The 72,089-nt window shown below is 40.3% G+C and overlaps 2 protein-coding genes across 2 annotated transcripts; both read left to right on the forward strand.

Annotated features, from left to right (window-relative positions):
• The first annotated feature begins 376 nt into the window (after positions 1-376).
• LOC110900472 lies at positions 377-9,230 on the forward strand. Its single transcript, XM_035982138.1, has 6 exons — positions 377-621; positions 4,135-4,211; positions 4,300-4,542; positions 4,660-5,098; positions 5,199-7,429; positions 7,579-9,230. Exons 1-6 carry the CDS (start codon positions 377-379, stop codon positions 9,228-9,230), a joined length of 4,887 nt encoding a protein of 1,628 aa, XP_035838031.1.
• A 20,410-nt stretch (positions 9,231-29,640) lies between these two features.
• Positions 29,641-32,011, forward strand: LOC110900473. Its single transcript, XM_035982139.1, has 4 exons — positions 29,641-29,729; positions 31,395-31,530; positions 31,609-31,885; positions 31,959-32,011. Exons 1-4 carry the CDS (start codon positions 29,641-29,643, stop codon positions 32,009-32,011), a joined length of 555 nt encoding a protein of 184 aa, XP_035838032.1.
• The last annotated feature ends 40,078 nt before the right edge of the window (positions 32,012-72,089 follow it).

The raw sequence follows: 72,089 nt of genomic DNA on the forward strand, positions 1-72,089 counted from the left end.
CCTGTTTACAAAGGAGTCTCTCAAAGATTTACAAGATTACATTACACAAACAAAACGCATGAACTCGCTCAACTTTTGTTGATGTTTTCCAAAATTACATGTATTTCAGGTGACAGGATGGATCTTGGGCGCATGTGTCGTAACTAGAAGTAGACTTCAAGTTTAGATGTCATCCACTTTTGTTCGTTTGTAACCTAGTCAAAGGTTGTGTTTTGAAAACTTGAATAACCAGTGTTTGTAATACTCAAATTTTATGAATGGATGAACATCGTTTTGATCATATAGTTGTTTATTACGATTGGATGCAATGATATTAAACCAGTCACACGTCATACGCTTCCGCAAAAGTTAGGGTGTGACATAGCAGAGCTCGGTAATGGGCGACACAATTAGAGTCGCACTCCCCCGATCAGAAAAAAAGTTTGCTTTCAAAGATAAAAGCGGTCTTAACCCGAAGTCGTCAACTAAGAAACCACCGATCGTCCAGCAAAATATTCGTAGTCGGCTTACATCAAAGAAAGTACAACAAAGGCTAGTTGAAGCTGCGAGGTTAGACGAAGCTGCAAGAAACAGCTCCTATGGCGAGGACAACAACGTATATACCGCTTCCCCAAAACATAGGTACGATTTACCCCGACACAGCTCATACGTACCGTTAGAGGGCTCTCTTGGAACTGGTTTGGTTGTAAAGTCTGAAAAACCTAAAATGCAACGAAACCGTTCAACGAGTTCTAAAAAGAAGGAGACGTGGGATAATCATGGTTTTCCATTAATAAAGGGGGGCGAGGATTTGCTAAACCATTATGAGGTTTAAGGATCAATTTCCATCAGAGTTTCACTCTTACATATCGCGTATACAAGATGTGACCCCAGACGATCATTGTGGGTACAGGTCTGTGGCTGTCGGGTTAGGTTTTGGGGAATACGTATGGCCCCATATTCGAAGTGATTTACTACTGGAGATTGACCATAATGAGCCGCTATGGAAGCATGTATTCGAAAGATATGACGAAGGAGACTTTAAACGAATAGGTAACAGCATCGAATGGCATTCAGTGAAAAGGTGCGATCGAAGTCACTGGATGGAAATGCCCCACGTTGGGCTTCTCGTAGCACAAAGGTATAATATTGTCCTCCACGTGCTAAGCATTGCAGGTCGTTAGGTTATTTGCTGGAGCTTGCATTGGAGGAGTCGTTGTGGGACATAAATCGCTGTGTGTTCATGAGAAACTTTATGAAACTTTAAACTTATATTTTGGTTTTGAACTTAATGCTTCCGCTGTTACCTTAGACTTTGCTAAATTGTTTGACACCAATTATATTGTTTGTGTTGGGTTTTATTTACTTACTTATATTATTCAAAATGATTAGTGGTTTGATCCTGGTCAGTCACGCTCCCTGCGGTGATACTCCGGTTGTGGATTTTGGAGGTGTGACATAGCTCGGCATAAACATGAACCTAAACTATAGCTTGTTGTATCGACTTGATCCAGGACTGTTTTGAAAGAAAAGATAGGTAGAAAAACCTGATTTCGCTCAAAAACAAAAAAAGGCCACCCTCACAGCCACCATTCCGATTCAACACCATTTGGATTCACTTTATGGTGGTGCAAAAATAGATAAGAAATAAAGAAATGGTACTTAGGTAATTAGGTGTCAAAGAAAGGATTCTTTGTATACTGTACATAAGAGTCTACTCAAAATGTTATATATAACCAGAACCCTAATTGCTTAAGCGAACATGTTGGAGCCCTAATCTTAAGTGTACCTGTGATCGAAGTGAAGAACAGTAAAATTGGAGCCCTAATTTGATGAAACGTGCCTGAGATCGAAGTGAAGACCATTGAAATTGAAGCCCTAATTGGTGAAGCGTAGCTGAAAACTCAAAGGAATTGCGATCACTAATTGCTGGAGAGTAGGAACAGGGACGATTTGGAAACCTAGAACGGCGATGGGGCTGGGTGTTTGGATTGTAAACCGGAAGATTCCGGTCATGAGAAACCGGAAGACGGAACGGAAACGGTGGCTGTCTACTGCAACAAACACCACAACCATCCTCTGTTTTCGTCATTTGGGTTAACCGAGCACACCAACATCCCCACGTATTCTAATATATGCCGTCGACGAAGTGCGTAACCAGGGTGGCACGTCGCTGGGGATATCATCTTGAAGCCAGATCGGCTGTGGGATATGGTAACCGGTCGGAACCCTAGCTCCAGTTTCCGCCGCCACCTACGGTCGACCTGGTACACCACCTGGACCATGGGAATAGAACCACTAATGTCTGTCATTAGTGACATGCAAAAACCGAAATAAACTAGTAGCTAGAGTAAGTCGGATATCGAACCAGATGAGGATTGTGGAAAGTGTGTAACGTTAAGTATTTACTAACAACTATAAAAAAATAAACTGATGATTGTAAAACTGATATGGAATTAAAAACACATAAAACAAGTTGCAATTAAGAAAAAGATTGAGTTGTAACAAACAATGATGAGAAAAGGTGATCACTCTAGGATTCAGATTCTGTAATTACTAATAACCTCGTTCTGATTTTATTGGATGCTATTGATTGAATAGTAAATCTGTCATATCTACCAATTACCTATGCAGTTCAAAATCATAATATTAATTGATCAGAGAAATATTAAGACAAACATTCATAGGAATCATTCAATCAACAAAAGCATAATTGGATTCAAAACATAATTATAACTCTGACTGTCACTCAGGATTTGTCTGTCACACAAATTATATAATCACGCAAATAGTCGGCTGTCACCTGACTACAAATCCAAATCTCAATACAAAACAGAAACTAGAATTAAAAGTGTCTAACAAGAATCATTCACCCGAAGTGCCCACGAGAGATTTAGCCGCTCATGTTGGTTGACGGATCTTCGCGGTTTCTCTATCGTCGTCCCTCTTGTCTGCCGTCATGACCTCCTGTGTGTGTATATGATCGATTTTAATGTTGTTGACTTGTCACAACAATTCCCTCCAAACCTCGGCCCAAAACTAGTCCGCAAGTGCCGGCCCATTTAATGATAATGTGGCCCAAGTCCACATGACTCTCCTGTGTACGTGTGTATATATTTGAGAATGTCGGCCCACTTGTGAATATGGCGGCCCATATATTCACGTGAAGAATGATGATTTATGTTTTATTAAACCAACAATGGCCCTTTTAATTGTTGCTGTCCAAAGTTGTTTGATATTATTGATTTTTTTGAAGGGTGACTTTCTATGTACAGGATCTATTGGTCACCGGGTTCATGTCGATGACATTCCCCCGTCAGCCCCGTTCTTCCGGACGTGATGTTTGATCGAGCCCCGGCCGTTGCGCAAGCTGACCTTCGCCCGGAAACCATACTGCCTCCACATGAGAGACCCGCTGGGATAACAGCTGGGTAAAACCGGGTTGCCCTTAGGACCGCACCATGCCTCGGTAGGAACGATCCATCATTGGGACGTCCTCCCCTCGAAATGCCACAGCCGGGTTTCGAACATGTGACCTTCCAAAGGAAGACACAAGCCCAACCACATGGGACCAACTGGGCTGGGAAGAGGATTATGTTTGATATCACATGTTCCCTATGTCAGCCACCAATGTACCAATGTTGTGATGATGATGTATTTTTGTTGAAACCCAAAATCCACTTAATTAATGTTGTTCTCCAAAACCTTCAAGATGGCGGCTCAATATTCAGGTGAAGATGCCCTTGTTTTTGTTGATGGCTTTTCAATTAATAATATTTTATTATATTATAATTATAATTTAGTGTTCATTTCCTTCATTCATTAATATATAGGAGAATTCCTCCTCTTTTCCTATGTCTGCCGCCAAACATAAAGTTCACCAAAAATATCACGTGCATGTCCATTTATAAATGCCGTAACTTACGAATTAATACGTAGGCTACGGTTCAATGTTTCTGCCCACTTGTCTTTCTGTTGACCGTATGCTACGGGATTCTACCGTAACCTACGCTGCGTATCATAGCTGCCATTTTAACCAATTGGTCCTCGAACTTTGCTACATCATATATCTTGTATCCTCAAAGCTCTATTTTGACCCGAATCACTCCCGATCAGCATGAATCACTTTGTTCATCATATATCATATTCCAATAGGAGTATACATCGCTCTCCTGATATAGAAGCAACTCCAATTGTCATTACTAATCGTACTGCATCATTCATGGGAACAAGTAAATACTTATTAACTTTTATACACTTCAATGTTTTTGTATATAAATTTATATCATGAAGATTATGTTTTTTTTATATATATTATAGGCAATTTAAGTTGTGTTACGAACAACGGTACACCACCAGCAGACGCTACTCCCGGTCGTATTGCTAGCAACATTACGTCATTTAGTGGCACCTCCGGTATTCTTCAAAATTCTTCTTTTGAAAGGTTGTCATCCGGTAAACGTAAGTTAATTGGTAGGCCACGAATTACTTCTCCAATACCAATTATTGACTTTACCACAGAGCAAATTGTGGTTCAAGATCCCTTGAAAGGTGTTTCAAAAGGTGCATTTCAAATAATTTGTATTCTTATGCACAAAAAGTATAAAATTTGTCGATATAATGTTATCTTCTTTATTAAATAACATTGTTAACAATTTTTTTTGTTTATTTTCACAACAGATTATTTGGACCATGGTGACCAATGCGTTACTTGTGAAGTATGTAATGCAAAGTTGTGGAATGCAGAAAAAGGAAAAGGAAGAAAAAAGGATGGAAAAGTTTGTTATTTCATTTGTTGTTCTTATGGCATAGTAGAGCTTCCAGATTACAAAGATGCAAGAGGAAGTTATCGGATTCTGTTTACTAACAATGGTGATGAAAGCAAGCATTTTTTGAAAAATATTCGCCGTTACAATTCTATGTTTGCATTTACTTCAATGGGTGGTAAGGTTGATTCGACGGTTAACAGAGGCAATGGTCCTTTTTGCTTTAGAATTAGCGGCGAGAATTATCATACAATTGGAAGTCTTATGCCAATCAACGGAGCTCAACCAAAATTTTGCCAACTATACATATATGATACTGAAAACGAAATTTCAAACAGGCAATCGATATTTAGGTAAAGTCCATTTTATATGTTACCATAAATCCATTTTTTCAGATTAATAGTTCATATTTTGTTAGACTGTGAATAATCTTTGATAACAATTTTGTAACAGGGGTTCAGATGGTGCGTCTTCTTCTTCATCGGCAAATGTTGATATTAAATTGATCGAACATATAAAGGATGTACTAGACAATGACAACGAGTTGGTCAAAACTTATAGAAGAGTTAGGGATTCCTTCCAAGACAACCCTAATGTAAATGTGAAGCTTCGAATAATTGGAGCAAGAGAAAAAGATGGTCGCACGTATAACTTACCAACGGCTGGTGAGATCGCTGCTCTTATTGTTGGTGATATCGAAAATGTGGTTGACAATAGAGATATTATAGTTGAGACTCGAACAGGTGAACTAAAAAGAATTAGTGAGTTGCATCCATCATATCTTGCACTACAATATCCGATTCTGTTTCCGTATGGAGAAGATGGCTACAGAATTGATATCCCTCATAGAGGTGTTGTTGATGTTGTTAATAAAACACGTCCAAAGTGTACTATGAGAGAGTTCTTTGCCTATCCTATCCAGGATCGTATAAATCAGTTTTCATTGATCCTTAATTCTAAGAGGCTTTTCCAGCAGTTCCTGGTTGACGCATATACTATGATAGAGAGCGAGAGACTTAGGTACATACGATATCAACAAAAAGATCTTAGGTCCGACACATATGAAAGTCTCCGTAATTTACGAAGTAAAGGTCAAGATGATATATCTAAAGCTGGAAAACGCATTTTTTTGCCGTCTTCTTTTACTGGTGGAGCACGATATATGATGCAAAACTATTTAGACGCTATGGCTCTGTGTAAGTGCTTTGGTTATCCAGATTATTTTATTACCATAACATGCAATCCAAAATGGCCAGAAGTTCAACGGTTTCTCAAAGACACCAATCTTAGTCCGGAAGATAGGCCTGATATCCTGTCTAGACTCTTCAAAATAAAACTCGATTCTATCTGCAAAGATTTAAAAAAGAATCATCTATTAGGCAAAGCGTCAGCAGGTAATGTTAACAAAATAATTCAATTATTAGTCATCATCAAAGCTAACACTTTGTTTTATTTTTCTGTAGTTGTTTACACTATCGAGTTCCAAAAACGTGGTTTGCCTCATGCACATTTATGCTTATTCATGGAACCTGAATTCAAATTACCTACTGTGGACCATGTTGATTCATTTATATCTGCTGAAATTCCAAACAGAGAAGAAGATCCAGAATTATTCATCCTGGTGAAAGAGTATATGATACATGGTCCATGTGGTAATGCTAGGTTGAGCTCTCCATGTATGGTAGATATGAAGTGTTCAAAAGGCTTTCCAAAAAAGTTTCAAGATCATACAACACTTGATTCAAATGGGTTTCCATTATACAGAAGGAGAAACAATGGTTCTTCTGTTGTGAAAAATAAAATTGAGCTTGATAACAGGAGTGTGGTTCTTTATAACAAAAAATTATTGAAAAGATATCAAGCTCATATCAACGTTGAATGGTGCAATCAAGCCGCGTCTATAAAATATCTTTTTAAATACATCAATAAAGGTCCTGATCGAGCCACTATAGCTGTTGCGCGTGGTGATAGTCAACCGGAAGAGCAACCACAAGACGAGATCAAAGAGTATTACGATTGCCGCTATATATCAGCTTGCGAAGCATCTTGGAGGATATTTGCTAATGAGGTACATTATAGAAGACCTTCTGTTATGAGGCTTCCATTCCATTTACCTGGCCAACAACCTGTTGTTTTCGGCCCTGACGAGGATATTAACTCCGTTCTAAACAAACCTTCAGTTAAATCTTCAATGTTTCTATCATGGATGGAACGTAATAAAGACCCAAATGACCTGTTGGCACGTACACTTACATACGTTCAGTTCCCTATTTTTTATGTATGGAAGCTTGACAAGCGAGTATGGGAACCAAGAAAAGGGAAAAAATCAATTGGCAGGATTCATTCCGTATCTCCAACTTTAGGTGAAGCGTATTTCTTGAGAATTCTTCTTAACAAGGTTAGAGGACCAACATCGTTTGACGACATTAAAACAGTTAATGGTAAAGTTTGCGATACATACAGAGATGCTTGCTACGCACTTGGCCTTTTAGATGATGATTCAGAATATGTAGAGGCAATAAAAGAAGCAAATTTAACTGGAAGCGCTTCATACATTCGCAATTTATTTTCTACGATGTTGTTATCCGGTAGTCTTTCTAGACCTGAGGTTGTTTGGGAAACTTCGTGGAGATACATGGCGGACGATTTTGTTTACAGATTAGCAAAATACCATCGAGTGACAGGTACGTTTTGTTTACACTGAAATTTAGTACTTATATTTTTTTAAAAAAATAATTTGATTTGTTCATCATTATTTAACTTAATTTATCTTATTATGATGAAATGGTTTCCGTATTCATTAGATGAATTTGTTTTCTTTCTTATTTCGTAGCGTTATCAATTCCGGATCACCAACTGAAGAACTATGTGTTGGTCGAAATTGAAAAGTTTTTATTGCGAAATAATTCTTCTTTGCGAAGATTTGAATCAATGCCATATCCAGATATGTCGTCTTCAGGTATTTCCGATTGTCGTTTGATATACGAGGAGCAGGCATATGATACAACATATCTTGGAAATCTGTACGATAGTCATTTGACAATGTTAACTGATGAACAACGCACTGTTTTTGAAGAGATTATGGCAGCAGTAAACAGTGATAACGGTCAGATTTTTTTCCTTTATGGCTATGGCGGAACTGGTAAAACTTTTCTATGGAAAACATTGTCCGCTGCAATTAAATCAAGAGGTCAAATCGTGTTAAATGTGGCTTCCAGTGGAATTGCATCGTTGTTGTTAGATGGTGGCAGGACTGCACATTCCAGGTTTAGCATACCGTTGAATCTTACTGAAGATTCCATATGCCATATAAAACCAGAAAGTGATTTGGCTAAATTACTTCACGAGACTAAATTGATAATTTGGGATGAAGCACCTATGGTTCACAAACATGCATTTGAAGCACTCGACAGAACAATGAATGACGTTTTCAACATTGACACATCTCTAAATTCTGAAATCCGCTTTGGAGGTAAAGTTATTGTTTTTGGAGGGGATTTTAGACAAATATTACCTGTTGTTCCAAATGGTGGCAGACAAGAGATTGTTAATGCCTCCTTATGTTCGTCTTATTTGTGGAGTAAATGTAAATTGCTAAGACTAACTAGAAACATGAGGTTAACGGTTGGAAGATCTACGGCTGATGTTGATGAAATAAATAGTTTTGGCAAATGGCTTTTGGATTTGGGTGAGGGTAACGTTGGTGGTCCAAATGATGGAGAAGCAACTATTGAAATACCACGAGATCTTTTGATTACTGATCCAATTGGAAGTTTAATTGATTTTGTTTATCCATCAATCTTGGAAAACGTAGACGCCCATAACTATTTTAGTGACCGGGCCATACTTGCACCTAAAAATGAAGTTGTTCATGAGATTAATGACAGGTTGCTAGCAATGTTTCCTGGTGAAGAAAAAGAGTATCTTAGTTCTGACAGTCTTTGTCCGTCTGAAGACGTAAATTCTACACAACAAAGACTTTACTCTCCAGATGTGCTCAATGGTCTTAAAATATCTGGCCTACCTAATCATAGGTTAGTCCTTAAAGTTGGTGTTCCAGTCATGTTATTAAGAAATATTGATCAACGGAATGGATTGTGCAATGGTACAAGGCTACAAGTAAAGAAGCTGCACAACCGTGTAATAGAAGCAGAGATAATATCTGGTTCAAATATTGGTACTTGCACATATATCCCTCGATTAAACTTGATACCTTCTGATAAAAAGATTCCTTTCTCTTTTCAAAGAAGACAATTTCCACTGACCGTATGTTTTGCAATGACCATCAACAAAAGTCAAGGTCAATCTCTTTCAAGAGTAGGTTTGTACCTCAAACAACCAGTCTTCTCTCATGGTCAGTTGTATGTTGCCTTATCAAGGGTGAAAACAAGAAATGGTGTGAAGATACTCATACTTGACAACAATGGAAAACCTACGGATAAAACAACTAATGTGGTGTATAAAGAGATATTCAACGATTTGTGATATATACGTTATAATTGTCAATAAAAAGTTATTACATGATCTGTTTAAATATGTGTATATAGTGATAACATTTAATGTAAACAACTATTATTAATCCATATTATCTTTTAACAACCCGTGTAATACACGGGTCCTTAGGCTAGTTATAATTATAATTTAGTGTTCATTTCCTTCATTCATTAATATATAGGAGAATTCCTCCTCTTTTCCTATGTCTGCCGCCAAACATAAAGTTCACCAAAAATATCACGTGCATGTCCATTTATAAATGCCGTAACTTACGAATTAATACGTAGGCTACGGTTCAATGTTTCTGCCCACTTGTCTTTCTGTTGACCGTATGCTACGGGATTCTACCGTAACCTACGCTGCGTATCATAGCTGCCATTTTAACCAATTGGTCCTCGAACTTTGCTACATCATATATCTTGTATCCTCAAAGCTCTATTTTGACCCGAATCACTCCCGATCAGCATGAATCACTTTGTTCATCATCCTTAAGCGCTCTAATTTTGCCAGTTTAACCCGATTACCCTGTAACACCACAACCGCTCGTAGATATCACATTCGACACATATAATCAAGTTCACGACAATATAACACTTGTTATATTACACTTTAGCACCCGGTTTTCACACACTCCATCAACCACCGCCGGTGCGCCACCGTGAATCCACAGTAAGGATTGGTGGCCGGCACCTAACTCTCTCTCTCTCTTTACTGTTTGCCAGTCTCTCTTCTTTATTCAAAGGAGATGGCAGACGTTCCTTTTTGTCAAGTGAGGATGAAGATGAGTGTTGGTGAAATACCAAAACTAACCCCCTTTTTAGTGTTCAAAATGTTGTAGAATTAATATATAAGAAAATTACACGATACTATACTTGAAAAAGACTATAGATGACTCTGGATTAAAAAAAAAAAAAAAAAATCTATAAACTAAAACAAAACCTCCCTCCTTTTATCTTGTTTCTCACAAGTTCCTTTTTTAATTTACCTCCAGAAAATTAAAGATTAACGTTGCTTGTTAATGATTTGATGTTTTTGTTTCTCTTTAGAGTTCAAAACTTCGTATCATTTCCTTTGTGTTGTTCCCACTTCCGTGTTAAGGTATCATCCAAGGTATTCATATTGTTTTGTTTAAATATCCGGTGCAAACCGGTACTAATATTATAAAGAGTAAATTACTATTTTGTTTCGTGTGGTTTAACGAGTTTAGCCCTTTTAGCTTAGAAAAAAAAATCTATTGATATATCAGACTCCAAGGCTACAAATGGTTTTGACACCTAACACTAATTTTGTTACTTTTGTCTAGTTAAGTCTAAGGGTATTTTAGTCTTTTTACACACTAGAGACTATTTATGTAAACTATAAAGTTCTTTTAATATTAAAGAGACTGTTTGTGTAAATATTATTGAGTTTTATATACATTTTACAATAAAAAGCAATTTCATTCGAATCATCAGGGCAAATTACATAAGGATAGCAGGTAGACGAGCAACAAACTGCTCCGCCATCTCTTTTTGAATAGAAAACCCTAATCTACTAAAAACAAAGCCTCGCCCCTGAGGGGTCGAAAAGTTGCTATGGACCACACGCTGAACTCTAGACAAGAACCGAACTGCCTCCGGCGCCAAGGAGCCGAACGTGTCAAACGCCAGGGGGACAAATTTTAAATATATAAATTTGATTTTTAAAACGTTGTTTTTAAAATAATTTGTTTTTTAAACCTTTTTCTAAACGTCAATCTTTTTAAAATCGCTCATTTTTAAACCGATTATTTTTTTAAATGGTCCTTTTAAAGTCGTTATTTTTAAACAAATCATTTATTACCATTCTTTTTAAAACTGTTTGTTTATTAAACTTTTGCTAAACAAATTGTTTTTTTTATATCATGCATTTTTAAAACAGCTCTTTTTTAAATACTTTGTTTTTTAAACTTTTTATTATATAATTTACTTATAGCCATTAAAGAAAGAACTTCAAAAAAATGAACAATTTTAAAAAATAAAGAAATTTTAAAATGAACAATTTTAAACGAACAAATAGCTTAAAATGAAGATTTAAAAAAAAACAACTTTTATAAAAAAAATAAAAGTATTACAAATTTAGTTAATTCAACGTTTTACAAAACGAACGATTTTGATTAACAAAAGGTTTTAAAAATGAATGAATTTTGAATAAACGAACGTTCTAAAGAAATGGAAAATTTGAAAGAAGATTAACAACTCTAATAAAAAGTTTGAAAAAACTCGTTAATTTTTCAAACTTTTTTTAGATTGGTTCATCTTTTTTTTCAAATCTTCCATTAATTTGGATCGTTCGTTTTTTCATAACTCGTTCATTTTTATTTACTTTTTGGTTATTAAATCCATTCGCTTTTTGAAACCTTATTTTTATTAACTTAACTTTTTAAACTATTTATTTTTTTACAAACGTCATTTTTTTTATATCTTAATTACGTTTGTTTTTTAAATTGCTTCGATTTTAAAATCGTTCTTTTTTTACACTTTCAGTTTTTAAAATCGTTCATTTTTTGAATTTTTCCCCTAACGGTTATAAGTGAGTAATAGAATACAAAGTTTAAAATTAAACGATTTACAAAAAAAAAGGTTATAAAAGGATCGATTTAAAAATAAAAGATTTTAAAAATGAACGACTTAAAAAACAAACTGTTTAAAAAATAAATGGTTTAAAAATGAACGATTTTAAAAAGATGGACAATTTTAAAAAGGTTTAAAAAACAAATGATTTGAAAAACAACGTTTATAAAAAACAAATTTTCATATTTAAAACGTATTTTATTAAATAATAATCGTGAAAGTAATAAAATTATACAAAAACTTAAATAATTACATAAATAGTCTCTTTATAGTTAAAAGAACTTTGTAATTTACATAAATAACCACTAATGTGTACTGTAAAAGACCAAAATACTCTTAAACTTGACTGTACAAAAGTAACAAAGTTAGTGTTAAGGATCAAATCCGTTACAAATGCAACCTCAGGGTTAAATACGTCAAAGATTATTTTTGGGCTGAAAGGGTTAAACTTACTAAATCATAAGGGCTATAATAGTAATTTACTATATTATAAATTATACGTTTTTTTAATGTTATGCAATATACTAACATTTGAAAATGTGTAATAACAATTTATTGAATGGTAAATATATGATATGCCCAAAAATATAGTTCACGGTTAACCAACATGTAACCACTCACTATTATCATCAAAACCGATTAACTGAAACCATCGTAACAAATCGGTTATGATTATAGTTATCCAATAACCTAATCTCAGTTATGATTATGATTTTAAGCTAAAACCGACTCAAATCGACTTATACATACCTCTTATCCTCTAAGAAAGATAACGTAGTGTGAAAGCCTAAAATAAAATAATAATTTCTCCCGCAACAAGAAATATCTTATCGGGTAAAGTTCTTGTACAAATAATCTTAACATACTAAACATACAAATTGAAGGAAAACTCAAAAAGACAAGGTGGCATTTTTGTAATTATCAATAACTATCAAAGTTACTCTACAAATATACCTAAAAAAACCTAACCACTCCCCCCACCCCGAAAAAAAACCTAAACCCCCACCCCCCAAAAACCTAAAAAAAACCTACCCCCCCCCCAAAAAAAAAAAAAACCTAAAAAAACCTAACCCCCCCCCCAAAAAAAAAAAACAAAAAACCTAAAAAAAAACGTAACCCCCCCCCCCCAAAAAAAAAAAAAAACCTAACCCCACCCCACCCCCCCCCCCCCCCACCCAAGCTAAAATGCTAAAAACTAAACCACCAAAAAAACCTAAAAAAATCTAAAAAAATAAAAAAACACACAAATTATTTTATTTTATTTTTTTAACATTTTTTATTAAAAAATCGCTACTTTTAGTAGCAGCCAAAAAAAAAATTATTTATTTATTTTTTTTTTTGCTAACGAAATGTAGCGATTTTTTAATAAAAAATGTTAAAAAAAAATTTTTTGTGTTTTTTTAGGTATTTTTGGTTGTAACTTTGATAGTTGGTGGTAATTACAAAAATGTCACCTTGTCCTTTTGGGTTTTCCTTCAATTTGTATGTTTAGTATGTTAAGATTATTTGTATTTGATCTTTTGCCATATCTTATCTTCTTGCTTTCCACTTTTCGTGCATTCACATTAGTCCAATAATTCACTCGACCATCTCAACTATTCAACCGATTGTTTTCTAAGGGTCATTTCTAAAAGTCTTATTCAACATGTAGATTATATAAAGAGTTAATTTCGTTTTCTTTCTCTAATTTGGGTTTTTTTTTTTTCCTGAACAGCAGAATCTAGTTTGGTTATTTTAACTCTTTGAATTAAAATAAAAAAAAAATAAAAAATAAAAAACCTTTTGTCATATCTGTTACTATGATTTACTCTTTTTACCCTTTCAATAAAAAAAATATTTGTAACTACTTTACTCATGTGCCTCCATATTAGAACATATTAATCGTTTTACACTTGGTAATATTAGTGACACTAATATTGGGTTAACTTAATCCATTCCATTTTTTCTGTTTACGAGAAAGACAATTCGGTCATTTTATATGTAACTCTATTAGCTAGAAGCACAATTCGGCCATTTAAAATGGACGAATTGCCCTTCTAGTTAACATAAAAAATGGATAAAGTTAACCGAGTGGACTAAAATGGCAACAGTGAAACCTTTTCGGACCCACAGACGAAAAATGATACATTTGGACTAAACTGACAAAATGATTCAAACCACAGGGACTAAAATGACATTTAACTCAAAAAAATAAGACACCCTCTCTCATTAAAAAAAAAAAAAAAAAAGAAAAAAAAGTGAACTTGTGGCTTTGGATGACCTTGATCTCAAAGTAGGGAAAATTTTGATATTTGATGACGGAATTTTGATTGTTAGAACTTGTGTGAAATGGGTTTGAGTTTGACAACAATTATAAATCGGACCAACATTGCCAGATGGGTTTGAGGTTTCGAACGGGCATTGCAACTACCTCTTAAAACACATCTTTTCCACTACAAATAACCGATTTGGGCCTTGAGTTGCGTTTCAAACGATTTCTTCATCACAATTTGTACTTTGATTTTGGTGTCGGGTTTAACTTTAGCATATTTAACCTGTTTGGGAGATGATTTTGGAGTTTTGATGTAATGTTGGGGTAGCGATAAGGTGGCGTGACTTAATACATTCTCAACTGAAGAATTGACATTGGATTGGGGGTTTCTATTGGCGCCCTCTTTGTACTGTTGGAGTTGCTCTTAAAAAAGAAAGTTGTAACAACTTTTTATTATTATTATGTATTTTTAATTTTAATGTTAAAATTAAGAGTGAACTGCCAAAATTGTTATTGATGTTTGGACTTTGGATACAATTGTCAGATCCATTTAAAAATTTTTTTCCCTCAACCGGACTACTGAGATTTTAAAATCATTGTCAGATCCATCCATCTGTGAAACCTTGTTAAAAACTAATGTTAAATGAAGGGTATTTTGATTTTTTTAAGGGCCAACTAAATCTCCGGATAAATATTAACTATGTGTAATTGAAAACAATCGATAAATATTAAACACTCAATTGGTGAATCGTAAGCACACTATATAACTATATCTAATTAACTATTAATCCAATACATTTTGCTCTTTATCCACTTCATCCATGGGAGGTCATTATTTTAGAAACAGTATATACTTTTTTGAATAAGATTTCAAAATAAAACGATAAATTCATATATTTTATTTTAGTATATATGAATTTATTGTTTAATTCGTTTTATTTTGAAATCGTATTCTTTGCCACCAGAAAAGAAAAACTTTAGCTATTAACATATCATATTAATTGAACATAGTGGTTAAATATTAAACACTTCAGAGAGTCAGGGCCAAGTTGTGGGGCAGAAGAAGATTCGGTGAATTCCAACTGCAATCCTCATTAACGTAATTGACTAAAATACCCCTCATTAACGTTAGTTTTTAACAAGATTTTAAAACTTGAGTGGTCTATTTGAGAAAAAAACTTCTTGGATGAATTTACCAGTTATATCCAAACATCAGGATAATTTTGACAGTTTACCCTGATATTAAAGAAAAATTTGATGTAATATTTTAATGAATCTGAGGCATCGAAATAAACTGTGAATAGTAATTAGTTGAGCAGACCCATCAAATAAAGCTCTCATCTGCAAATTTTGCATAACTACAGTCTACAGTTTATTCACAATCACACAGAAACAAAACGTAATTCAGCAATTCCTTCCGGTGAGATTGATTATGTGTTCTTCATCATTTTCATGCTGGTGGTCTTCGAAGCAACCAAATTCACGATCTGTTTCATCATCATCCGCTTTATTTGATTCTGACCTCGTCGTGGTGAAATCATAGGTTTGTTCGACCATCTGTTGTTTGATTGATCACAGTAGAATGATGCAGGTGTCATTTTTTGAGAATCAAATTGAAGTGAATTTGTGGACTGTGGTGTATTTGAATATCGAACAAGGGGTCAGGAGGGAGTGTTAGTTTATAGGCTTCAGAGTCAGTCAGTGAGTTAACTCGGTACTCAGTAGCTTCCGCATCAAGTTGTTATTTGGAGGGGGCAAATAACAAAGATGTGGACTTTTTTCTTTTCAATTTTTATTTAATATAATATACTATTTATCCACATGTTAAACAATATTCTTTATTTTATCATAACCGTAGTTAACATGATTTTTTTATACCGGAATATACTTTAAAATCATTAGGATGGTCGGTATCATTACGGTGAAGACGCGGGGGAATGGTATTCACCGATCGCTGATCGGTTGCCGGCTTCAAATTGGTGAGCGGTGAGGGTGTTGTGCGGTGAGTAGTTATTGATTGTTTGAGTGGGATTGATTGAGGAATATAGCATAATTTCTAGAAATAAAAAAATATATAACTCAAACACCTTAAATCCTTAATAGTGATTGACCATTGCTAGTGATTGAGTGCAAAATGGAGAGTGGAATAAGGACTTGACATGGCATGATATTATTGGTTAGAGAATAACGCAAACACCCTAATAGTGATTGATGACTCCCTCCACCCTTATATTTATACCTAATCCATTTAGGCAAAGTTTCTCCACATACAATTGAATTATGTCATGTAATTTGCCTATTACCTAAAAAAGTTAAGAGGTGCATGTCTAATTTGAGATTAGGCAAACCATTTAAAAAAAACAAAAACTTGTGATTGGTTGATTTGAGTATGGGCCCCACCATTCTCCCTCTCTATCTTCTTTCCCCCATCGGCAACAAGTCGCCGAAATCACCCTTGCAATCTCCCGAATTCACCTTTGCCGCGCGGATGATTTTGATGGTTGTGGGGTTGCCGATCGGCAAGAGGTTTGTCGTTCACCTTTGCTGCGACCACCCTGATGGCCCTTATGTTTTTATTTAATCTCAAAAAATACGGAGTATCAATATCCTAACCAATCAAGTCGTGTTCTATTTGTATGATGGTTTTTAATTGATTAAAACACGATTTTGTATTTTTTTTACATCAAATAACTTTTGTGTTACAAAGCCTTGAAATTATTTTTTTTGTTTGTATTGCAAACATTAGCGGTCTCGTAGCGAACCGATTTGTGTTCATTTTGTAAACTATATCGAGTATGGTACTCTTAACGAAACAAATCAATCTGGTACTGATTAAACGTCTGTAGAGCTTATCAGAACTGGGTTGTTGGTATTTGTTTTTATAGTGTTTGATCAGTGCAACGTATTTTGATTTTAACAGATATAATGATTTATAACTTTCCGAATATACATTTTTACAACGAGTAACGTATTGTCTTTGCTAGCCACTATCACTAGTATATATATAATTACGATTTTCCGCAATAGTGCAATGAAGAACACAGGCACAAAAAAGACTTTTCAAGATAATTTTTTATATATAATTAATTTTGAGCATATTTATTTTTGTTTTATAAATTTTAAGATAATTTCTTTTATAAAATAATGGGTATGGCATTACGACATGCATATTTATCTACATCGTGAAGTAACTAAAACACAACGTTCGTACATGTTATCAAATTTTATTCACAAACATATTACATAAGAATTGAACAAATCAATACAAGAATACAGAGGAACTGAACTTCATGCCAAAGATTCGGCTCTTATAAGCATATTTATCTACGTTGCTTCATTTCTACCTTCTTTCTTCTTCATCATCATGTCCGTCGTCTTCAAAGCAACAGATATAGCCGAATTCACGACTCAGCTAATGATCATCCGCTTGATATTATTTTGACATCGCCGCGGCCAAATCATTGTTTTATTCATTGATCTATGTGATTGCTCGGGGTAGATTGATGCAGGTTTCATTTCTATAACAATTGAGGATGAAATCCAACTGAATATATTGAATGAATTTGTGAAAGATTTGAATATAGAAGAAGAGGATGGAGTGTTGATTTATAGGCTTGAGAGTGAGTTAACTCAGTACTCAGTAGCTTCCGAATCACGTTTGATGTGTTGTTATTTGGAGGGGGGCAAATAACAAAGATGTGGACATAATGTAATATTTTATTTTTCTTTTCAACTTTTTTTTTTATTTAATAAAGTATACTTTTCATCCGCTTGTTAAATATATACTTTATCTATTTTTTTTTAATATATCACAATCAGAAATGAAATGTCTTATTTAATCATACTCTTTAACATAATATAATATCTATGTTGATGTAAGGGGTTTACTCATTTTTGTTTGAAATCGTTGATGATGTTTATTTGTCTAGAGGGCATACCGTAGACCGTTGACTTCTTGGTAAGTTTTGGTTAGGATTTTGGCAGTCGTTCATTGTTTGTCTATATGTGACATTGATTGTGATGCTCTTATGCGTTCTTGATTTTTTGATTTTAGTTCTTTTAGCAAACGAGGATCATATTATCAAGAAACACCAAACTAATCCAAAAGTTAGCTTATGGTTTGTATATTGTCCAAATGATGTTAATATTTTCCTGAACTCGATGAACAACTACGTCAATCCTACAAAACAATCAACATATCGTGAAACTCGTTACAAGGAGGGGAATAGGGGGTTCTCCTCATAACCACCCTCTGGCGTGAGATTAAGAACTTGTTTTGAAGATAAAAGTGTGTGTGTTAAGTGAGAGAGCAAGAAAGTGATCCTTAAACCTGAAGGTGAAATTCTTTATTTATAGTCGAGATGATATGTCAAGGAGATGGGCTAATAGGTCTTCGGCCTGGGGTCGACAACAAGGAATATCCATTTTGTCTCCTATGTCACGACCATTAGTGATTCCAGACGAGAGAGTAACTGCGCATGTTGAATGGATCCACGTGTCCTGACAATTGTCCTTGTTGCCTTGTCTGTCATCAGCAGTGGAGTGGAGATCATGGAGCAGTGGTCGGCGCACGCTGATTGGTGCCACGTATGTGTCCTTGTGTATTTCTTGTCCCGTGCACGATTGTTCATCGTGCAGCATGATCCGATACAACCTGTTGAGCGCCTATTGGCCCACTGCTCTGCCACTTGTACCTTCTGTACTTGTCCGATGTTACTTTGCGCTTCTTGTACCCGCGCGAATTGGATATATTCTCTTGTAGCCGGCGCAAGGTCAAGGAAGGCAGGTCTTTTGTCAAAGAAACTAAGTGCCAGAAATGGTCTTATCTTGTTCTTGACGTTGCGCGCGACTTGGGACGCACCCTTGTAGTCGGCGCAGGGTCGGGGAAGTTATCATCTTGACTTACTTTGGATATGGTCTCGCGTGCGATTTGCGGCTATCTCGTGTGGCCAGCGCAGGATTTGGGACCATACCTCTTCAAGTTCCCTAGTCCCGTGCTGCTTCCATGCGCGAGGCAAATGGTTGGAGCTCTGAACTAAAAATTAGGAAGGTTGTTTACTAGGTTCGAAATTTGGAAGCTTATAATCAACGTAAGTTGTTATTATTAATATTTTAACATGTATTTAACTTAAATGTTAAAAATATATATTTAGGATTAGGATCAAATACAAAGGCTCTTTATTGTAAGAAATGTACAAATGCTTCTAAAAAAACCCACTACACAAAAAAAAAAAAAAAACTAAACACCCATCACAACAAGGAATATTCATTTTGTCTCCTATGTCACGACCATTAGTGATTCCAGACGAGAGAGTAATTGCGCATGTTGAATGGATCCACGTGTCCTGACAATTGTCCTTGTTGCCTTGTCTGTCATCAGCAGTGGAGTGGAGATCATGGAGCAGTGGTCGGCGTATGCGGATTGGTGCCACGTATGTGTCCTTGTGTATTTCTTGTCCCGTGCACGATTGTTCATCGTGCAGCATGATCCGATACAACCTGTTGAGCGCCTATTGGCCCACTGCTCTGCCACTTGTACCTTCTGTACTTGTCCGATGTTACTTTGCGCTTCTTGTACCCGCGCGAATTGAATATATTCTCTTGTAGCCGGCGCAAGGTCAAGGAAGGCAGGTCTTTTGTCAAAGAAACTAAGTGCCAGAAATGATCTTATCTTGTTCTTGACGTTGCGCGCGACTTGGGACGCACCCTTGTAGTCGGCGCAGGGTCGGGGAAGTTATCATCTTGACTTACTTTGGATATGGTCTCGCGTGCGATTTGCGGCTATCTCGTGTGGCCAGCGCAGAATTTGGGACCATACCTCTTCAAGTTCCCCAGTCCCGTGCTGCTTACATGCGTGAGGCAAATGGTTGGAGCTCTGAACTAAAAATTAGGAAGGTTGTTTACTAGGTTCGAAATTTGGAAGCTTATAATCAACGTAAGTTGTTATTATTAATATTTTAACATGTATTTAACTTAAATGTTAAAAATATATATTTAGGATTAGGATCAAATACAAAGGCTCTTTATTGTAAGCAATGTACAAATGCTTCTAAAAAAAACCCACTACACAAAAAAAAAAAAAAAAAAAAACCAAACACCCATCACCACCCCAAAACCTAACCCCCCCCCCTCACCCACCCAAAAAAAATTGTTGAGAGGAGGTGTGTGTGTGGGGGGAGGGAGGGGTTAGTTTTTGGGTGGTGGTGGGTGTTTAGAATTTTTTTTTTTTTTTTTTTGGGTGGGGGGGGGGTTAGGTTTTTGGATAGTGGTGGGGTGGGGGTGGATGTTTAGATTTTGGGTGGTGGTGGTGTATGAGTTTAGGTTTTATAGTTATTGGACACTTGTCACTCAATAGATCCTTCTTACACTTCTTACAATTAGGAGTCTTTGTAAAATAACTTAACTCTGTATATTTAATAGAAATGTTATTTTGTTGAACTTTTTTTTAAAAATTATAAAAAATCTAAACCAAAACAAATATAAAATTAAAAAAGTTCGTATTTTTTTTCTTTTTGGATATATATTTTTTATAAATATGAGCGCAAGAACCACTTTACGAACCTAAATCGACATTTCAAACCGACTAACCCATGCACAAGACCGAAAGGCCAAATCGTTCATTTTCTAAAACTGGAAAACCAAAATTTCTGTTTTGGTTCGGTTTGAGCACTAAACTGACATACACACCCCTACTTCAATCTTTAACATGTAGTTTTGATTTCGCAAACAATCTCTAGCTATAAGGTTAAGACCCTCAGATCAATTTGATTCTAAGGTCATTCGTAGTCATAAAGCCCCTTGTGGGGCGTTATGCGACACGTGTCGTGTCACGTCACACAGGGGCTTTATGGGACGTTATATCACTAGAGCCTGTAGTCATAAAGCCCCTACCCATCAATACCTAATTATTAATTTTTGTTTTTATTAATTAATTATAAAAACACTAACTAATTTTTGATTGGTCCAAAGTTTGAAACCTCCCCCCATACCGCTGTTATAGATGTCGTGCCCCCCTCTTTTTCTCATCCATACCGCCCTTGTGGCGGTGTTATCCGGCGTTTTCTGGCGCTATGTGGGGGTATAGCGCCCCACTACGTTTGATGTAAAAAAACAGGTATGTATGTTAAAGATTAATGAGACGGCACTACTTGAAGAATTTTAAAAGGGTAAACGATCTGACCGTATGTCGTCATATACACACACTCACATGCTAGTAATTTTGCATGTCATTTACAATGAGACTGGAAGGTATGGGGGTCGGCTGAGGCCCGGCTAGGACCGGCGTCGGTCCCCCACACCGACCCCCTGGGGCTCGGCTCGGCACAACCGGCCACCCACAGCCGGGGTAGCCGGACCTGCTTTCTTCTCTTCCTCTCACATATACCTATACATACATACATATATATACATAAAGGGGTTCATCCCCCACCCCCTAGGTCCATCCCCTCCAAACCACTCCTACGTGACGCCTATGTGACGGCTCATCCCCTCCAAGCCCATCCTCTCCATACCCTTTAGTATAAGTAAAGTATAATCTGGTCAGACAGCATACATTCCATACAACTTGCAAGTTGCCAAATACCGTGGATATATCCGACGCAATTTTGACTTGACAGGTGAGGATACCGTGGGCTAATTTGAGCTAACATGTCGGGCTCAGTATGATTACATTTATACATAACATTTATACTCATTTATACATAACTTTTTATTTAACAAGAAAATTAAATAGTTTATTGTTTTTCAAAATCGTTTGTATTCCATAAAAAAACGTTTTGTTTAAATTTACTAGATTATTAGATCCGTGTACTACATGGGTTTAAGGATATAAATTTGTAATTTTTTTAATTTTATATTCTCTTCGTAAATTTACATAATTGAATTTTTTACAATAGACGATTCAACAGTTGGTCATGTGTAAAAACCAATTCTTTTAGAAACAAACCAACTTTACATAGAAATTGTCATATACTTTTATTTATCGTCATGGCAAAACATAGGGCGGGAGACAATTCTCTCTTTTCAATATAAACGGAATCCTTCTATTTGGCGGTTTTAAACGAAATCTAGGGATAAACGTTCAAGTGCTAGTATGAGTGCCTCAATAACCTGATCACCCAGTGATATTACCTGTAGTCGAGTTCCATTACTTAAACCATTCTTCCAATCAATATTTTTTGATAATGTCACTGGAACACTGACCTTTATTAATTATCAATGGTTTGGCAAGCCTAAAAATATAACTCCATTTAGGACACCGGTGAGTATAGACTTGCATCAAAATTATTATGAAGATATTTTATCCTTAAACTCGTTTATTACACGAGTCTAATAACATTAAAAGTGTTTTCAAAGCATGGAAGCAAAATGGTTTTCAAATGTTAGATTAACCTATTCTTTACCTTTTGTATTATTATAATATAAAATAATAATTTATTTAATAGATTTTTAAACATATAGTAAAAGATCCTTTTAAAGAATAAGAAGGTGTTGTCACGTTGATATTATTTGAAATTGTTTATTATAAGTAGAATTATTACTCACAAGTAACTATTTGTATATCTATAATACTATAATGCATTTCCCTAGGATAAAAATGTAATTTCCTTTCAATTTTTAAGATGGCATGTGAATGGTCCGTTCAAATCCTAAATTATTTTCCCTTTTCTTCCTAGGGCTGTAAACGAGTCGAGCCGAGTCGAGCCAGGGTGGGGTCGAGCTCAAGCTCGAAATTAATTCAGGCGGTTAAACTTGGCTTGAGCTTTACGTCGGAGTTAAACGAGCCTAAGAACAAGCCAACGAGCCGAGCTAAGGGCCGAGCCGAGCTTAGCTCGAGCTGTGCTTGGTTACAAAATGAGCCAGCTTGGTTCACTTCATCTCAAATTGAGTTTTTTTAGCTAGTTTTTCTCGAGCTTCTTTCGAGCAAGCTACGAAGCTACGAGTCGCGAGCTTTATGAACAACCCTATTTCTTTTTGAGCTTGATGGATGTCCGTTATCTCATCAACAACGCTGATATGAACCCAAACCAACTGCTTTGTCTTGAGTCGTCGGGTAAACTTTTCCTCAGGGGAGGGTGAGTAGTATTAGTCTGAGTCCATTGTGGTTCGTGAATGTTTCGAATCATCATAGAAGACGTGTCGGGTTCTGCTAGAAGAGTATAAGGATTTTGTTGGTTTGTTTCCAAGTAGGGTTTAGAATGTTTGAAGTATTCTTGGTTCAATACCAACTCTTCTGAAAGACAAGAATACAACGTTCATGTATCACAAGGAATGACCGATCTAAGGCAGGGAACCTGATTTAGATACACAAATTCATCACCGGTTTCTACAGCACAAGCACATACACTGTTTGTTGGAAGAACCCTACACGTCTTCTGCTAGTTACTCTTTTCTTCGATTTCAACAAATCTTTCAAGGTCTTAAGTGATGGACAATTGGTTAAAAGATGTAGAAGAGTTTGTGTAGAGATCTTTACGTACAAATTTGCATCATCCTTACAGTTACAAATGAAGTATTAAAAGATGTTAGTTTCTTGACAATATGGTTTCTCGACAAATGAAGTATTATCTGTCATTGCTGCCTCTTCGGTTGGTAAAAGACATAGGATGGTTTCTAATACAGGCTCTTTTAGAGAAGCGTTGGGATTCAAGGGTTTATGAGTAAAAGATGTTAGTTTCTTGACAATATGGTTTCTCGACAAATGAAGTATTATCTGTCCTTGCTGCCTCTTCGGTTGGTAAAAGACATAGGATGGTTTCTAATACAGGCTCTTTGTCAGTTGTGGTTGATTTATAGCAGGAGGTTATGAAATGAATATATGTTTATGCGAATTCACAACATCCTTGCTTTATTCTCTTTAATCTATTAGAACGATCCTTGTTTTGTCACGTACATGCGTTTAATTCCCAACATCATCTGTTGATCATTGTTCTTGAAGATGAAGATGAAGAAACGAGGGTTTATTCTCATTAATTTATTAGAACGATCCTTGACTTGAATTTGTGGATTTCGGTTGGATCAGAAAAACTTAACAAGAGAATCAACTAAAAAAATACAATTGATTACTCGGTCAAATAACCGGTCTGTTAAAGTTGAGCTTCCTGATGCAACTTTCACAGTGGTACCAATGTCCTACTACTACAATCCTTCCAACGCCTGATTCCGATACAACCCTCGATGTTGATGAGTGAAAGAGTTAACATTCTGATTCAGATTCAGGAAGCAGATGTTTATTAGTGTTTTGAGAAACTAATAAGGTAAACATGAATTTTCAAAATTTTAGATAACTCGCCATTCTCTTGCATTTGTATACGTTGATTGTGGATTTAAGTTGCAAGAATTGTGTCTGTCGCATGGACTCAGACTCATACTACTAGCAGAAGAACCCAACACGTCTTCTGTGATGATTCGAAACATTCACGAACCACAATGGACTCAGACTCATACTACTAGCAGAAGAACCCGACACGTCTTCTGTGATGATTCGAAACATTCCAAATCACTAGCAGAAGAACCCGACACGTCTTCTGTGATGATTCGAAACATTCCGAATCACTGCCGTTATCGTGTGTTGTGGATCAACTGAAATAACTGAATACAACCGGTCAAATCACACACTATATAAAGTGTAAAGTTATCGTGTGTTGTAGCTTGTAATAGATTAACTAGACCCCTCAAGTTGTCATTCATAACAACTAAGCGTCTGGAGAAGAGTATGTTGATATAGGAGAGTTGATGCAATTTTACAAGCATTTTATCGTGTGTTGTAATTTTAATGAAACAATGAAGATTGAATATGCTGTCATAGTTATCAAGACTGTTTGTCGGGTTTCCAACGTTCTACAGCACAAGTTCATCACCGGTTTCTACAGCACAAGTTCATCACCGGTTTCTATAACACAAGTTCATCACCGGTTTCTACAACACAAGTTCATCACTGGTTTCTACAACACAAGTTCATCACCGGTTTCTACAGCACAAGTTCATCACCGATTTCTACAGCACAAGCACATACACAATTTGTTGGAAGAACCCGACACGTCTTCTGCTAGTTACTCTTTTCTTCGATTTCAACAAATCTTTGAAGGTCTTTAGTGATGGACGATTTCAACAATACGTTCACGAACCACAATGGACTCAGACTCATACTACTAGCAGAAGAACATGACACGTCCGGTGATTGTTGATACATGGAAAAACAAGGACCATTCACCTCTTTCAACCTACCAAAACACCAAAATCCGTACCGGTGATTGTTTATCCATACTATTCTTCATAGCCATATTCCCACTCACAAGTTGTTGATACTGAGCTTCCTGATACATATCGTTCGTAAGAAACTTTTCGTGCACTGAACCTTCAGTTGTGTACTCTTCAATCTTCTTGAGTATTTTTCTAACTTTATGCTTGCATCCACCACAGTGAATATTAACTTTGAGTGAAAGAGTTTGGAAACCGGACGGTAAAAACGAAGTAACTGTTGGAATTTGTGGATTTCGGTTGGTTCAGAAACTTAACAAGAGAAGCAACTAAAAAAATACAATTGATTTCTCTTCATGTTACGGAGAATGTTCTAGAAATTGAAGGAAAAGGAAAAGATTTGTTGAAATCAAATTCAACAGAGATAACTTAATAAAACCGGTCAAATCACACACTATATAAAGATTACAGAGGTTTTTACCATTTTTTACCATATGTATACGGCCCGTATACGGTTTATACGACCGTATACTCTCGGTAAAATTTTTTTTTACCAATCGTATACAACGTATACGAACGATGTATACGGGTCGTATATTGTTATACGGCCCGTATACTATGGGTAAAAAATGGTAAAAATTGGTTTATTCTCTTTAATCTATTAGAACGATCCTTGTTTTGAGAACCTGATTCTGATTTAAACGATGGAATTTGTGGATCAACAGAAATAACTGAAAATAACTCGCCATTCTCTTGCACCTGTGTCCGTCACATGATAGAAGACGTGTCGGGTTCTGCTAGAAGAGTATTCTGAAAGACAAGAATACAATCTGTTCATCATTGTGTGAGATTAGCCAAACGAGGATGAAAGATACTCAAACCATCTGATCCCGTTGTTGCAAACTCCTTTAATGTGAGATTCTTCAAGTTTGCACATTTTGAGAAAATACCAATGTGTTTGTCAGCTTCGTCAACACACAAAGTGACAGAATGAAGCAATGAAGATTGAATATGCACTAGGGTTTTTTCTCTTCCGGTTACCAGGCCTATCATTTCCGTCTACGTTTGGTTTCCTCAACGAAGAACCATCAGCTATTATTTGCCCTTTTTCCTTTGGTTTCTGGTTGATTTTGAGGGTGAGGGTTTTGCATTGATTCCTGCGCTCAAATCATCTGCTTCCTGAATCTGAATCTGAAAGTTAACTAGACCCCTCAAGTTGTCATTCGTAACAACTAAGCGTCTGGAGAAGAGTATGTTGATATAGGATAGTTGAACCCGACACGTCTTCTGTGACGATTCGAAACATTCCTTATAACTAGCAGAACCCGATCCACTTACATTCGGATAACACTGAGAATCCACAATGCTTATGGCCAGATTCTTTCCTTCAATCTTGGCAAAATCAATGTCTGCTTGTTTTATTATTACGAAAGTACTGAACAACCGAGATAGGCACAATAACAACAACAGCTTTCCATGATTTGGAGACTGATCGGAATCGAATCAGTGATTTTACTGGAAGCCGTTTGATTATTTCCTCATGGATCTCGAAAGACACGTTGTCTGACATCTTGATTTTGATTACCAACTCACCATATCAATTTCTAGGTAGTTAACAACGCTAATTAGAAAAAAACGTGATTCATATACACAACGGTCTCTTTGCTTCGTCCACTAGAACTATTTGTGTATGCATTCTTTTGGTAGTTAACAACGCTAATTAGACAAAAAATCTGTAAAATTAATCATATCGATTGCTATAACAGGATGGATGTGACACACACAGATAGATAAGCTGTCACAGTTGTCAAGACTGTTTGTCGGGTTTCCAATGCTCACACAGGGTGATAAACAACGCTGATACGAACACATGTGTTTCGAAATAGGCTTTGTTCTTGGTTTAATGAAGTTACACGTAACATCTACTTATATTGAGATTTAAACAATGCCTGCCTCAACTGAGATAACGGACATCCATCAAGCTCAAAAAGAAAACTTGTGTTTCCCATAGTCACAAAAGATTGCGGTTTGTATTTCGCATAGCCACCGTTTCCGTAGTAAAAAACGGTTGCGGTTTGTATTTCGCATAGCCACCGTTTCCGTAGTAAAAAACAGTCGGGTTTGCACATTCAATCTTCAATACTTCATTAAAATACCACTAGTAGAAGAACCCGACACGTCTTCATGTTACGGAGAATGTTCTAGAAATTGAAGGAAAAGGAAAAGATTTGTTGAAATCGAATTTGACAACTATGACAGCTTATTAAAGGTAGCAATCACCTCCAATCATTTCCTGGTCAAATCACACACTATAAGGTTTAAAGTTATCGTGTGTTGTAGTTTGGAAAGATGACCGAATAGAGATCTGAATAACAAAGTGTGGAGAACTTGTTTGTGTCGGGTTCTTCTGCTAGTTACTTGATCAACGGACTGATCGGTAACGTTACTCTACTTGTGCTCCGATTTAAGCGGCGTGTTCCGATCAACGTTGTTTAAAGGTGATGAAGAGTTTAGAAACCCTAGAATGATGGTGCTTTTACGGGAAAAAACGTGATAATTGAAAAACATCAATCTATACGGCCCGTATACAGTTATACGGCCCGTATACATTTGGTAAACATCAAAAACCTCAGAAATAAATCCATTGAGCGTATACTTTTTATAAATCGTATACACTTGTATACTGCTCGTATAACTCTATACGGGCCGTATATAATAAAATAAAAAAAACATTATCTGCGCATTTTCCTATTCAAAAACATTCTATACGGGCCGTATATTTTGTATACGGCCCATATACACTAGGGATGTGAAAATAAGATCTAGGGGGTGTGGGAATAAGGGGGGCCCGGGTCCTAATATTAACACATGGCAAAAACTTATTTACACATGGTGTATACGGGCCGTATACAGTTATACGGCCAGTATATAATAAAATAAAACTAACAAAGTCTGTGCCTTCAGACTTTGTCAGTTTTTTTCATTCCATGCGGGCCGTATAACTGTATACGGCCCGTATACACCATGTGTAAAGAATTTGGCTGGTCGTATATGATTTGTGATCAGACTGAAACCGTATATGATTTGTGATCAGACTGAAACCGTCTGTATTGATGAGCGGAAATTGATTAAGTCAAAATTAATGATTCTCATTCGTCCTCTCAGTCTCTTGCCCCTCCTGTAGTGTATCACCATGGCCTACAATTGAATCCCTTATCCCCTCTTCATCACCATCAATTGAATAGAAGATGGAATACATTATACACCACCGGTTCGCTTTCTCATATCATCTTTTACAATTTACGACGCCATTTATTTAGGAATACATAATTTTCATCTTTTGAATCGCCATATTATTTGTTCTTTTTCTTCTTCCGACTGATCAAGTTTTTGGCTTCCCGTTATCTCAATCGAAGTTGTTTTATGTGGTTTGTGAAGTTTCTCTACTAACCAAAGCAGATTACTATAATCGAATTTTATGGTTTAGTTTGGATTTTCGGTTATGAATCAAGCTTTGTGGCCACTGAGACTATCCCCATTGGTGACATTGCTCCAACCTAGATTGCCAAATTAATAAAAATAAAATGGAAAAATCAATTAAATCCACCAACCTGGTCGATGGAACGACCTAGGTTGTGACATCCATTTCACACTTTATCTGCCACATGTCAAGAGGAGATTGGATGATATATTCATTTATATTTCCTTTTTCCTTCTAACATAATTACTTATAAATATAATTAGATTATCTCTAATAACTTAATAAAATTTAACTGTTTTTAAAAACTCAAAATCACAGTTTTGTTTTTTTTTTTTTTGTGAACATGCAGATATAAAATTTATAAAAAGTGATATATTATTTTAATTATTTTTATCTAACATTATCTTATTTGTCACATATCAACATTTTATTGTTTTGTTAGATTTTTTTGATAAAATTTCTTTCTTATTTTTAATAACTTTTTATTATTAAAATAATAAAGTTTAAAAATATAAACATTTTTATTATTTATAATAAATTTTATAGAATAACTTATAATCTAAGCCATATTTATTTAATAAGAAAATGGTTTAGGTTGGGTTCTTAATGAGTGTGAAAGGTTGGGTTGGGTTGGGGTGTGTAGGTGGAAGAGAGAGAAATTAGTTTTTTTATTAAAAATTGGGTTGGGTTGTGAATGGGGATAGTCTGAGTTCATGTATCAAGGTACAACAGATGCATGAAACAGTTAGTACAAATAAAGAAACACAGGTATAATCTCTTTTGAGTCTCTTCTTTCTGCCCATACACTCATGTAACCAAGAAATTGAGTCATGTCTGTGTATAAAGTGTGAAGGTCACATGTGAGTTTTATTGAAGAACATGGAAATGGTGTATTGTCCAGTTAGGAGATGCTATTATGATGAATCTTTGACGGTTCTTGAGGCTGGTATACAACTTGGCAGTGCTTTGTAAGCTATTTTTAACTCATTTTTTTATTATCCTTATTTGCATCGATATATATTTATTGGTTAGATCATCTATTGATCTGATCACCTTTTTTCTAAGTAAGTGAAATGTATATACTTCTGCTCTTGATTATAGGGATGATGGAAAAAAGTTGCAGATGCGCATGAACCATAGTTCTCTAACGTAAAACGTTGATCCAAGTGTTTCATCTATTTTCTTTTCATATCTATGTGGTTTATGAAGAGTCTAGGGTTTGGTGTAAATTTTATTTTGATTTATTGTGTTTATACAATAGGTGTAACGTGAACTTTTACACAAAAGAAGGCGCACATTGCAAAGGGGAGTTCTCTACTGTCAACAAAACCAAGTTCCAAACGCTTGAAGAAACACGATATCATTCTGCAAAATGGTTGTGAAGATCCTTCAGATTCATGTCGGGTCAGACGTAAGGTCAAAGGGTAGCCGTAGCATGTTATCCTCATCATGGGAAAATTTGTTGTCAGTAAGTATAAAAACAGTATCCAAGATTAATCAGAAAAGAAAATTTTCAGCTCTCGAAAGAGCTAGTGAGAGTATGAATGTTTTGGAATAAAAACAAAAGAAAAGAATGAGATTTGCGGACCACAAAATTCGGTTTCTTCAAAAAGTTTGAATGAAGGTTCTTCATGGTTGAAGACTTGTATAGTGGATCCATCATGTTATATAGAATCTGTTAGAAACGAGACGCGATCAAATAAGGAGCAAGCTAGCACTATGCAAGTCCCTAGATCTTCTGATAACATGTTCGACTCCAGGGAGCGCGTTATTAATGTCACAAATGATATTGAGAGATAACAACAACATGATCATGATATGTCTGATTCTCCAGTTTCAACCGTTTCTAATCCGAGTTTGACAAGATCAGAGTCAGACAAGTTTTCTGCAAGATCTACTACTCGAAACGATGAAACAGATACCCTTGTTGCCTTAACAAGTTCTGGTGATTGGAGATCGAAGGGTCAAAGTCAAATTACTAGAGCAATTTCGTTTGTGAAATTTATTTGCTCTTCTGATTGTGTGCTATCTTGCTTTGTAGCCATGGGATACTTATGTTGGGTAATAGGTCATAATGGGTCACATTTATTATGGGTCGGGGTTTATCTGGAAAACTTCTATTTTATTCTATTTTTAAATGAATAATTAGAGGTAGAAACGTAGCCGGGTTGGCTAACGGGAGAAAATAGGTATCCTTTAGTACAGAACGGGTCGTGTTAACCCGAAATGCTTACATTTTTGTATGCATATAAGTAGAAGGTTTTGGATTTTAAAGCTGAGTTATTATTTAAACAATAGGCCTAACTCTCTCATGCATCATATGTATACAGTCTGTATGCATAGGGTCGGTTATGATTGTTGAGTTAGTCAGCTTGGATATATAGAGGATCTATTGTACACTTTTTTCACATTGATTCATGATATGAGAGAGCGCATAGTAGCGCATGATATTCTCTTTACATTGTCAGGATTGATGAAACGTCTCATCTCCAAAGTGCCTGATTCTTATATGCTCAGACCCGAATTTTATCATTTAGAGCTATGGTTGTTCTCCAATTTTGATTTATTTTCTTTTTTTCGTAAAAACACCTAAATGTTTTTATTGTAAAGTAACTTTTGTGCTATTTATTCAGGAAACCTGTATCGGGGTATAAATTAAAGGAGACAACCGGAAGTGGTATATTTGCAGCTGGCGAAGAGAACGGTTCAGAAGAGACTGATGATGCAACTCGCACCCCATCGAACCCAACTAGCATACGTGTCTACCAGGTTAACCATTTGCCAGTTTTCATAACGAATAGACACATTTTACTTTTTTTTCTCTAATTCTAATTATATCTTCATCAGCAAGCGGTTGCTGGGATTAGTCACATTTCATTTGGTGAAGAAGAAACTGTGTCTCCTAAAAAGCCAATCTCCAAAGCTAAGCAACGGGAGCTAAGTGGCACGATGGATAGTGAATCGGAAGCAAGGTTGAAGAAACAAATTTCGGATGCAAAGAACAAGGAACTTAGTGGTCATAATATTTTTGCAGCGCCGCCTGAAATCCAACCCCGCCCGTTGGCTGCTCGTGCATTGGCTTTAAACGAATCTATAACCATCGGTCAACCTGCACATAATGTAAGTATTTACTTCCGTCATAGTAGCTTATTATTTATACTTTTATCATTATATTTTTGTATCCAATTTTGTTTCAGGGTTAGCCGAGAATCTTGATGTTGATATTATTAGAGTATACAGAGGTGGTTAGGTAGTTAGAGCATGTGAGTTAGTTGAGTTAGTTAGCATGATTAGTTGTATAGTTGTTCTCTTATATATAGAGGTGCTTGTATTGATATTCTTACCACTTATGATATGAGATTGAGTTTCTTGAGCTTGATATTCTCTTTATGGTATTAGAGCATATGCTCTTGATCCCGATGGCTTGATTCCGGCAGACTGTTACATCTCCGGTGAAAATTCCGGTCATTCTCCATTATTTCCGATCTGCTTCATTTTGATTCATTCTGATTTCTTTCTAAATCTCGTTTCTTCATTCTGATTCTTCATCAATCTTCAAATCTTCATTATTTCCGTTCTTATTCTTTCTTTTCGATCTGTTCATTCTGTCACACCCCAACCGATGGCGGAATCATCGGGGCGCGGCACTGAGCGAAACAGATTGTCCAGAAGTTTCCACAACAACTATTATACAAATTCAGTTAAATGATACGTCCCATACCATATCCCAAATAAATAACAAGTCATTACAGAAAACACCTAGTCAATAAATCCTGTTCTGACAACTCAGATTTAATTATTACAAAACCAAATAATATTGTTCGATGTTTCTAAGACCCGTCTGGACGAGATCTACAGACAGCTAAGCCCTAGACTCCTGCTCAGACAACTATTTGTTGGGGGCCTCTAGAAACTTATTCTAGCCTCGCTTTCCTAGCAAGCAAACACCTTAAACACCTGTCACATACGTTAAAATAAAGTCAATACAAACAATGTAAAGGTGAGTACACAAGTTTGATATAGCATATAGAGTTCGAATAGTTTACGCATAACCAGCACGTACACAGAGGAAAACGAAGCATGTTAATTATCGACATGGGACCATCGATACCAACGACTGCGGGTTGACTGTCCGAGACAGTTCGCAATACATGAATACCACCGTAATCCATGCAAGTAATTTGTCCTTAACAACGCCCGTGTGAACGGGTGCTGAGTCCAAACTATAGTACTATGTTGCTAAGGCAGGTAGACAGCATTCCATGTGTAAACATAATAAACAAGCATTCATTCAGTCACGTAATACATGCAATCGGTTAGCGTCCAAATAGTTTGTATAGTGTAACTGATTGTGATTTCGATAGGTAACGTATGTAACACCCAAAAGTGCTAAAAGCAAAAAGGGGTCGAGTATACTCACAGTGATTTGATATGGATTGAAGGGAGCACTGAGAGAAGTTAGCCTGAATAGTTCGATAGTATAACGATGAGTAACGCGGAGATGCAAACAAGTGATGATGGATCGATTGGGCCGGTCGATCGGACAGCTGGTTCGATCGGACGGGCTGTTCGTCTGGGTTGAAAGTCCGTTTGAACATTCCCATTCGATCGGCCGGCAGGCTCGATCGGCTGGTCCTTTCAAGTGGATTGTTTCTTCCTTTAGGAAGGGTGTGTTTGTGTATGATGGTTTGTACTTTTGAAGTTTTTGCAGCATTACCTTTCAAGTTGGTCGATCGAACGGACCGTTCGATCGGTTAGTCCAACCGATCGGTTTGCAATTTTATGAATTTGGCAAGGTGTCACTCGATCGGGTGGCATGCTCGATCGGGTGACATTCCAATGTTTCGAAAAGAACGGTTAAGTGTTGAAGTATAGTATCTCATGATTCGAGCAGTAATGTTTCAATCGAGTGGCGTAGTCGATCGAACATCACCTTGTCAATACTACACTTTGTGAGTTTGTGGGTCCATGTGTTAGCCGATCGGCTGGCCCGGTCGATCGGCTCGGTAGTCCGTTCGGGTGGGCTGTCCGGTCGGACAGCCTAGCCGTTCGGCCAACATTTTCTGACCAGGTTAGCCTATCTTCTAACACTTGGTTGTTTTGGTAATTTGGTGTGATTTTTGAGTTAGGTTGATAACGAGTTGAACCACGAAACCTAAGTCCTTACTTGGTTCACTGGCTCGGGCAGGAGTCACCCAAGTCCGGTCAGTGAACGGTTCGGAACCTTGGTTTAACGTTTAACCCGAAATCGAAGAATCTCGTGGTAGAATCCGAATCTTGAACCATGTGTTTATTTGGAATGATTTGTAAGTCGGTTCAAGCTCCGTTTTCACCGGTTGAGTGTAAAAGAGCTGAAAGATAGTTAGAAACCGTCTTTCAATCCTTTTCCACCGTGAAATGTTAAGATCTTTGGTAGATTTTAGGTTGTTAATGTGGAAATCGGTTAGATCTAAGCTAATCATGGAGGAATGATGTCTAAACTTGGTGTTCTTGAAGAACACCATGATGACATCACCCAAGAACACTCAGATCTTGGTGACTTCACGGTTGAAATCCAAGTTTTGAAAGATAGAAAGGTGTAGAATCATTAAATGAACAAAATCGTACAAGAATTAGAGTTAAAACTTACCGGATCGGAGAGAAATCGGAGAAATAGTGAAGAACAAGGGGCTGGTCGGTCAGAGCTTTCCAAAAGTAGAAAGAATGACAATGACAACCCTATTTATAGGCTTCCAAAAGAGGAAAGGCCCAACCGATCGGCCAGGATTCCTGACCGAATGGGCTGCTCGATCGAACAGCATGTTCAATCGGCTAGCCTGTTCGATCGGTAGTCCTGTTCGACCAGGATGTTCCTTTTTGAGATTTTTGCGACGATTTTGGTATTTCGATTTCGATGAGTGATGATTTGAGTATGGTAGGGTTTCTATTCAAATTACTTTTAGTCCCAACTACTATATCTAACATACAATCATCCTTACACCACAATTTGGGTCCGATTTCGATTGAGTTTGATTATCCTTCGAGTTTCGATTTGATTTGATTGATTCACCACACATAACGACGTAAGATAACATGCACAAATAACACGTAAGGCACACGCACACGTATAAAAGTACCAAAATTCCCACACTTGAGTTCGATGATTGATTCGATTAGCTTGATTACTGATTGATTAACTTTATTGCATTGTTACTTCCTATTATTCACAGTCAATCGTCGATTCGCGGTTAGATTACCGATCGATTAGTTTTGATTATACAACACTTACTCCACATAATAAAATAAAATGAAATTAAAATAACTTTAATTCCAATAACAGCCAGCATTTGACTTTGACTTCGACATTTTGGAAAACACGGGGTGTTACAGCCTCCCCTCCTTTAGGGAATTTCGTCCCGAAATTAGGCTGAGAGCCGTACATCGCCGTGTGATTTTACCAAGTTGATGCTTCAGATCTACTTGAACAACTGCGGGTACTTGGCCTTCATGTCGCCTTCGAGTTCCCAAGTGAACTCCGCGCCTCGTTTGCCTTCCCATCGGACTTTCACGATCGGAATGCGAGAGCGTCTGAGTTGCTTGGTCTGGCGATCCATGATCTCGACAGGCTTTTCCACGAAGTGTAACGTTTCGTTGACCTGAAGATTGTCAAGCGGTATGATTGCATCGTGATCCGCTAAACACTTCCGAAGGTTTGACACATGGAAAGTCGGGTGGACATTGCTGAGTTCCTCCGGTAAATCGAGTCTGTAGGCGACTTTTCCGATTCTTTCCAGAATCCTAAAAGGTCCAACATATCGCGGCGCGAGTTTCCCCTACTTGCCGAATCGGACTACACCCTTCCAAGGTGATACCTTTAGGAGTACGTAGTCACCAACTTCGAATTCAAGGGGCTTGCGTCGGTTATCGGCGTAACTCTTTTGTCTTTCCCGGGCCTTTACCAAGTTTTCCCTTATTTGGTGGATCTTGTCGGTCGTTTCCTGCAGAATCTCGGGACCGGTTAATTGGGAATGACCGATCTCGTGCCATACAATAGGCGAACGACATCTCCTACCATACAAGGCTTCGAAGGGTGCCATCTGAATGCTGGAATGGTAGCTATTATTGTACGAGAACTCGACCAATGGCAGGTGTTTGCTCCAACTACCACCAAAATCAATAACACACGCATGGAGCATGTCTTCAAGAGTACGGATCGTTCTTTCAGTCTGTCCGTCGGTTTGTGGATGGAATGCGGTACTCAAATTCAGCGTCGTACCAAGAGCCGCTTGAAATGTTTCCCACAATCTCGAAGTAAACCGAGCATCACGGTCAGAGATGATGTCTCGAGGCGTACCATGATTCTTAATGATCTCGTCGTTGTAGATTTGTGCTAGTTTGGCCACCTTATAGTCTTCTCGTATTGGCAGAAAGTGGGCTGACTTGGTTAGACGGTCGACTATAACCCAAATACTGTCGTGACCTGATGGCGTGGTCGGAAGCTTAGTTATGAAGTCCATAGCTATACTCTCCCACTTCCATACGGGTATCAGCGGTTGTTTGAGTAAGCCGGAAGGTCTTTGATGTTCAGCCTTAACTCTTGCACAGGTTAAGCAGCTACCAACATATAGAGCGATATCACGTTTCATCCCAGGCCACCAGTACTTGTAGCGAAGATCCTGGTACATCTTGTCTGCACCGGGATGAATGGAGTATCGGGATTTGTGGGCTTCATTCATGATGATCTTTCGCAAATCGGTCCGTTTCGGGATCCAGATTCGGTCCAAATAGTAGAATATCCCATTGGCTTTGCTTATGAGATGAGCTCCATCGTGATAGATTCTCTCTCTCTTCAGCGTACGCTCATTAAAGCAAGCAAGTTGTGCTTCCCGGATGAGAGCTTCGAGGTTATACTGTGCTTGGATGTTCCGGACACTGAGCACGTAATTCTTTCTGCTGAGTGCGTCAGCAACTACATTCGCTTTGCCTGGGTGATAACGAATCTCACAGTCGTAATCGTTGAGGAGTTCTACCCATCGGCGTTGACGCATGTTGAGTTCTCTCTGATTATAGATATGTTGCAAGCTCTTGTGATCGGTGAAGATCGTACACTTTGTACCATACAGGTAGTGTCGCCAAATCTTTAATGCAAAGACAACTACGCCTAGCTCGAGGTCATGGGTTGTATAGTTCTTCTCGTGGATTTTGAGCTGTCGAGAAGCGTAGGCTATAACCTTGTCTCGTTGCATGAGAACACAACCAAGACCAAGGTTTGAAGCATCACAATAGACAACGAAGTCATTGCTTCCGTCGGGCAGTGTAAGAATCGGTGCATGGCACAGCATATATTTGAGGGTCTGGAAGGCAGTCTCTTGCGCGGTTCCCCACACAAAAGGCTTGTCCTTGTGAGTAAGGGCGGTAAGCGGCACAGCGATTTTAGAGAATCCTTTGATGAATCGTTGGTAATAACCTGCTAATCCGAGAAAAGAGCGAACTTCTGATGGATTCTTGGGCGTAATCCAACATTTAACTGCTTCAATCTTCGCGGGATCAACGTGTATACCTTGACTATTCATGATGTGACCCAGAAATTGAACCTCCTCCAACCAGAATTCACACTTGGAGAATTTGGCGTAGAGTTGATTCCCTTGAAGTAACTCGAGAACCAAGCGTAGATGTTGCGCATGTTCGGCCCTCGACTTGGAATAGATCAAGACATCGTCGATAAACACGATGACAAAACGGTCTAGGAAGGGCTTACACACGCGATTCATCAGATCCATGAAAATCGCGGGTGCGTTTGTCAAACCAAAAGGCATAACAACGAATTCGTAATGGCCATAGCGGGTTCGAAAAGCGGTTTTAGGTATGTCTTCCTCTTGAATCCGCAACTGATGATATCTTGAGCGTAGATCGATCTTTGAGAAGCACTGAGCACCTTGTAGCTGGTCAAACAAATCGTCGATTCTGGGCAAGGGGTATCGGTTCTTGATGGTTAGCTTATTCAATTCCCGATAATCGATGCACATCCGGAACGACCCATCCTTCTTTTTAACGAAAAAGACTGGCGCGCCCCAAGGAGAAGTGCTCGGGCGAATAAAGCCTTTTTCGAGTAGTTCCTGGAGTTGGTTCGAAAGTTCTCGCATCTCGGAGGGAGCGAGTTGGTAAGGGGCTTTGGCAACAGGGTTAGCTCCAGGAATAAGGTCAATTCGAAAGTCGATATCACGACTTGGAGGTAATCCAGGGAGATCATCAGGAAACACCTGAGGAAACTCTCGGACAACTGGGACATCTTTGACTTCATCTTTCTTTTTCTTTCCCCCCTCCGCTACTACAATATTGGCCAAGAAGGCTCGGTATTCCTTGCAGAGATACTTGCTGGCTTGAAGACATGACATGAGTTTGAGACCTTTCATTGCAGTTTCACCATAAACACATAGAATATCACCACTAGCTAACACAAATCGAATCATTTTATCGAAGCACACAACTTCAGCATGGTTCTCACGAAGAAAGTCCATGCCTACTATGACATCGAAACTTCCGAGTTGCATCGGAATGAGGTTGATGGGGAAGATATGATTGTGGAGCTCAAGAGTACAATCACGGAGCACAGAATTAACAGCGATGGTTCTTCCAGTAGCGACTTCAACTTCGAATGACGACGAAAGATAAGAGCGCTTACGACTAAGAAGCTTCTCGAATTCAAACGACACAAAGCAGTTATCGGCTCCAGTATCAAACAAACATGATGCATATATACCATTCACAAGGAACGTACCATTGACCACGTTGTTGTCAGCTTGAGCCTGACGTGCATTGATGTTGAAGGTTCTGGCGTGAGCCGCTTGCTGTTGTTGCTGAGGCTGTTGTTGTTGAGCTTCTTGCTTGACTACCCTGTTCGGGCACCGGTTTGCAAAGTGGTTAGGGTCACCACATGCAAAGCAGGTCCGAACGTTGGCTGCTGGGGCTTGAGCTGCTGGTTGACCTTGTGGGGCAGGGAGTAGAGCCTGACTGACAGTTGCTTGAGCTTGGGCTTGACAGGGACCATAGCGACAGTTCGCAGTGAAATGCCCGTATAGGTTGCAGTGGGCACAGAATCGGCAAGCCACACCCACTGGATGGTGATAAGAACACGTTGGGCAGAGTGGATGGGGGCCGGTATATGCACGCTTAGCTGGCGGCGCATTGATCACTGGAGCTGCGCGCTGTGGTTGCTGCTGTTGAGCTGGTACAGACTGGAGTGGAGCAGCATTGGTTGCGGCAGTGCAACTCTTGTTCTTCTTCCTCCTTCTGGAAGGCTTGGAGGCTTGAGCAGGGGTGTTGTCGGTTGATGCGGTTGTGACTTGATGCAGAGACTTGGCTTGCTCATCCCAGAAACCAGCCTTCACCCGCTTGTCGTTAATCTCAGCGGCTAGCAGGTAGGTTTCCTCGATTGTTGCGGGCTTGGAGGCGTGAACAAAATCCGCTACACAGTCTGGAAGAGCACGGATGTATTTCTTGATGGTCATATCCGGAGTCTTGACCTGGTCGGGACAGATAATGCTCAACTGCTTGAAGCGAGCAGTGAGACCAGCGTTGTCTCCTTCCTTCTGCTAGATAACCCAAAATTCATCCTCCAGCTTTTGGCGTTCGTGAGGAGGACAAAACTCGTCGATCATGATTGCTTTCAGTTCCTCCCACGTCAGCTCGTATGCTGCGTCGTTCCCACGCTTGTTTCTCTCTGCGGTCCGCCAGTCCAAGGCACGAGACTGGAAGACACCAGTAGCGTTGAGAGTACGGAGGTGATCAGGGCATCCGCTTTGTCGGAGGGTGACTTCCACCGAGTCAAACCAATGAAACATGGCTGTGGGGCCATCTTCGCCGGTGAACTCCTTTGGCCCACATGCTTTGAATTGCTTAAAGCTAAAAGCAGTCTTGTTGGAATCTTTGGGAAAGTCAGCTCGAGATTCCTCGGATGTAACACCTCGAATTTTTGTGTCCAATAATGTGTTAACACGTGTCATTAGTTTACACGTGGCATTGATATTAAATAAAGGACTAATTTTGACAAACCTTGAAAGTATGTAAATTCGAGGGTTATAAATGTCAACAAAGGGTAAATATACTGTATGGTAACCCTAAATGGTGCTTGTACCTTCAAACGAATAAATCATGGATCGTACGGAAGCGAAACGCGGAAGAAAGTGAGAGATTACAAGCTACAGGGGTTAACTGTGTCAACATGTTTAATTATACCTCTGAGTGACCCTTTAACGCTCCCGAGGCTTTGTAACAGTATTATACGCTCACTAGAATATACTGTATAAATTCCGCGAAGTTCCGTTTTAAAACGAGAAAGTTATGATCGAATTCGTATGAGAAGGGTTAAAAGCGTCAACAGTGAAAGTTAAGGCTTTCCGAATAATTAATAAATTAACCGGGGACTTAATAATGCGGGTAAATAACACGAGGTCCTTAGTTGTAATTAACCGAGGGCCAAACCGCAAAGTTACCCCTTCAAACCCGAAAGGTCAGGTTAATAATTACGAAAGATTTCGTTATTAATTACCAGGATTTCGTAATGATTATAAAAGATTTTAAAAACCTGAAAAACAGGCCTCTCGCGACCCGCGTGATGTTTTGGCCTAAGTTGAGGCGGGCCGCGAGCCACCTAATATACGCGCCTGAAGTTTGAATCTCAGGCGACCCGCGTACAAATGCATGGAAACTCCCATGCGGGCCGCGTTGGACGCCCAGATGCAGAAAGTTTGTAATTGCATGCCTTTTGAGCTTGTGAACGATCAAACATCAATAAATGAGGCATGGGCACCCTATACTCGACCCATAGCTCTATGGGACACCTGCCCATCATCCATAATCAGTTGTAGGGTGTTGTGTGATGATCTTGAGTGCATTGTTTCACTATAAATAGCCATTCTTGGCTCATAACCAACACACACCTCAAACACAACTACTGATCATTCTAAGAAGCTCTCAAGCATTCTTCTCTGCTCTCTAAGCAAGTCACAACTTCTGTAAGTCGTTCACATCCATTGTGGTCTTGTATTTCCATAGATTTAGCTTATAAACCAAACCGTCGTAACTAACGGTTGTCATAGCGATAATTCACAAATGGTCCAGTGAATTGTCGGATCAAAAGTAGTTATGAGTTGGTATTTATGTGGGTAATAAACCCCTAAAAGGGTTCCCTTTGATCAACACTCTAACTATGTCAAATGTCGAGTCAAACGTGCACTTAAAAAGTCAACAGAAAGCTATTTTGCCGTTTTATACATAATCTGTAATGGTATATGTTATGAAACCTGTCTTGACACTCATAAAACATGATATTAAGTATATAAACTTGTTTACGCTCGTTTGAATCGACCATTTGCTATATTGACCCGGTTCGGAGCCGAATGTCGCAAAAGTTTGACTTTTGCTTTGACTTCAGTTCTGACCCGTTTTAGTGAGGTATAGATATGCCTTAGGACACTCTTAGGACCAGGTTACATGATGGTATAGACCTCTGTGATCGGTTCATGAATTGTCCGAGTCTTTTACGCATTTCCGTTAATCGCCTAAAAGTTGACCGTAACGGCCTTTTAAAAATAAAACGAGTATTTCGGACACGTGAACGGACCCTAACCTTGCTTATTAAATTATAAGCATGTCCTTAAAGTTTCACGTCAATCCGAGGTCTAGAATGAGAGTTATGCTAAATAGCGCATTTATAAGAAACTTTTGTAATAAACGGCGCAATTAGCATAACACCCATCTAAACCAAGATTTCGTCTCCAAAACTTTTACCCACTGTAATAAAATAATATTTTTGGAACTTTAAAGATTTTTAATAATTTTTACCTCGCTCATAACCTGCGGTTATGGCTACGGTTCGGTAAATACCGAATATGCCCTTTTCGGCCAAAACTTGAGTTCTACAAGGTCTTTTGACCCGATTCTAGTTGCTACTGATTTTAAATAATAAATAAAGTATTTTAGACTTTTTAAACTATTCGGGAAACTCAGATTTCCTGTAGAACTCGAAAAGCTCTTTAAAAGTCTTTAAAATGACCGGAAAACCCCTATGGGGCGTAATATTAACTTAAACTCGTTACGGGCATCACGGAAGGTATCCTACTGATGCCACAACCTCTTTAAGGCATATTGACTTAGGAAATAAGCGTAAGACTCTCATGGTTAACCGTTTCGCCTATTGCGCGCACGGTTCGGCTTATGAAACTAGTTTTCGTAAATTAGCCGATACGGGTCAAATTATATTATTTGGACCCCAAAATCCAGAGTGTGAACCTTGAACCCATATAAAACAAGTCTCTGAACTTGTTTGGGGCAGAATCACATTCTATTCTCGGTTTTCGCCTTTTCGCGCGATTAAACCATATTTATATTCCGGAACCAACCGGTCTAGGCTACGGCCAACATAAAGACCCGTTAGGATTCTAAGAGGTTAATTAAAACCTTCGTTCCAGATTTGGAGCCCAGTAAAAGCTATCGGTGATTTAATCAAACTAAGGAATAATACTTGCAAAGGTAAATACTTTTAACTTATTTCCCCTATATGGGCTTGGGATACGGTATAATATTTACCGCTTGATTGAGCATCATATCTTCCATCGCTTAGGTGGTTAATTAAATATTATGATCGGCTCATTTAAACAGTTTTGTTTCTTAAAAGCCTTTGGGGGGTTAATGACCGTTGTCCCGGATATCCTTGGCATCATTTTACGAAATGGCCACGACCATCGACATCCCGGTGTAGGCGTACACCCGGTATATATTGTCGACATTTAATTAAAAGACGTAGCCGTTGGTTTCTATACTACGGTTTTACGCAATGTGGTGTGTCTATTAATCTTTAACCCGGCACGACCCGGGCTACTGAACGCATAAAAGAACATGTAATACGTTCACAAGATTTTAATAATTTTCCCAAGTTATAAAAGAGTTTGTGCCTTTGTGACAACTCGACCTTTTGACTCGTATTTAATGCACGTTGACCTTGACCATTGACTTTGACTGTTTGACTTGCAACTGTACATGTTATGTGTTAATGAAACGTACTGTGTTATGCATATATGTGATTACCATTGCAATGTGTGTATTATGAAACAATTAGACATAGACTACTGATTAAACCACATAGTGCCCGACGAATCAGAGCTAGATTCGCCAACATCATCTCGACGAAACAGGAGGCCTGTCTCGTCAACCCTATCTCAACGAAACATCCTGTTTCGCCGGCCCAGTCTCGCCAAAGCCCATTACGGGCCCAAAACGCTAACTCGTGTATATTAACATGAAACGACTTCTAGTTCACACCTTTGGTAAAAGTTAGAACCCTAGAACGCTCATCTCTTCTGTGTGACGGCAATCTTGTGTCTCCGAAGCCCCGAATCAATCTGATTGTTATCTTGTTCATTGTGGTAAGTGTTTTAACTCTTGCGTGATTGTTAGTTCGCCTATCGATTAACTATTTTGCTAGAAATTATAGGCTGATACTAGATGTTGATTATGCCATGATTGGTTGTTACTGATAATCTGAATAGGGTAATTGTGATATTGTGATCTCATGATCTAGGGTTCATGCTAGAGGTTGATTGTGTAATATGATTTGGTTAACGTAGCGATATACACGATAGTGGGTGAATGATTACAGTATGGTACCAATGATTTTATGATGATTGTATGATGATTGACTCCTGTATGATTATGGTTGATGATTGATGACGGCAGTTAGCATGATTAGGGTTTCTGTAATTGACTGCATGATATCCGTAACTGACATGTTGACGTAACTGATACCTTGACGAATTTGAATGTTTGACGAATGTGGGTCATTGACGGAATGGAACGCTTGACGAAACAAGGATGTGTTTCGCCAAGGGTTTCGATGAAATTGTATTGTGTTTCGCCAAAGAATAGTTGACGAAACAGTCTCTGTTTCGCCAACCTCTGTTTCGCCAATCTGGATAACCTGCACAGTAACTGATGAAATTCTGTTAAGTGTTAACTGAGTTAACTAACTAATGTTAAACACTATGCATGACTTGTGTGATGTTGATTAGTGATGTGTACTACCTGATGATCATTGATTATGCTTATACGTGAACGGTATGAATACGAACTGATTGTGTATACGTGCATACCATAGGACGTGACTGATTGATTGTGATTACATACTTAGCATACCGAGCAAACCCAAGGTGAGTTCACACTCCTACTAAGGCATGGGATTCCCGGGTCGTGGGAATGGGATAATGGTTACCATTGACTAAGAACGTACATATGCTTTTCCTAGAATATCACCTACCATGATCCTCGGATGTCAGGACGGTTCCGTAGGTTAGGATAACACCTATGTGGTCATATGCCAATTACTGCCTCGGATGTCAGGCACGCACGTAAAACCTACGTGTACGCATTACTTACTTCTATCCTCGGTACAAAGGATACGTACGTGAAACCCACGTACACCCCCGCGTCTCCTATCCTCGGTTGTGAAGGATACGTGCGTAAAACCTACGTACACCCCATACGCGCTACTGTTCTCGGAAGAAGAACAGGGATGATACGAGTAGTTGATACGAATAGTCTAGTGGTCACATAACATGGGAAGCCCCCACCTGTATGACTTACTATCGGCCCAGTAGAGCCACCCGTTACTTACTGTTACGCACTTACTTACTGTGAACTCGCTCAACTAGTTTGTTGATCATTCTGTTACATGCCTTGCAGGACCTTAGGTACTTATGGAGCTTGCACTGGAGAAGCGGGTCGTTGTGGGCAATGGATCATGAACACTATGTTTAACATTTCGAATATTTGAACTTATGGTTTACTTTGGGTTATTTACTTATGCTTCCGCTGTTGATACTATGTATGGTTTGGAACATCAATTGTATTGAATGAGGTTTTACGAACTATTTTAATTATATTATGCAATGTTCAATATGATTGATGGCTTGATCCTGGTCAGTCACGCTCCCAAGCGGTGATACTCCGCAGGTGGATTTTGGGGGTGTGACAGATTGGTCCCATACCCACGACCCGGGAATCCCATGCCTTAGTAGGAGTGTGAACTCACCTTGGGTTTGCTCGGTATGCTAAGTATGTAATCACAATCAATCAGTCACGTCCTATGGTATGCAGGTATACACAATCAGTTCGTATTCATACCGTTCACGTATAAGCATAATCAATGATCATCAGGTAGTACACATCACTAATCAACATCACACAAGTCATGCATAGTGTTTAACATTAGTTAGTTAACTCAGTTAACACTTAACAGAATTTCATCAGTTACTGTGCAGGTTATCCAGATTGGCGAAACAGAGGTTGGCGAAATAGAGACTGTTTCGTCAACTATTCTTTGGCGAAACACAATACAATTTCGTCGAAACCCTTGGCGAAACACATCCTTGTTTCGTCAAGCGTTCCATTCCGTCAATGACCCACATTCGTCAAACATTCAAATTCGTCAAGGTATCAATTACGTCAACATGTCAGTTACGGATATCATGCAGTCAATTACAGAAACCCTAATCATGCTAACTGCCGTCATCAATCATCAACCATAATCATACAGGAGTCAATCATCATACAATCATCATAAAATCATTGGTACCATACTGTAATCATTCACCCACTATCGTGTATATCGCTACGTTAACCAAATCATATCGTGTATATCGCCGCACCAGCAGGAGTTATAACCTGCTATTCCAAACCTATCCTAGGACGTTAGATCCTACTCTCGTGACCCAACTCTCGCGCTTAACCTTGACCTATCTTTCTCGCTCAACGGGTCGGAACGCACAGCAACCTGCCTGCACATTCAAGAACTTCATGGACTGTCGTCCAAGCACATTCAGTGGCACAAAAGGAGCAGTGGGACTACTCCATTGGTTTGGGAAGCTCGAGTCAGTATTCGAGATGTGTGAATGCCCTGAGGTTTGCAGGGTCAAGTACGCCACTGGTACTCTGGAAGGAATCGCGCTAACCAGGTGGAACGCGCAAGTACAGATACTAGGGTTGGCAGCTGCTAACGCCACCCCTGGGACGAATTCAAAGAACGCATTAAAAGGGAATACTGCACGCGTGATGACATCCACAAGTTGGAAGTGGAGCTTTACCCTTTGAAGATGACGGGGTCAGGAATTGATGCATATACGAAACGGTCGAACGAATTGACCATCTTGTGTCCAACCATGGTGGACCCTCCAAGCAAGCGTATCGAATTGTACCTCAAGGGTCTAGCCTCAGAGATTCAGAGCCATGCTACACCGGCTAGCCTCGACAATATCCAAGACATTTAGCGTCTTGCTCATCACCTCACGGATCAAGCAGCGGAACAGAACAGGCTGCCTAGTTGTATCAGCGCTATTACTACTGCTATCACTTCTGCTACCCCCGCTACTACTAGTGACAACAAGCGGAAATGGAATGAGTATTCCAGCAAGGGTCCCGCTACCGTTCAGTCTCAAGCACAGCAGCAGCGCAAGAATAGTGATCACCAGAGCCGAGTCAGCCAACTTCTGGAGGTCAGAGGCAGGGTGGATGTCGGGGAATTCACCCAATGTGTAACTAATGCAATAGACACCACGGTGGTTAGTGCAACGAGGGACGTTGCCAGAGGTGTCTCAAGATGGGCCATGAAGCTAAGGATTCAGGAGCCCACGGCCTGCAAATCGGAATCGCCAGCAGCAACAGCAAGCAGAAATCCTATGCAAAGAAAAGGTTGTTCGCATTCCTCGTTCTGGACAAGAACCTTTCGAAGTTCAAGGCGACAAGGGTGGTGCTGTGGTTGGCATCATCTCCTTTTTGAAGGCTCAGAAATGTTTACGAAAGGGGCACACTGCCATTCTGGCACTCATTACTGACGCATCAGCAAAGGAAAAGAAACTGGGGGATATACCAGTTGTGCGTGATTTTCCTCAAGTGTTTCCTGAAGATTTACCCGGTTTACCTCCTCATCGCCAAGTCGAGTTTCAGATTGAGTTAGCTCCTGGAGCAGCACCTATAGCCCGCGCACCGTATCGTTTAGCTCCAACCGAACTGGAAGAGTTGTCAAAGCAGCTACAAGAGCTCTTGGAAAAGGGCTTTATTCGTCCAAGCTCATCGCCTTGGGGAGCTCCAGTACTTTTTGTGAAAAAGAAAGACGGTACGTTCAGAATGTGCATCGACTACCGTGAACTGAACACGGTGACAGTGAAGAACCGTTATCCTCTTCCGCGTATAGACGACTTATTCGACCAGTTGCAGGGGTCGAGTTACTATTCCAAGATAGACTTGAGGTCAGGGTATCATCAGCTGAGGTCCGGGATGAGGACGTCTCCAAAACCGCTTTCAGAACTCGTTACGGTCACTACGAGTTTCTTGTCATGCCATTTGGGTTAACGAATGCGCCTGCCGTATTTATGGATCTGATGAACAGGGTGTGCAAGCCGTACTTAGACAAGTTTGTGATTTTCTTCATCGATGACATACTGATTTACTCCAAGAGTCAGGAGGAGCACGAGCAGCACCTGCGATTGATTTTGGAACTCCTTCGAAAGGAGCAATTGTACGCCAAGTTTTCCAAATGCGACTTCTGGCTTCGTGAAGTCCACTTCTTAGGCCATGTGGTGAACCAGGATGGGATTCATGTTGATCCATCCAAGGTAGATTCGATCAAGAACTGGCCTGCACCACGTACACCAACAGAAATACGCCAATTCTTGGGTTTGGCGGGTTACTACAGACGATTTATAAAAGACTTCTCCAAAATCGCACAGCCTCTTACGCTACTGACACAGAAAGGTGTCACCTATCGCTGGGGAGAGCCCCAGGAGACCGCTTTTCAGTACCTAAAGGATAGGCTTTGCAGCGCGCCTATTCTCTCATTGCCAGAGGGCACAGATGACTTCGTGGTTTATTGTGACGCATCGATACAAGGACTTGGGTGTGTGTTGATGCAACGGGATAAAGTTATTGCCTACGCTTCGCGGCAACTCAAGATTCATGAACGTAACTACACGACACACGATTTAGAGCTGGGAGCTGTTGTTTTCGCGCTTAAGATATGGCGACACTACCTGTACGGTACCAGGTGCACGATTTACACCGATCACAGGAGTCTCGAGCATATCCTTAAGCAAAAGGATTTGAACATGCGTCAGCGAAGATGGGTCGAGCTACTGAACGATTACGAATGCGCTATCAAGTATCATCCAGGCAAGGCCAATGTTGTGGCTGACGCCCTCAGTCGGAAAGACACTCTACCTAGACGCGTACGAGCCTTGCAGCTCACTATTCAGTCCAGTCTTCCTGCACAGATACGAACTGCTCAGATAGAAGCTCTAAAGCCCGAAAACGTCAAGGCTGAAGCCTTACGTGGCTCAAGGCAACAAATGGAACAAAAGGAAGACGGCGCCTACTATGTAACGGGGCGTATTTGGGTCCCACTTTATGGCGGTTTACGCGAGCTGGTAATGGACGAAGCTCACAAGTCACGCTACTCGGTACATCCAGGGTCGGACAAAATGTACCACGACATCAAAACAACATATTGGTGGCCTAGCATGAAAGCCCACATCGCTACTTATGTTGGCAAGTGTTTGACATGTGCAAGGGTCAAAGTGGAATATCAGAAACCAGCGGGTCTACTTCAACAACCCAGAATACCACACTGGAAATGGGAAGAAATTTCCATGGATTTCGTTACGGGCTTACCTAGATCTCAGCGTGGGAACGATACGATATGGGTGATCGTGGATCGACTCACCAAGTCTGCACACTTCCTAGCTATAAAGGAAACGGATAAGTTCTCCACTCTCGCAGACATCTACCTTAAGGAAGTTGTTTCGAGGCACGGAGTGCCCACTTCCATCATTTCGGATCGTGATGCACGATTCACGTCAGAACTCTGGCAAGCGATGCATAAATCCTTCGACTCACGGTTAGACATGAGCACAGCATATCATCCTCAGATGGATGGGCAGTCTGAGCGAACGATTCAAACTCTTGAAGACATGCTTCGGGCATGTGTTATCGATTTCGGCAACGGCTGGGAAAAGCATCTCCCTTTGGTGGAGTTTTCATACAACAACAGTTATCACACCAGCATACAAGCCGCTCCATTCGAGGCATTGTACGGGCGTAAATGCCGGTCACCTCTCTGTTGGGCAGAGGTGGGGGATAGTCAGATTACGGGTCCAGAGATTGTAGTGGACGCCACAGAAAAGATAGCACAGATACGACAACGCATGGCGGCAGCACGCGACCGTCAGAAAGCCTACGCGGACAAGCGTAGAAAGCCATTGGAATTTCAGGTCGGGGACCGGGTTTTACTTAAAGTTTCACCCTGGAAGGGTGTGGTTCGTTTTGGCAAACGGGGCAAACTAAACCCGCGGTACGTTGGACCGTTCGAAATTATAGAAAAGGTTGGCAAAGTAGCCTACAAGTTGAACCTACCAGCTGAACTCGGTGCAGTTCACAATGTCTTTCATGTGTCGAATCTGAAGAAGTGCCTGTCAGATGAGACCCTCATAGTTCCTTTTAAGGAACTCACTATTGACGAGCGGTTGCAGTTCGTCGAGGAGCCAGTTGAAATCACGGACCGGGATGTTAAGGTCCTCAAAAACAAGAGAATCCCTCTTGTTCGAGTTCGTTGGAACTCCCGTCGTGGCCCAGAGTACACCTGGGAACGCGAAGACCAGATGACAGAAAAGTATCCCCAGTTATTCGGAACCAATACAACTACTGCTGAGGCTGAAGCTACTACCACGGAATTTCGGGACGAAATTCCAGATCAACGGGGGGAGGATGTGACACCCCAGGAAAACCAGTGAACGATGCCACCTATCTAGCTTCCTCAGTAAGTACGTACCAAATTTCGGGACGAAATTTCTTTCAAGTTGGGGATAATGTGACAACTCGACCTTTTGACTCGTATTTAATGCACGTTGACCTTGACCATTGACTTTGACTGTTTGACTTGCAACTGTACATGTTATGTGTTAATGAAACGTACTGTGTTATGCATATATGTGATTACCATTGCAATGTGTGTATTATGAAACAATTAGACATAGACTACTGATTAAACCACATAGTGCCCGACGAATCAGAGCTAGATTCGCCAACATCATCTCGACGAAACAGGAGGCCTGTCTCGTCAACCCTATCTCAACGAAACATCCTGTTTCGCTGGCCCAGTCTCGCCAAAGCCCATTACGGGCCCAAAACGCTAACTCGTGTATATTAACATGAAACGACTTCTAGTTCACCCCTTTGGTAAAAGTTAGAACCCTAGAACGCTCATCTCTTCTGTGTGACGGCAATCTTGTGTCTCCGAAGCCCCGAATCAATCTGATTGTTATCTTGTTCATTGTGGTAAGTGTTTTAACTCTTGCGTGATTGTTAGTTCGCCTATCGATTAACTATTTTGCTAGAAATTATAGGCTGATACTAGATGTTGATTATGCCATGATTGGTTGTTACTGATAATCTGAATAGGGTAATTGTGATATTGTGATCTCATGATCTAGGGTTCATGCTAGAGGTTGATTGTGTAATATGATTTGGTTAACGTAGCGATATACACGATAGTGGGTGAATGATTACAGTATGGTACCAATGATTTTATGATGATTGTATGATGATTGACTCCTGTATGATTATGGTTGATGATTGATGACGGCAGTTAGCATGATTAGGGTTTCTGTAATTGACTGCATGATATCCGTAACTGACATGTTGACGTAACTGATACCTTGACGAATTTGAATGTTTGACGAATGTGGGTCATTGACGGAATGGAACGCTTGACGAAACAAGGATGTGTTTCGCCAAGGGTTTCGACGAAATTGTATTGTGTTTCGCCAAAGAATAGTTGACGAAACAGTCTCTGTTTCGCCAACCTCTGTTTCGCCAATCTGGATAACCTGCACAGTAACTGATGAAATTCTGTTAAGTGTTAACTGAGTTAACTAACTAATGTTAAACACTATGCATGACTTGTGTGATGTTGATTAGTGATGTGTACTACCTGATGATCATTGATTATGCTTATACGTGAACGGTATGAATACGAACTGATTGTGTATACGTGCATACCATAGGACGTGACTGATTGATTGTGATTACATACTTAGCATACCGAGCAAACCCAAGGTGAGTTCACACTCCTACTAAGGCATGGGATTCCCGGGTCGTGGGAATGGGATAATGGTTACCATTGACTAAGAACGTACATATGCTTTTCCTAGACTATCACCTACCATGATCCTCGGATGTCAGGACGGTTCCGTAGGTTAGGATAACACCTACGTGGTCATATGCCAATTACTGCCTCGGATGTCAGGCACGCACGTAAAACCTACGTGTACGCATTACTTACTTCTATCCTCGGTACAAAGGATACGTACGTGAAACCCACGTACACCCCCGCGTCTCCTATCCTCGGTTGTGAAGGATACGTGCGTAAAACCTACGTACACCCCATACGCGCTACTGTTCTCGGAAGAAGAACAGGGATGATACGAGTAGTTGATACGAATAGTCTAGTGGTCACATAACATGGGAAGCCCCCACCTGTATGACTTACTATCGGCCCAGTAGAGCCACCCGTTACTTACTGTTACGCACTTACTTACTGTGAACTCGCTCAACTAGTTTGTTGATCATTCTGTTACATGCCTTGCAGGACCTTAGGTACTTATGGAGCTTGCACTGGAGAAGCGGGTCGTTGTGGGCAATGGATCATGAACACTATGTTTAACATTTCGAATATTTGAACTTATGGTTTACTTTGGGTTATTTACTTATGCTTCCGCTGTTGATACTATGTATGGTTTGGAACATCAATTGTATTGAATGAGGTTTTACGAACAATTTTAATTATATTATGCAATGTTCAATATGATTGATGGCTTGATCCTGGTCAGTCACGCTCCCAAGCGGTGATACTCCGCAGGTGGATTTTGGGGGTGTGACAGATTGGTCCCATACCCACGACCCGGGAATCCCATGCCTTAGTAGGAGTGTGAACTCACCTTGGGTTTGCTCGGTATGCTAAGTATGTAATCACAATCAATCAGTCACGTCCTATGGTATGCACGTATACACAATCAGTTCGTATTCATACCGTTCACGTATAAGCATAATCAATGATCATCAGGTAGTACACATCACTAATCAACATCACACAAGTCATGCATAGTGTTTAACATTAGTTAGTTAACTCAGTTAACACTTAACAGAATTTCATCAGTTACTGTGCAGGTTATCCAGATTGGCGAAACAGAGGTTGGCGAAATAGAGACTGTTTCGTCAACTATTCTTTGGCGAAACACAATACAATTTCGTCGAAACCCTTGGCGAAACACATCCTTGTTTCGTCAAGCGTTCCATTCCGTCAATGACCCACATTCGTCAAACATTCAAATTCGTCAAGGTATCAATTACGTCAACATGTCAGTTACGGATATCATGCAGTCAATTACAGAAACCCTAATCATGCTAACTGCCGTCATCAATCATCAACCATAATCATACAGGAGTCAATCATCATACAATCATCATAAAATCATTGGTACCATACTGTAATCATTCACCCACTATCGTGTATATCGCTACGTTAACCAAATCATATTACACAATCAACCTCTAGCATGAACCCTAGATCATGAGATCACAATATCACAATTACCCTATTCAGATTATCAGTAACAACCAATCATGGCATAATCAACATCTAGTATCAGCCTATAATTTCTAGCAAAATAGTTAATCGATAGGCGAACTAACAATCACGCAAGAGTTAAAACACTTACCACAATGAACAAGATAACAATCAGATTGATTCGGGGCTTCGGAGACACAAGATTGCCGTCACACAGAAGAGATGAGCGTTCTAGGGTTCTAACTTTTACCAAAGGTGTGAACTAGAAGTCGTTTCATGTTAATATACACGAGTTAGCGTTTTGGGCCCGTAATGGGCTTTGGCGAGACTGGGCCGGCGAAACAGGATGTTTCGTTGAGATAGGGTTGACGAGACAGGCCTCCTGTTTCGTCGAGATGATGTTGGCGAATCTAGCTCTGATTCGTCGGGCACTATGTGGTTTAATCAGTAGTCTATGTCTAATTGTTTCATAATACACACATTGCAATGGTAATCACATATATGCATAACACAGTACGTTTCATTAACACATAACATGTACAGTTGCAAGTCAAACAGTCAAAGTCAATGGTCAAGGTCAACGTGCATTAAATACGAGTCAAAAGGTCGAGTTGTCACATTATCCCCAACTTGAAAGAAATTTCGTCCCGAAATTTGGTACGTACTTACTGAGGAAGCTAGATAGGTGGCATCGTTCACTGGTTTTCCTGGGGTGTCACAGCCTTGTGCATTCAAATCAATTTTAATAAACATTTTCAAATGTGTCAGTTGAATGTATTTACCAGTGTAAACTGACGTATTTTCCCCAAAAAGATTAAGTGCAGGTACTATACGAAATTGGCTGGTATTAGCTTCCTAAGCATCACGAATAGTCTCGCAAACTCGATGCCGTATCTGAATGAACAATATTTTATTATTTTGATCCGCTGTGGATACATTCGACTTCTGTAATATATTTGATATTACCACCAGAGGTTGAAGTATATATTTATCTTTAAAGCTTCCGCTGTGCATTTATATAATTGTGTGGTTTGACTATATTGTTGCCAACTACGTCACGGTAATCCCCACCGGGCCCACCGGTGATACACGTGGAAATCGGGGTGTGACAGGTTGGTATCAGAGCCAACATTGAGAGAATTAAACACTATCCTATTGTGTTTAATCTCAATGACACAATTGCACATACTTGAGTCTAGACAAGAACTTAGGACAAATTCGAATTGTTATTCCAATTTTGTCTTTTTCTTTTATTATTGGCATTTAAAGTTTTATAAAGCAGGAAATATGCCGCCAGTGATATTCCGAGGAAGAGGAAGGGGAAGAAGAGGCAGAGGAGATATCGTGACACATCACGATCACGAAGCTGGACCGTCAGGTACAAGACCTCCTTCAATGACAAGGAGCGAAGAACCACAACGACGAAGAGACCTTTACGAACCCGCGAGGCATTCCACCTCGCACAGCTCGACGCCATCATACCGGCACTCCTTTGGGCCAAACTCAGAGAATGATCCCAACAACCCACAACCTTCCTTCATACCTCTACAACGTTCGGTATCGCACCGAAATTACGACGACCCTACTCCATACTTCATAGGTCAGTTTAATCCAGCTGACTACATACAGGAACCTTCAGGCTTTGTTCCATTAGGGCCACAAGATCACTCCCCCGAGGATCATATGGACGAAGATACTGATCCGACAGAACCTGCTCGTGGTACGCCCACGCATCCGATAGAAGTCTCTGATGGGTCATCCTTCCATGGCACACCCTATCAGGGACCAGACGGTTTCCAAGCGTTGTTTGACCGACATGAGTGGTACTACACACCACCTCAACAGACATCACAACAACCGCGACATCCACAGGATCCCTCTGAGGATTCACGCTTTGTGGCAGTTACGCCACCACCTCCGCCACCGGCGCAACCAGTAATGCCTGATCCGCCAAGGCGTAGGAGGACAAATGCTCGTATGTCCACACGAGGAGGAGGGGGTATCCACTTCAGCACCCCTCGACACTCTAGTAGTAGCCACTATCCGCCACTACAAGAAGAAGGACCTTCGAGTCCTATACAGGAGGCGAACTCCGCACCAGCTGCACCAAATTCGCCACCATTTGGGTATGACCAACCCATACCTGCTTACACGGGTCCAACGGCTTACAACCCGTTCGAACCATCGCAGGCACATTACAACTACAATTATGAGCGCGACCCATATGTGGTGTCGGCTTGATATAATGCACGCTACCCTGACGGAGCTCATGGGAACATGGGAGCACCAGACTACTCAGCTCATGGGTATCCAATACCTCCCAGACCTCCAGTTCCGCAACAAGCGCCACAACCACGTTTCTCTCCTCCTGAACAGGAAGAGATACTCCATCGACTAGATCGTGTGGAGAGAGAGTTCGAGGAAGAGAAGAAAAGCCACCGAGGATTTCTCAAAGGCTTGGCGAACCTACTAAAGGGCAAAAAGAAGAAACGTGACCACTAGCCCTTAATAGTTGTACTAATTTCTATTTTGAAATAAGTCCCTGCGTGGACACTTATCATATTTCAGTCCCTACGTGGACTTATCTTTTAGTCCTTGCATGGACACTTATTTTATGTTAGTCCCTGCGTGGACTTGTCACTTATTTTTAAACCTCTATGGAGGTATGTACTATTTGAAAGACCCATTTAGGGAAATATGTGATTGTATTTGAGATTACGGAATGTATGTTATGAGTTTTGTTTTAATATGTATGAAATAAATCAAAACCATTCCTTTTAAATTGATCTGCCTAAATAAAGAATCTTACGAGTGAAACCTAGCCTGGTGTCTTTTAAGATCCGGCCAAGATGGTAGGACTTAATTAAAAGATTCAGATTCCCTGTTAACCGCTGCAAGCATGTTAACAATCATGGCAGATGTGATTCGTTAAAATCACGTGCGTCATTATTATACAATAATCCTTTAAGGATTTCAAAACCCAACTAAATGATTTATAAATCGTGGGTTAAATCACCCATGAAGGTGATCAATCTTATTTAAACATCCATTAGTGATGTAGTGCCTACGGGCCAACCTTATTTAAAACATCCATTAGTGATGTAGTGCCTACGGGCCAATCCTATTAAAACATCCATTAGTGATGTAGTGCCTACGGGCCAAATCTTATTAAATCATCCATTAAGTGATGTAGTGCCTACGGGCCAACCATATTAAAACATCCATTAGAGGTGTAGTGCCTATGGGCCGTAATAATTGTCTTATAAAGACAAAAGGCAGTGGTGGTCTATGACTCCCTGTCAGGAAGAGATAAAAGAACTACGGTTCAAATCTCTATGCCTTTGATTCTCTGAAATCTCGGCTAATAGTATAAAACATCCTCGTGATTAGGCTTTATGCCGCCAATATTATTGATATAGCTAAAATAGGATATATCCAATTCCTAAGATTTAATGAAGTAATAAGTTAACCAAATATGGTCTCTGTTACCATGGTTGACAAATTGTCATAAAAGACAATTATATAATAATCTCCTGAATAAAATTTTGTTATCTTCTGTAGCAGATTCAAATTACAATGGCGGATCCCAATGGAGAGAATTGCCATACAAATGAAGATGACTACGACAATGCGCAGGTGCATCTGACCGGCGCACAGCTAAAGGCTCTAATTGACAATGCTGTTCAGGCAGCTCTTGATCGTCAATACACTGAGTCTCATAGCAGATCTGTAACAAAACCACTCTCCAAACCAAAGACACACTCCAAACCACCCTCTCAACCCAAGAAGGATGACGACAATCACTCGTCAGCTGAAAATAGTATTCGTCGTGAACGAGAGTACACTGATGCATCTGGTGCCAAGGGTTGCACCTACAAGTATTTTGTATCTTGTAAGCCCCGGGAATTTACGGGGGAGAAAGGTGCTGTTGATTGTATCACCTGGCTAGATGAGATGGACACTATTGTGGACATCAGTGGGTGCGTAGAGAAGGATGTGGTGAAGTTTGTGTCCCAGTCATTTAAGGGCGAGGCCCTGGCATGCTGGAGGGCGTTGGTGCAGGCATCAAGTAGGTCTGCTTTATACAAGATGACATGGGAGGAATTTATTGCTCTCATTAAGGAAAACCACTGCCCTCAGCATGAGGTTGAGAAGATCGAGGCTGACTTTGTGTCACTGGTGATGACGAACCTGGACTGCCAGGCTTATTTGACGAGCTTCAATACGATGTCTCGCCTGGTTCCGTACCTTGTGACACCAGAGTCTAGAAGAATCGCCCGTTTCATTGGGGGCTTGGAGCCTGCGATAAAGGCTAGCGTGAAGGCCTCTCGGCCGACGACCTTCAGGTCAGTTACTGACCTCTCCTTGTCTCTCACTTTAGATGCTGTCCGTCTGAGGACGCTAAGGAGCAAGGAGGCTGAGAAGAGGAAACGTGAGGATGATACCTCACGAAGGTCCGGAAAGAAGCACCGTGGAAACGGTGACGGCAAGAGAGGGGCTGAGACGAAGAAGGATGGGCAGGCTGGTGAAAGACCCAATTGCAAAATCTGCAAGAAAGCCCACTCTGGGAAATGTAGGTTTGCGTCGAATTCACAGTCGCAGCCAAAGACTTCCTCCTGTGGACTATGCAAGTCCAAGGATCATAAGACGGTGGATTGTAAGAAAATCAAGGACGCAACCTGCTACGGTTGCAATGAAAAGGGGCATATCAAGGGTAACTGCCCTAAGAACGCCAGGAAGGCGGAGGAGACCAAGAAGACAAACGCGAGAGTCTTCCGCATGGATGCAAAGGAGGCAGTACAGAACGACAATGTGCTTACAGGTACTTTTCTCGTAAATAATATATTTGCAAGAGTACTTTTCGATTCTGGCGCTGATAAGTCCTTTGTAGACCAAAAGTTTTGTAAACTATTGAACATGCCGATCAAAACCCTAGATATGAAATACGAGGTAGAGTTAGCAGACGGCACGATAGAAACCGTCTCCACTGTGCTAGAAGGATGTGAAATGTCCATTAAGAACCATTCTTTTCCTCTATCTCTACTTCCCTTCAATCTAGCGGGTTTCGACATAGTCCTAGGCATGGACTGGTTATCCCGTAATCAGGCCCAAATCAATTGCGGCAAAAGGCATATAGTGCTAAAGACTCCGAGTGGTGAATCACTTACCATTCGAGGAGATACGCAGTACGGATTACCCGAGGACGTATCTATGCTCAAAGCTTCTAGATGTTTGAACAGAGGCTGTGTAATTTACATGGCTCAGGTGATAATTGAAGAACCTAAGCCGAAGATCGAGGATCTTCCTGTCATTTCTGAATATCCCGAGGTTTTTCCCGAAGAACTACCTGGCTTGCCACCAGATAGACAAGTGGAATTCAGAATAGATATCATACCAGGAGCAGCTCCTATAGCTAGAGCACCTTACAGGCTAGCTCCTACTGAAATGAAGGAACTAAGAACCCAGTTGGATGAACTGTTGGCAAAAGGTTTTATCAGACCTAGTTCATCTCCCTGGGGAGCACCTGTCCTATTTGTAAAGAAGAAGGACGGATCGATGCGGTTGTGTATCGATTACCGAGAGCTAAACAAAGTTACCATAAAGAATAGATATCCTTTGCCAAGGATCGACAATCTGTTCGATCAGCTTCAAGGAGCAAGCTATTTCTCGAAGATCGACTTGAGGTCGGGCTATCATCAGCTAAGGGTCAGAGATGAAGATGTACATAAGACAGCATTTAGGACTCGCTATGGTCATTACGAGTTCCTAGTGATGCCTTTTGGGCTCACAAATGCACCGGCTGCGTTCATGGATCTCATGAATCGCGTCTACAAGCCGTATTTGGACAAATTTGTCATAGTCTTCATCGACGATATCCTTATATATTCCAAGAACCAAGCTGACCACAAGAAGCACCTCCGTTGCATTCTCGAATTACTACATCGTGAGAAACTCTATGCCAAATTCTCGAAATGTGAATTCTGGCTACGAGAGGTTCAGTTTTTAGGTCACGTTGTGAGTGAGCGTGGTATCCAAGTGGATCCCGCTAAGGTAGAGGCGGTCATGAACTGGCAAGAGCCAAAGACGCCTACCAAAATTCGTAGTTTCCTGGGATTAGCAGGATACTACAGGAGATATATTGAGAATTTTTCAAGGATTGCTGCGCCCCTGACTTCCTTAACCAAGAAGAAAGAAAAATTTATTTGGGGCCCAAAGCAGCAAGAGTCCTTCGAAGTTCTGAAGCAGAAGCTAAGCAACGCACCTGTGTTGACACTACCTGAAGGTACAGATGAATTCGTGGTTTACTGCGATGCATCACACACAGGCATGGGGTGTGTGCTTATGCAGAAGGGCAAGGTGATTGCCTATGCTTCAAGGCAATTAAAGGTGCACGAAAAGAATTACACCACCCATGACTTGGAGTTGGGTGCCGTTGTATTTGCACTGAAATTGTGGAGGCATTACCTTTATGGTATTAAATTTGTGATTTATTCTGATCACAAAAGCCTCCAGCACCTGTTCAATCAGAAGGAGCTGAACATGAGGCAACGCCGTTGGATGGAAACATTGAATGATTATGATTGCGAGATCAGGTACCATCCCGGCAAGGCGAATGTAGTCGCTGATGCCTTGAGCAGGAAAGAAAGGGTAAAACCTATTCGAATCAATGCCAAGAGCATTGAAGTCAAGAACAATTTGATTGAGAGGATATTAGCTGCACAGCGAGAGGCTGTGTTGGAAGCTAATTATCCTAATGAAAAGTTAGGAGTAACTGAGGAGCAGTTGACTCTTAGCAAGGATGGAATCCTCAGACTGAACGGACGTATATGGGTTCCGATTTATGGAGGACTACGAGATGTTATCCTCCAGGAAGCCCATAGTTCCAAATATTCTGTCCATCCTGGTGCAGACAAGATGTATCAAGATTTAAAGGCGAACTATTGGTGGATAGGCTTGAAAAAGTCTGTGGCCGCCCATGTAGCAAAATGCTTGACTTGTGCTCAAGTCAAAGCCGAGCACCAAAAGCCGTCTGGCTTGCTACAACAGCCTGAGCTTCCCGAGTGGAAATGGGAATGTGTAACTATGGATTTCATAACCAAGTTACCCAAAACCAGGAAAAGAAACGATAAAATATGGGTCATAGTCGATAGGCTGTCTAAATCAGCTCATTTTCTACCCATCAAGGAGACGTATAGCTCCGATATGTTAGCCCAACTTTATGTTGATAAGATTGTAGCCTTACACGGCATACCTGTGTCTATTATCTCCGACCGGGATACTAGGTACACGTCTCACTTCTGGAAGAGTTTCCAGCAATCTTTGGGCACGCGTTTGAACTTCAGTACGGCTTACCATCCACAGACGGACGGTCAAAGTGAGCGTACTATCCAGACGTTAGAAGACATGCTTCGTGCATGTGCGATCGATTTAGGTGGTAACTGGGATAAGAACCTACCCCTAATCGAATTCTCCTACAATAATAGCTACCATACCAGCATAAAGGCTGCGCCTTTCGAGGCATTATATGGTAGGAAATGTAGATCGCCTGTTTGTTGGGCGGAAGTAGGAGAGGTCCAATTATCGGGACCAGAGATAGTTTTCCAGACAACGAACAAGATTGTCCAGATTCGGGAACGTCTCAAGGCTGCCCGCGATAGGCAGAAGAGCTACGCTGATCCAAAGCGTAAGGATTTTCACTGCGAAGTGGGTGAAAAAGTGTTGCTTAAAGTATCACCCTGGAAGGGGGTGATGCATTTCGGCAAGAAAGGCAAACTGAGTCCGAGATACATAGGACCCTTTGAGGTCATTGAACGTGTCGGATCGGTCGCCTATAAGTTGAACTTGCCTGAAGAGCTCAATGGAATCCACAATGTGTTCCATATCTGCAATCTCAAAAAGTGCTTCGCCGATGAATCATTGGTGATTCCACACACAAATGTGCATATAGATGAGAGCTTAAAGTTTGTAGAAAAACCTTTGTCGATTGAAGATCGACAGGTGAAGAAGCTTCGAAGAAAGCACGTACCGATTGTAAAAGTCAAATGGGATGCTCGTAGAGGTCCCGAATATACGTGGGAAGTCGAAGCCACAATGAAAGAAAAATACCCCTATTTATTTGAGTAAATCTCGGGTCGAGATTTATTTTAAGGGGGTGAGTCAGCTCGAGATTCCTCGGATGTAACACCTCGAATTTTTGTGTCCAATAATGTGTTAACACGTGTCATTAGTTTACACGTGGCATTGATATTAAATAAAGGACTAATTTTGACAAACCTTGAAAGTATGTAAATTCGAGGGTTATAAATGTCAACAAAGGGTAAATATACTGTATGGTAACCCTAAATGGTGCTTGTACCTTCAAACGAATAAATCATGGATCGTACGGAAGCGAAACGCGGAAGAAAGTGAGAGATTACAAGCTACAGGGGTTAACTGTGTCAACATGTTTAATTATACCTCTGAGTGACCCTTTAACGCTCCCGAGGCTTTGTAACAGTATTATACGCTCACTAGAATATACTGTATAAATTCCGCAAAGTTCCGTTTTAAAACGAGAAAGTTATGATCAAATTCGTATGAGAAGGGTTAAAAGCGTCAACAGTGAAAGTTAAGGCTTTCCGAATAATTAATAAATTAACCGGAGACTTAATAATGCGAGTAAATAACACGAGGTCCTTAGTTGTAATTAACCGAGGGCCAAACCGCAAAGTTACCCCTTCAAACCCGAAAGGTCAGGTTAATAATTACGAAAGATTTCGTTATTAATTACCAGGATTTCGTAATGATTATAAAAGATTTTAAAAACCTGAAAAACAGGCCTCTCGCGACCCGCGTGATGTTTTGGCCTAAGTTGAGGCGGGCCGCGAGCCACCTAATATACGCGCCTGAAGTTTGAATCTCAGGCGACCCGCGTACAAATGCATGGAAACTCCCATGCGGGCCGCGTTGGACGCCCAGATGCAGAAAGTTTGTAATTGCATGCCTTTTGAGCTTGTGAACGATCAAACATCAATAAATGAGGCATGGGCACCCTATACTCGACCCATAGCTCTATGGGACACCTGCCCATCATCCATAATCAGTTGTAGGGTGTTGTGTGATGATCTTGAGTGCATTGTTTCACTATAAATAGCCATTCTTGGCTCATAACCAACACACACCTCAAACACAACTACTGATCATTCTAAGAAGCTCTCAAGCATTCTTCTCTGCTCTCTAAGCAAGACACAACTTCTGTAAGTCGTTCACATCCATTGTGGTCTTGTATTTCCATAGATTTAGCTTATAAACCAAACCGTCGTAACTAACGGTTGTCATAGCGATAATTCACAAATGGTCCAGTGAATTGTCGGATCAAAAGTAGTTATGAGTTGGTATTTATGTGGGTAATAAACCCCTAAAAGGGTTCTCTCTGATCACCACTCTAACTATGTCAAATGTCGAGTCAAACGTGCACTTAAAAAGTCAACAGAAAGCTATTTTGCCGTTTTATACATAATCTGTAATGTATATGTTATGAAACCTGTTTTGACACTCATAAAACATGATATTAAGTATATAAACTTGTTTACGCTCGTTTGAATCGACCATTTGCTATATTGACCCGGTTCGGAGCCGAATGTCGCAAAAGTTTGACTTTTGCTTTGACTTCAGTTCTGACCCGTTTTAGTGAGGTATAGATATGCCTTAGGACACTCTTAGGACCAGGTTACATGATGGTATAGACCTCTGTGATCGGTTCATGAATTGTCCGAGTCTTTTACGCATTTCCGTTAATCGCCTAAAAGTTGACCGTAAGGGCCTTTTAAAAATAAAACGAGTATTTCCGACACCTGAACGGACCCTAACCTTGCTTATTAAATTATAAGCATGTCCTTAAAGTTTCACGTCAATCCGAGGTCTAGAATGAGAGTTATGCTAAATAGCGCATTTATAAGAAACTTTTGTAATAAACGGCGCAATTAGCATAACACCCATCTAAACCAAGATTTCGTCTCCAAAACTTTTTCCCACTGTAATAAAATAATATTTTTGGAATTTTAAAGATTTTTAATAATTTTTACCTCGCTCATAACCTGCGGTTATGGCTACGGTTCGGTAAATACCGAATATGCCCTTTTCGGCCAAAACTTGAGTTCTACAAGGTCTTTTGACCCGATTCCAGTTGCTACTGATTTTAAATAACAAATAAAGTATTTTAGACCTTTTAAACTATTCGGGAAACTCAGATTTCCTGTAGAACTCGAAAAGCTCTTTAAAAGTCTTTAAAATGACCGGAAAACCCCTATGGGGCGTAATATTAACTTAAACTCATTACGGGCATCACGGAAGGTATCCTACTGATGCCACAACCTCTTTCAGGCATATTGACTTAGGAAATAAGCGTAAGACTCTCATGGTTAACCGTTTCGCCTATTGCGCGCACGGTTCGGCTTATGAAACTAGTTTTCGTAAATTAGCCGATACGGGTCAAATTATATTATTTGGACCCCAAAATCCAAAGTGTGAACCTTGAACCCATATAAAACAAGTCTCTGAACTTGTTTGGGGCAGAATCACATTCTATTCTCGGTTTTCGCCTTTTCTCGCGATTAAACCATATTTATATTCCGGAACCAACCGGTCTAGGCTACGGCCAATATAAAGACCCGTTAGGATTCTAAGAGGTTAATTAAAACCTTCGTTCCAGATTAGGAGCCCAGTAAAAGCTATCGGTGATTTAATCAAACTAAGGAATAATACTTGCAAAGGTAAATACTTTTAACTTATTTCCCCTATATGGGCTTGGGATACGGTATAATATTTACCGCTTGATTGAGCATCATATCTTCCATCGCTTAGGTGGTTAATTAAATATTATGATCGGCTCATTTAAACAGTTTTGTTTCTTAAAAGCCTTTGGGGGGTTAATGACCGTTGTCCCGGATATCCTTGGCATCATTTTACGAAATGGCCACGACCATCGACATCCCGGTATAGGCGTACACCCGGTATATATTGTCGACATTTAATTAAAAGACGTAGCCGTTGGTTTCTATACTACGGTTTTACGCAATGTGGTGTGCCTATTAATCTTTAACCCGGCACGACCCGGGCTACTGAACGCATAAAAGAACATGTAATACGTTCACAAGATTTTAATAATTTTCCCAAGTTATAAAAGAGTTTGTGCCTTGTGCATTCAAATCAATTTTAATAAACATTTTCAAATGTGTCAGTTGAATGTATTTACCAGTGTAAACTGACGTATTTTCCCCAAAAAGATTAAGTGCAGGTACTATACGAAATTGGCTGGTATTAGCTTCCTAAGCATCACGAATAGTCTCGCAAACTCGATGCCGTATCTGAATGAACAATATTTTATTATTTTGATCCGCTGTGGATACATTCGACTTCTGTAATATATTTGATATTACCACCAGAGGTTGAAGTATATATTTATCTTTAAAGCTTCCGCTGTGCATTTATATAATTGTGTGGTTTGACTATATTATTGCCAACTACGTCACGGTAATCCCCACCGGGCCCACCGGTGATACACGTGGAAATCTGGGTGTGACAGGTTGGTATCAGAGCCAACATTGAGAGAATTAAACACTATCCTATTGTGTTTAATCTCAATGACACAATTGCACATACTTGAGTCTAGACAAGAACTTAGGACAAATTCGAATTGTTATTCCAATTTTGTCTTTTTCTTTTATTATTGGCATTTAAAGTTTTATAAAGCAGGAAATATGCCGCCAGTGATATTCCGAGGAAGAGGAAGGGGAAGAAGAGGCAGAGGAGATATCGTGACACATCACGATCACGAAGCTGGACCGTCAGGTACAAGACCTACTTCGATGACAAGGAGCGAAGAACCACAACGACGAAGAGACCTTTACGAACCCGCGAGGCATTCCACCTCGCACAGCTCGACGCCATCATACCGGCACTCCTTTGGGCCAAACTCAGAGAATGATCCCAACAACCCACAACCTTCCTTCATACCTCTACAACGTTCGGTATCGCACCGAAATTACGACGACCCTACTCCATACTTCATAGGTCAGTTTAATCCAGCTGACTACATACAGGAACCTTCAGGCTTTGTTCCATTAGGGCCACAAGATCACTCCTCCGAGGATCATATGGACGAAGATACTGATCCGACAGAACCTGCTCGTGGTACGCCCACGCATCCGATAGAAGTCTCTGATGGGTCATCCTTCCATGGCACACCCTATCAGGGACCAGACAGTTTCCAAGCGTTGTTTGACCGACATGAGTGGTACTACACACCACCTCAACAGACATCACAACAACCGCGACATCCACAGGATCCCTCTGAGGATTCACGCTTTGTGGCAGTTACGCCACCACCTCCGCCACCGGCGCAACCAGTAATGCCTGATCCGCCAAGGCGTAGGAGGACAAATGCTCGTATGTCCACACGAGGAGGAGGGGGTATCCACTTCAGCACCCCTCGACACTCTAGTAGTAGCCACTATCCGCCACTACAAGAAGAAGGACCTTCGAGTCCTATACAGGAGGCGAACTCCGCACCAGCTGCACCAAATTCGCCACCATTTGGGTATGACCAACCCATACCTGCTTACACGGGTCCAACGGCTTACAACCCGTTCGAACCATCGCAGGCACATTACAACTACAATTATGAGCGCGACCCATATGTGGTGTCGGCTAGATGTAATGTACGCTACCCTGACGGAGCTCATGGGAACATGGGAGCACCAGACTACTCAGCTCATGGGTATCCAATACCTCCCAGACCTCCAGTTCCGCAACAAGCGCCACAACCACGTTTCTCTCCTCCTGAACAGGAAGAGATACTCCATCGACTAGATCGTGTGGAGAGAGAGTTCGAGGAAGAGAAGAAAAGCCACCGAGGATTTCTCAAAGGCTTGGCGAACCTACTAAAGGGCAAAAAGAAGAAACGTGACCACTAGCCCTTAATAGTTGTACTAATTTCTATTTTGAAATAAGTCCCTGCGTGGACACTTATCGTATTTCAGTCCCTACGTGGGCTTATCTTTTAGTCCTTGCATGGACGCTTATTTTATGTTAGTCCCTGCGTGGACTTGTCACTTATTTTTAAACCTCTATGGAGGTATGTACTATTTGAAAGACCCATTTAGGGCAATATGTGATTGTATTTGAGATTACGGAATGTATGTTATGAGTTTTGTTTTAATATGTATGAAATAAATCAAAACCATTCCTTTTAAATTGATCTGCCTAAATAAAGAATCTTACGAGTGAAACCTAGCCTGGTGTCTTTTAAGATCCGGCCAAGATGGTAGGACTTAATTAAAAGATTCAGATTCCCTGTTAACCGCTGCAAGCATGTTAACAATCATGGCAGATGTGATTCGTTAAAATCACACGCGTCATTATTATACAATAATCCTTTAAGGATTTCAAAACCCAACTAAATGATTTATAAATCGTGGGTTAAATCACCCATGAAGGTGATCAATCTTATTTAAACATCCATTAGTGATGTAGTGCCTACGGGCCAACCTTATTTAAAACATCCATTAGTGATGTAGTGCCTACGGGCCAATCCTATTAAAACATCCATTAGTGATGTAGTGCCTACGGGCCAAATCTTATTAAATCATCCATTAAGTGATGTAGTGCCTACGGGCCAACCATATTAAAACATCCATTAGAGGAGTCGTGCCTATGGGCCGTAATAATTGTCTTATAAAGACAAAAGGCAGTGGTGGTCTATGACTCCCTGTCAGAAAGAGATAAAAGAACTACGGTTCAAATCTCTATGCCTTTGATTCTCTGAAATCTCGGCTAATAGTATAAAACATCCTCGTGATTAGGCTTTATGCCGCCAATATTATTGATATAGCTAAAATAGGATATATCCAATTCCTAAGATTTAATGAAGTAATAAGTTAACCAAATATGGTCTCTGTTACCATGGTTGACAAATTGTCATAAAAGACAATTATATAATAATCTCCTGAATAAAATTTTGTTATCTTCTGTAGCAGATTCAAATTACAATGGCGGATCCCAATGGAGAGAATTGCCATACAAATGAAGATGACTACGACAATGCGCAGGTGCATCTGACCGGCGCACAGCTAAAGGCTCTAATTGACAATGCTGTTCAGGCAGCTCTTGATCGTCAATACACTGAGTCTCATAGCAGATCTGTAACAAAACCACTCTCCAAACCAAAGACACACTCCAAACCACCCTCTCAACCCAAGAAGGATGACGACAATCACTCGTCAGCTGAAAATAGTATTCGTCGTGAACGAGAGTACACTGATGCATCTGGTGCCAAGGGTTGCACCTACAAGTATTTTGTATCTTGTAAGCCCCGGGAATTTACAAGGGAGAAAGGTGATGTTGATTGTATCACCTGGCTAGATGAGATGGACACTATTGTGGACATCAGTGGGTGCGCAGAGAAGGATGTGGTGAAGTTTGTGTCCCAGTCATTTAAGGGCGAGGCCCTGGCATGGTGGAGGGCGTTGGTGCAGGCATCAGGTAAGTCTGCTTTATACAAGATGACATGGGAGGAATTTATTGCTCTCATTAAGGAAAACTACTGCCCTCAGCATGAGGTTGAGAAGATCGAGGCTGACTTTGTGTCACTGGTGATGACGAACCTGGCCAGGCTTATTTGACGAGCTTCAGTACGATGTCTCGCCTGGTTCCGTACCTTGTGACACCAGAGTCTAGAAGAATCGCCCGTTTCATTGGGGGCTTGGAGCCTGTGATAAAGGCTAGCGTGATGGCCTCTCGGCCGACGACCTTCAGGTCAGTTACTGACCTCTCCTTGTCTCTCACTTTAGATGCTGTCCGTCTGAGGACGCTAAGGAGCAAGGAGGCTGAGAAGAGGAAACGTGAGGATGATACCTCACGAAGGTCCGGAAAGAAGCACCGTGGAAACGGTGACGGCAAGAGAGGGGCTGAGACGAAGAAGGATGGGCAGGCTGGTGAAAGACCCAATTGCAAAATCTGCAAGAAAGCCTACTCTGGGAAATGTAGGTTTGCGTCGAATTCACAGTCGCAGCCAAAGACTTCCTCCTGTGGACTATGCAAGTCCAAGGATCATAAGACGGTGGATTGTAAGAAAATCAAGGACGCAACCTGCTACGGTTGCAATGAAAAGGGGCATATCAAGAGTAACTGCCCTAAGAATGCCAGGAAGGCGGAGGAGACCAAGAAGACAAACGCGAGAGTCTTCCGCATGGATGCAAAGGAGGCAGTACAGAACGACAATGTGCTTACAGGTACTTTTCTCGTAAATAATATATTTGCAAGAGTACTTTTCGATTCTGGCGCTGATAAGTCCTTTGTAGACCAAAAGTTTTGTAAACTATTGAACATGCCGATCAAAACCCTAGATATGAAATACGAGGTAGAGTTAGCAGACGGCACGATAGAAACCATCTCCACTGTGCTAGAAGGATGTGAAATGTCCATTAAGAACCATTCTTTTCCTCTATCTCTACTTCCCTTCAATCTAGCGGGTTTCGACATAGTCATAGGCATGGACTCGTTATCCCGTAATCAGGCCCAAATCAATCGCGGCAAAAGGCATATAGTGCTAAAGACTCCGAGTGGTGAATCACTTACCATTCGAGGAGATACGCAGTACGGATTACCCGAGGACGTATCTATGCTCAAAGCTTCTAGATGTTTGCACAGAGGCTGTGTAATTTACATGGCTCAGGTGATAATTGAAGAACCTAAGCCGAAGATCGAGGATCTTCCTGTCATTTCTGAATATCCCGAGGTTTTTCCCGAAGAACTACCTGGCTTGCCACCAGATAGACAAGTGGAATTCAGAATAGATATCATACCAGGAGCAGCTCCTATAGCTAGAGCACCTTACAGGCTAGCTCCTACTGAAATGAAGGAACTAAGAACCCAGTTGGATGAACTGTTGGCAAAAGGTTTTATCAGACCTAGTTCATCTCCCTGGGGAGCACCTGTCCTATTTGTAAAGAAGAAGGACGGATCGATGCGGTTGTGTATCGATTACCGAGAGCTAAACAAAGTTACCATAAAGAATAGATATCCTTTGCCAAGGATCGACGATCTGTTCGATCAGCTGCAAGGAGCAAGCTATTTCTCGAAGATCGACTTGAGGTCGGGCTATCATCAGCTAAGGGTCAGAGATGAAGATGTACATAAGACAGCATTTAGGACTCGCTATGGTCATTACGAGTTCCTAGTGATGCCTTTTGGGCTCACAAATGCACCGGCTGCGTTCATGGATCTCATGAATCGCGTCTGCAAGCCGTATTTGGACAAATTTGTCATAGTCTTCATCGACGATATCCTTATATATTCCAAGAACCAAGCTTACCGCGAGAAGCACCTCCGTTGCATTCTCGAATTACTACAGCGTGAGAAACTCTACGCCAAATTCTCGAAATGTGAATTCTGGCTACGAGAGGTTCAGTTTTTAGGTCACGTTGTGAGTGAGCGTGGTATCCAAGTGGATCCCGCTAAGGTAGAGGCGTTCATGAACTGGCAAGAGCCAAAGACGCCTACCGAAATTCGTAGTTTCCTGGGATTAGCAGGATACTACAGGAGATTTATTGAGAATTTTTCAAGGATTGCTGCGCCCCTGACTTCCTTAACCAAGAAGAAAGAAAAATTTATTTGGGGCCCAAAGCAGCAAGAGTCCTTCGAAGTTCTGAAGCAGAAGCTAAGCAACGCACCTGTGTTAACACTACCTGAAGGTACAGATGAATTCGTGGTTTACTGCGATGCATCACACACAGGCATGGGGTGTGTGCTTATGCAGAAGGGCAAGGTGATTGCCTATGCTTCAAGGCAATTAAAGGTGCACGAAAAGAATTACACCACCCATGACTTGGAGTTGGGTGCCGTTGTATTTGCACTGAAATTGTGGAGGCATTACCTTTATGGTATTAAATTTGTGATTTATTCTGATCACAAAAGCCTCCAGCACCTGTTCAATCAGAAGGAGCTGAACATGAGGCAACGCCGTTGGATGGAAACATTGAATGATTATGATTGCGAGATCAGGTACCATCCCGGCAAGGCGAATGTAGTCGCTGATGCCTTGAGCAGGAAAGAAAGGGTAAAACCTATTCGAATCAATGCCAAGAGCATTGAAGTCAAGAACAATTTGATTGAGAGGATATTAGCTGCACAGCGAGAGGCTGTGTTGGAAGCTAATTATCCTAATGAAAAGTTAGGAGTAACTGAGGAGCAGTTGACTCTTAGCAAGGATGGAATCCTTAGACTGAACGGACGTATATGGGTTCCGATTTATGAAGGACTACGAGATGTTATCCTCCAGGAAGCCCATAGTTCCAAATATTCTGTCCATCCTGGTGCAGACAAGATGTATCAAGATTTAAAGGCGAACTATTGGTGGATAGGCTTGAAAAAGTCTGTGGCCGCCCATGTAGCAAAATGCTTGACTTGTGCTCAAGTCAAAGCCGAGCACCAAAAGCCGTCTGGCTTGCTACAACAGCCTGAGCTTCCCGAGTGGAAATGGGAATGTGTAACTATGGATTTCATAACCAAGTTACCCAAAACTAGGAAAGGAAACGATACAATATGGGTCATAGTCGATAGGCTGACTAAATCAGCTCATTTTCTACCCATCAAGGAGACGTATAGCTCCGATATGTTAGCCCAACTTTATGTTGATAAGATTGTAGCCTTACACGGCATACCTGTGTCTATTATCTCCGACCGGGATACTAGGTACACGTCTCACTTCTGGAAGAGTTTCCAGCAATCTTTGGGCACGCGTTTGAACTTCAGTACGGCTTACCATCCACAGACGGACGGTCAAAGTGAGCGTACTATCCAAACGTTAGAAGACATGCTTCGTGCATGTGCGATCGATTTAGGTGGTAACTGGGATAAGAACCTACCCCTAATCGAATTCTCCTACAATAATAGCTACCATACCAGCATAAAGGTTGCGCCTTTCGAGGCATTATATGGTAGGAAATGTAGATCGCCTGTTTGTTGGGCGGAAGTAGGAGAGGTCCAATTATCGGGACCAGAGATAGTTTTCCAGACAACGGACAAGATTGTCCAGATTCGGGAACGTCTCAAGGCTGCCCGCGATAGGCAGAAGAGCTACGCTGATCCAAAGCGTAAGGATTTTCACTTCGAAGTGGGTGAAAAAGTGTTGCTTAAAGTATCACCCTGGAAGGGGGTGATGCGTTTCGGCAAGAAAGGCAAACTGAGTCCGAGATACATAGGACCTTTTGAGGTCATTGAACGTGTCGGATCGGTCGCCTATAAGTTGAACTTGCCTGAAGAGCTCAATGGAATCCACAATGTGTTCCACATCTGCAATCTCAAAAAGTGCTTCGCCGATGAATCATTGGTGATTCCACACACAGATGTGCATATAGATGAGAGCTTAAAGTTTGTAGAAAAACCTTTGTCGATTGAAGATCGACAGGTGAAGAAGCTTCGAAGAAAGCACGTACCGATTGTAAAAGTCAAATGGGATGCTCGTAGAGGTCCCGAATATACGTGGGAAGTCGAAGCCACAATGAAAGAAAAATACCCCTATTTATTTGAGTAAATCTCGGGTCGAGATTTATTTTAAGGGGGTGAGGATGTAACACCTCGAATTTTTGTGTCCAATAATGTGTTAACACGTGTCATTAGTTTACACGTGGCATTTATATTAAATAAAGGACTAATTTTGACAAACCTTGAAAGTATGTAAATTCGAGGGTTATAAATGTCAACAAAGGGTAAATATACTGTATGGTAACCCTAAATGGTGCTTGTACCTTCAAACGAATAAATCATGGATCGTACGGAAGCGAAACGCGGAAGAAAGTGAGAGATTACAAGCTACAGGGGTTAACTGTGTCAACATGTTTAATTATACCTCTGAGTGACCCTTTAACGCTCCCGAGGCTTTGTAACAGTATTATACGCTCTCTAGAATATACTGTATAAATTCCGCGAAGTTCCGTTTTAAAACGAGAAAGTTATGATCGAATTCGTATGAGAAGGGTTAAAAGCGTCAACAGTGAAAGTTAAGGCTTTCCGAATAATTAATAAATTAACCGGGGACTTAATAATGCGGGTAAATAACACGAGGTCCTTAGTTGTAATTAACCGAGGGCCAAGCCGCAAAGTTACCCATTCAAACCCGAAAGGTCAGGATAATAATTACGAAAGATTTCGTTATTAATTACCAGGATTTCGTAATGATTATAAAAGATTTTAAAAACCTGAAAAACAGGCCTCTCGCGACCCGCGTGATGTTTTGGCCTAAGTTGAGGCGGGCCGCGAGCCACCTAATATACGCGCCTAAAGTTTGAATCTCAGGCGACCCGCGTACAAATGCATGGAAACTCCCATGCGGGCCGCGTTGGACGCCCAGATGCAGAAAGTTTGTAATTGCATGCCTTTTGAGCTTGTGAACGATCAAACATCAATAAATGAGGCATGGGCACCCTATACTCGACCCATAGCTCTATGGGACACCTGCCCATCATCCATAATCAGTTGTAGGGTGTTGTGTGATGATCTTGAGTGCATTGTTTCACTATAAATAGCCATTCTTGGCTCATAACCAACACACACCTCAAACACAACTACTGATCATTCTAAGAAGCTCTCAAGCATTCTTCTCTGCTCTCTAAGCAGGACACAACTTCTGTAAGTCGTTCACGTCCAT

The sequence above is a fragment of the Helianthus annuus genome, chromosome 13 (genome assembly GCF_002127325.2).
Source record: "Helianthus annuus cultivar XRQ/B chromosome 13, HanXRQr2.0-SUNRISE, whole genome shotgun sequence".
Lineage (NCBI taxonomy): Eukaryota > Viridiplantae > Streptophyta > Magnoliopsida > Asterales > Asteraceae > Helianthus > Helianthus annuus.

Excerpts from the sequence above, each read along its gene's own strand:
- LOC110900472 (XM_035982138.1), top strand. The coding sequence starts at position 377 with ATGGGCGACACAATTAGAGTCGCACTCCCCCGATCAGAAAAAAAGTTT. Across the intron at positions 622-4,134 it reads ACCGCTTCCCCAAAACATAG|GAGTATACATCGCTCTCCTG; the intron begins GTACGATTTACC and ends ATATTCCAATAG. Across the intron at positions 5,099-5,198 it reads AACAGGCAATCGATATTTAG|GGGTTCAGATGGTGCGTCTT; the intron begins GTAAAGTCCATT and ends ATTTTGTAACAG.
- LOC110900473 (XM_035982139.1), top strand. The coding sequence starts at position 29,641 with ATGGAAATGGTGTATTGTCCAGTTAGGAGATGCTATTATGATGAATCT. Across the intron at positions 29,730-31,394 it reads ATACAACTTGGCAGTGCTTT|GAAACCTGTATCGGGGTATA; the intron begins GTAAGCTATTTT and ends CTATTTATTCAG. Across the intron at positions 31,886-31,958 it reads TCAACCTGCACATAATGTAA|GGTTAGCCGAGAATCTTGAT; the intron begins GTATTTACTTCC and ends ATTTTGTTTCAG.